Raw genomic sequence first — 72,089 nt, 5'->3', positions numbered from 1 at the left:
GTATAAAATTTTCAAATATTATGTCCAATGAGAATAGGTCCAAAACCTAAACTAATATGACTCAGGGCACTTAATTAAATTGTAAAATAAGACAACAGGAGAGACATAATCAGACAACTAATAGACAATTAAACAAGCATATTTTAACTCAATAAAACAATTAAACACAGTAGGATTCCCTCCTTTCTTTTTTTCCTTTGGCCTAAGAGACTTATTAGTTATTATATGAAGGAGCTAAGCTAGAACTAAATAACTGAACCTAAAAAGATGTCTAAAATAAGTAAATCAGAGTTATAACCTCAGATACTCTTCTTTCTATTGCTGCTTCAAGACATTGAATCACTCTTTGTCTTTCCGCATCTGATTTCACAGGGGATCCATCGATATGCCTTATACAGTATTCCTTGAAATGCAACAAGAGTTTATCATTTAGTCCACAAACACAGATATAGTAAATTCGGGTAGGGGTAAAGCGATAAAACAATAAGAAATTTCTGAAATACATAGGAAAGTGTAGTACCTGGTAAGCTTCTGGTCCTTCAGTATCGACGTTGCCATGGAAAACCACGTACTGCATATCCGTCAAAGTGCAAATCGTATCAAACAGCAGTTTCGGTCTATCCTTGCACCGAATTGTCACTACTGAATAGTCCTTATCTTGCCAATTAACAACATTTACGTTCGGCCTTTCTTTATCATCCGATCCGTCACCTGTTGCACGTTCATAGTCCCGATCAGCAAACATCAACTGATGAAGCCTTCTTTCGGTATGAGTGACCCCGTGAGAAACCAACGTCTTAGCATCTCTTGATTTATTGCTACCCCTAAGTACATTACATAACAGTTTCTTGACCATAGTCAACCTCTCGGGGTCAGAAACTGCACCCCCATTTTCGTCATCAGTAACTTGCATTATAGCTGCTGCTCGGGTGTTATGTGTCCACACTTCAGCATTCACCACATTACATCTAAGGTTGGTAAGGACAGCACTTACTTCAGATAGTAAACCTGGTCTATCACTTCCAATTAACTCAATTGATGTGTGGTCCATTCCTGTAGTAACCCCAACTGATCTTCTCATAGAAGAGGCAAAACAAGACTCTGGACCAAGTGACTGAAAATTTAAACACCCCCCAAAAAAAGCAGTCAGCATCAGTCTTAACAAATATAAAGGGCAGTCCGGTGCACTAAGATCCCGCTATGCACGGGGTCCAGGGAAGGGCCGGACCACAAGAGTCTATGGTACGCAGCCGTACCCTACATTTCTGCAAGAGGCTGTTTCGAACTCGTAACCTCCTGGTCACATGGCAGCAACTTTACCAGTTACGCCAAGGCTCCCTTTTCATCCGTATTAATAGATATAAGCAAAAAATCTCAAATTGCACACAGACTACAACTCACCTTCATTATATAATCCAAGATTGGTTCTTCTGTAATTTTATTCCCTTCTTGATTAGTGACATTGAACACTGCCAACAGGAGACAACTCATGTAAATTCCTTTTTCCAAATTGAAAGTAAAAATGCTATATTAAATGAGGTAAAAAAGGTAAAAAATTCTTACCATCCATGAACCAACCACCATCTGAGCAAATATAAGCCTTGGTAATAATAAGGTTAAGATCAGTAAGAATTTGTACCACCTCAAGAAGTATACCACGTTTGTTAGCACTATCCACCTGAATCAAGAAACCAAAGATTCACAAAATTAGAAAATATCCCATCAAATTAAAATTTCAGAGTAAATCAAGACAACACAAAAACAAATACATTACCTGTATAACAGTAGCATTTTTGCAAGATTCATTGTCAATTACCACTCTGACAGAAATAACCAATGAAGTTGGAGTAAATGCCGTGAATATTAAGATTGAAGTGACAGTTAAAGATTATAAAAAAAAAAATAGTCCGTTGCACTAAGCTCCCGCTATGCACGGGATCCAAAGGGAAGGCCGGACCACAAGTACGCAGTCTTCCCCTTCCGCTATTTTCACGGCTCGAACCCGTGAGCAGGTGACACCAGCTTTACCGGTTATGCCAAGGAGTTAAAGAAATAAATAATAATAATAATAATAATAATAATAATAATAATAATAATAACCAGTACCTTGGTGGATTCATTCTTCTAATGAATTTTTCATATTCATCATCCATTATATTCTGAGAATAGCTCACTGTAGCTTCTGAGTAATAGGAAAAAGAAAACACAGAAAATCTCAGCTAAATAAAGAGAATCAGTATTACCAATCACAAAGAAGATACTAGAACCTAAAAGTGAAGCAAGTAATTAACAATATTAAAAATAAAACTAAGTAATTAAGAATTAAGACTAGCCCCAAAAAAAGACATAGCAACAAACACTTCAAAAATTGTAAAACATTTCAAAACACATACAAAAAAACATAAAACATACACAAATATCAAAATCCACCAAATCCCACAACACAAAAACAAAAACAAAAACAACTGAAAATTTTTCCTTTTTTTTTTCTTTCAAAAGTCAGAACTCAAGAGAACATGAGTTGGAACAAAAGAACAAGATGACCCACAAAAAACACAAAGACACATATGTTTTCAAATTAAAAAAAAAAACAATATTTTTGGACCCCCATATGAAATCATAAGCTTTGGGAAGAACCAAAGAACATAGAAAGGAACAGAAAAAGAGAAAAGGGGGAAAAAGAGCAGAAATGGGACGTACCCATTTTTACAATTTCTGAGGATTGGTGGTGAATTGGGTCAGCGAGATTTTCTTGATTCTCTAAAAACAAGAGGGGTCTAAGGCTTATGACTTATGACTTATCAGAAACCTCTCTCCGACCAACGATATGGAAAGTGAATCTTGACCAGCCCCCCTATTATATAATACTCTAGTACTAGTAGAATCAAAAATAAAATTTTATTTAATACTAGTATCTAAATACATACATATACTATAATTGTTTTTATTTTTTCCTTATATGTAACACACCAAAATAAACAAGGTCACTATTGCGTTGGGATATGTAAGATTTTTATACTTTTAATCAGAGATAGTGAGTTTGAGTTCCTAAAAATAAAAATAAAATCGAGTTGAGAGGTTTCCCCTTTAAAGGTTTTACTCGCTGCGAATTCGAATTAGTCAGAATTCTAATATTGATATAAGACACTGGGTGAAAAACAAAAAGAAAAAATCTAAAACTTGTAACCTTCTAAAAGGCCATACATAGGGCGGAGCTATCATTATAAATGCGGGTAAGGTCAAATCCATTAACTTTAGTTTAAATTTTGTAATTGTCTTAGTAAATTTATTTAATATGTATAGATTATCAATTCAGAACAAAATAACTTAAAAGGTCTAAAATTTTGTGAACTCAATAAACTTTAAATTTTGGTTCCGCCTTTATTTTTTACCATACACATCTCAACATTTTATATAAAATACTTTGCTTTCTTTTTCCCCTTTCCTTCACATGCATAAGAAAAAGCTTCTTTTTTTTTTTTCAATTTGTGTGTGTATTTAAGAAACTCTCACTTTCTGGCTTTCTAGTTTCAGTTTCTCTTCAAAATTCAGGTTTCAGTACTTAAAAAGAAAAGTTCCCTAAATGAAGAGAACCAAAATTTGGGGGGGGGGGTGGGGAAGGGTAGGAGGTGACTCGGCGTACTTTAACGTTTGGTCAGTGAAGTTTGGTGAGTGAGGGGGGCAGGGTCGAGCTAAAATGCGCTGGCAGTAAAATGCACTAATTTATAGTACTACATTCTAGGGTCAATTTTCATAAAGTCAAAAAGATGCCTCCAAGGTTTGTGGAAATTTAGTATCAATGAAATAATAGAAAAAAAAGAATATTATGTTCGTTATTTATATCAAGTCAAATTAATAAATATATGATATGTGATTGTTATATAAAATTAATTATTAATCATAATTAATTAATATACACTTGAACTGGAATTTGTAAATATGAAAGTTAGGAGTACGCAATGTTTATTAACTTATCGGCACATGATGGTCGACGTAACAATAATGACATTCGTTGATAAGCTAACACGGATGAAACTGCGTTTTATCGCTTTCATATCTTGTTCTTCCCCTGCTTCAATTGGTCTAAAGTTTTTTTTACTAGAAAAATGACATTTAACTTCCAACTCCTATCTTTTATAACGGCTGTCCCATTAAATTTCTTTTGGAAATGAATTCTTGATTGGTTTACTGCTTCTATTTTCTTTCTTAGTTAAGCTAATCTTAAATTAGAAGAAAAATTGATTAAAGGAAAGTGATTAATTCTTATGATATCTAATGGGGTCACATGACCTTTGATTTTTAGTCCATCATTTTTTCTTAAATTGCACGTGACCCTTTGATATAATGATGATGGCTAGTGAAGATAATACTCATTAGTATGAGATATGGTTAATTTTGTTGGATCCTAAACAAAGAACTAACAGAAATTTTGGATTGCGTAAACGTACTCTAATTAATACAGTAACTTGTTATTTGTGAACAATATAATAATCTCAACTTTCAATATTCCCTCCGGTTCATAATAAGTGACCAGTTTCCTTTTAGCATGTCCATTAAGAATATGCTAAATCCTATACAAAAGTACCTAGTATGACTAAACTACCCTTAATAAATATTGGTCACGTAGTTATAGTGAGGAGTGAGAAAACTTTTTAGGGATATGCACATAAGGGTAAAATAGTGAAAAACAAATTGAATTTTTTCTTGATTACCTAACTAGACACTTATTTTGAACCAAAATAAAAAAGTAAACCGATCACTTATTGTGAACCGGAGGGAGTAGTACATATACACCAGGTACAAGTCGGAAATACTTGCTTGTATCCAATGTTTGTACCAACTATTAATTTAACCTTAAAATAATCAAGAAATACGTATTATTTGATCATGAATAAGTGTTAAAAACTAATAGTACAATTAATAGCACATATCGTGTATTAATTTGATATAAACGTTGGAGGAGAATAATTTTTTTTAAGGTCTAAGCCCTCAACACAGTCCGTCCATGACATGACATAGTCAAACCATTTGAAATATATTGGAATCGTATAAAAGAAAAAGGAAGAAAAAATGAGAGAAGTAGGAAACTCGAAGAAAATGAGGCGGATCCAAGTTAAACTCTATTGATTTAACCATTAAGATTCTTAGTACTCATTATATTTTTAAAGTTATAGGTTCATATCTATTATTTATTGTGATTTATTGGATTTTTACTCATAAATTTATACTCTGCTTTGAAAGTACTGACTGAGTTGAACTCGATAACTCTAAGCTCCATCCACCCTTGAGGCAGAGGGGCATAAGAAGAATATTTATTCTCCCACATGTTTGATTTTAACATACAAAAAATAAAAGAACAATGTATTCGTATATGCAGGAGTATCTTTTTTCCTTTATTTGTAAATTAGATCCATTAGGTTTAAGTAAAGGTATACTGAGCTAAACTAACATAGAACACGCGCACTGCATGGGAGATATCCCAGTTAGCTAGTTCATATGGATTTTATCTTTTTTTTTAGTTCTATTACTTGAAGAAATAGCAAAAAAACAATAGTTCGATGTACAATGCATTTCGCATACATAAAAGGTTCAGGAAAAATATAATTGAACTTGGGAATAAATATTTGTATAAAAGACATATAATAAAAAAAGTTACTATATTCATGTGTAAGTAAAGAAATATGTTTAATGGATTTGAGTGCGAGCACATGGTTTAAGCAGGGGCAATAGGTCAATATATGACTGCACATACATATAAGCATGTCTTACGGGGCATACTTGTTGCCCTTATTGTCTCCTCTACCTTTGCACATGCTTTCCTCTGCCAACCCATATTTCCCCTTAACCCATCCCTCTTTTTTTTTTTTTTTTTAATATTAATATTTTATTTTATTTTTTCATGAATTTTTATTTGTGCAAGAAATGTCTATATATTCATAGGTGGATTAGCTTCTCAGATACTCCATTTGTTAGGTAGCGAAGAACCACACATAAAAGTTATTTAAAAAGGGCAGATCGGTCGACAAGGTATCTCGCGTTCATATAAGCAGAGACGGATCCACCTCCCCATCCACGGGTTCATGTGAATCCAATAAATTTTATCCAAACAGTGTAAATGTGTTTGAAAAATTTACTAAATATCTATAAATGTTTGAACGTGAACCCACTTACTATTAAAAATTTACTCGAGATCGTTGCAGAACTCATAAATATTAAATCTTGAATTGGCCTCTGCATGTAGAGTTAATTCACGGAAGAGGTGCATCCCAAGGGATGTGATGTAGACCATCTACCATTATACAAGCATTAGTGGCTGCTTTCACGGCTCGATTCCCTGACTTATAGGTCACACGCAGACAATTTTATTGTTTCTCTAAGGCTACCCTTCAACCATATAGGTTTGAACTCGATATCTACGCTGGTGGAAGGTAGCAAGTATTCCAGGATGACACAATTATTATAAAAAATAAAAAAATAAAAGAGTTGGGGTATGGTGTTATTCTGCAACATGCTTGATACGATAACTTAAATTCTGAATTTGTCTGCTTAAATGTACCATATATCTACAATTACTATCCAGACTCAACTTTTGAAAAAGGAAGAAATAATTGGCTCTCACTTTCTTCACCAGATTATTTGTCCATCTTCACAATTTGAGGCTTTTTTATTTTATTTTATAGAAGTTACTATATCTTTTTCAGTCAATTAATCTAGTTATTTTACTATTAGCAAATGTATTTGACGTTTAATACGTATATATATTTTATAACATTTTTTGGGCTAAAAGATACACATCAAGTAAGATTTGATTAAATTTAAGCCATCTCGGGAGACTTGTAATGTAACATATAATTATGCATAGATCCAGATAAGCTAGTGTTATTTATTCTGCATAATAATAATAATATGTATAAGTAATTTAGATGTGTTTCCAAATTAAACAATGTCAATTAAGGATATATAGAACCTATAGGATAGAACTTACACACAAGCGCCTAGGGTGTCATTATATCCAAATATTAAAAATTTTGAATTCTGAATGCAGGTCAAGTGGGGGTGGCAAGAAAATCAGAAAAATTGTCTTACTCTATTTTGTAACATATTGTAGTTTTTTTTTAAAATTCAATTAGGATCTTATGGTCCATGAACTACTTTTGGACAATTTCTAGCTTGAGTAGTTACTTTCAATATTTACTTTCTTTCAAAAATATAAAAGCTTGGATTCTATGAATAATGATTGTATATATCAGTTTTAATGTTTTAAGGCTGACAATACCTCAATCCAAGTTAGATCTCTTCAAGTTGCCGTAGGGAAAATTCATCTACAACTTCTCTCTTCTTGTAAATGGAGGAGAGAGTTGGCCATTGGTATACGCAAGATTTTTTATAAGCATTATTAAATTTAAAAAGATAGATAAATGAGTAATTTTCATAATAATAAGTGGTATCATTTTCTATATTTTTGTCTCCAATATATTTTTATTTTTTTATACATACACCGCATAGGACAAGATATATTATATGCCCCCTGGAGTTGGGGTGAAGCTAGGGGCAAGGGGTTCACCTGTAGAGATAGAGTCAGAATTTTTACTTTATGGATTTTGGACCATAATCTTTTTTACTTATTAAATTCTGGATATGTCATTTTTATTTACTGGGTTCTATCGATCTCGTAACTTTACCTTCGCCCATGTTAATTCGATCCTCTTTGTCGGAAAAATAATTTTTTCGGTGAAGTCAAAATTATTTTTTACATATATAGTAAATGTTGAATTCTCTTGATTTATTCATTTGTTTACATTTTTTATATCTTGAATTTCTCCGTGAAAATTCTGATTCTGTCGCTAGGAGGGAGTAGGTTCTATCCCAATTTCTACAAAATATATAGTTAAAAGCTTACTGTTACATCATTCATTTTTTCAACCAAAAGAAAATAAAATTAAAAAAATTAGAACATTTTTCTGTTTGCAAGAGCATCCGAAATTTCCCACTAGAGCAAGGCATTAACTACAGAAAATCCTCCCTCCCAACAAAACCTGTCGCGTGTACAACATATGAAATTCAAAAGATTCCTCAGACAAAATAACATGTTATCCTTAAAAAGAGTTGACTAAAAAATATTGTGGGAAAAATGGAAGAGAAATTTCCATTGTACATAAACGACAGTTGCAATGCTCAAGGTGTAGGACACAAACATATAAAAAACACCCACAAAAACATGATAGTTTGCCTTCCATTCACCATTGGAATTTGAATTATTCCTCAATTGGAGAAGGAAATTAAAGTGGATATGGAGATTGGGTGTTTTCCACCTTGCTAGGAAGTGTCAATAATGGAGGTAATGTATTGATATATCTATATAATAATGGGCACTCTAAAATTATGTTGCTCGCACTCTCGAAAAGTATCGATAGATGCGTGTCGGATCCTTTAAAAATAATACATTTTTAGAGGATCCAACACGGGCATAGTAGATGTATTGAAAAGTCTGTTCAACATAGCTTTAAAATATGCCCTTTGTGAATTCCTCGGCAAATCCTTGGTAATGGGAAAACTTGCTCCAATTTGTACTCTTTTTATTCATAATCTCTCTCCCCCAACCGTTGTCGCTTGCAGGTCGAGCTTTTATTTGAGTCACCCTTTACCATATTGTACGCACAACTTTACATTCTCAGAGAGAGAGTAGAAATATTAGAGTTCGTCGAGTTTTTTTTAGTTTTTGAAGGTTTAAATAGTATCTGTAGACGCAAAATAATGTGTTTGGATTTATGTTGTTTTTTGTCTAATCAAGCACCATAGCTTAATTCAAACTTATGAACACTAGAGCTAAAGTCCTAGAAATTATTTGCTCCATTAATTAATATGCTTGCATTTTGGATTTTATTTTCAAAGAGATCACAACTTTCAAGTGATTTTCCTAATCAACCTTGGCTTGTAGGATTGAATGACATGCACTACCTAGAACCGTGCCAGTTTGGAACCCAATTTATTTGGTTCAGTTATTATATATTAATTTAAGATCATTATAGACACTCATACACTTAAAATTCTGAAATCGAGCAATGTACAAATTAAAAAGAAAGGAAAGAAGAAGGAGAATCATAAGAGCAAATGAGTGATATATTCAATCATAACTCATTAGAAAAAGATATATTGTAGATCATAGTCTACCCTAAATTTGTCTGTTTTAGACTAAAAAAGGTCTTGTAGCAAACCATTAACCTAGAGATATGGATATTAAAATCATAAAAAATAAGTTATAGTAAGTATTAGTCAAGCTCTATCTATTAAAAAAAAGTTTAAAATAAGAAGTGATTAACTATTTGTCTAGCTAGGTCAAAGCCTATGTATATATTTGAACTTTATTAACTGAAATTAACTGCTCATACATAAAAATAGTATCTCTACGCTTAAAATTACAATATAACAAAGAATTATTTAAAAATGCTAGATCTTGAAAATTACACCAACGCACGTGACTCGTGCCAGTTTTTTTAGCAGACCTTTTTCTTAAGTTTTCACGTTGTTCTGTTCCTTTCTTCTTTTTCTCACCTTCAGTTCCTGGCTGTTCGTACTGGTCAAGGGACATACTCCTTCCGTTTCAATGAACCTATTTTTTTTGGTTCGTATAAAAAAGAATGATTCATTTCCTTATTTGGAAATAATTTATCTTTATGCAATGGTTTATCACCATATAAAATATATGTGTCTTATTTTACACCACAAATTTAAAAGTCTTCTCTCTTTTCTTAAACTCCATGCTCAGTCAAATGGATTCACATAAATTGAAACGGAAGAAGTACTAAATTTGTTGAAAAAGTGCCAGCTCATCCTCCAAGTCAGAAAGCTAAAGAGGCACGTGGCCCTGCCTATAATTTCTGACATCATCGTTTCTCTTTTCAGAATATTTTTCTTGCTTTAAAGGAAAGCCACAATATTGAAAGTAAGGGTGTTTAACGGGTGGGCCGGGCTGAGCTGGATTGGGATTTTTTGTACCCGTATGGGTTATGGTACAGGCCGGTTACGAGTTGGGACTTACCAGATTTAACGAGTTCGGGTTCATCCGGGTAAAAATTGAACCGTACGGGTTACGGGTTGAGGGGACCGGGCCGGGTTTAGTGTATTTTTAATTTTTTTTATATTTTGTATAACTATTGTAAGTTATATTAATATAAAGAATATAAGTAAGATGGAAAAAAATTGCACTTATAAATTTCAAGTGCTACATTTATTTCAAAATTCAAACTTACAAATTGAAAGGTTTACATTTAACAAGTAAATTAACCAAAAAAGAGTAAATTCAAAGGTTTTGCATTGCCTTAGTAAGTTCTTCATAATCAATATGAACTGAGTGACCTTTTTCTAGAGTGTTAAATTCGGATGGGTTACCATGTGTTAATATATCTCCAAGTTCCTCGTCTTCTGGGCTATCAACATCTTCACGTCCTTGATCTCTTTGTTCCGATCTAATCCAATCTCTGAAACATACTAAAACTTCCAAAGCATTGCTTCCCAATGAGTGATGGGTGTCTCCAAGTTGTTGTCTTGCTTGGCTAAATGCACTCTCTGATGCAACAGTTGAAATTGGCACATTCAACACGTCCCGAGCCATAGCGAAAAGAACAGGAAATTGTTTTCCATTCTCATGCCACCATCCCAACGGTGAAAATTCCTTTGTGCGAGGCTCTTTTTGCTTCTGCAAGTAGAATTGAAGTTCATCAATGTTCATGCTACTGGTTTGAGTGTTAGAAAATGTAGAAAAAATATTAAAACTATCTAGGCCTTCTTCATCATCCACAGTAGCAGAAGTGGTACAATACATAGTGGGATTAACATTGCCTACACTACGAGCAGCATCATCAATTACATTTGCATAATAATTATATAATTGTTGTAATCATTTAGCTTGTTCATACAAGTATATAAATCTGGGGTTTCAGTTGGTCCAATCTCCATATAAGTATATAAAGCATTCATTAATTAGTAACAATTAGACATCTTAATAGAAGGATTTAAAACAGCACCAATTAAGTAAATCGGAGGAATTGGAAAGAAATATTTTTTGAATTTTGCTTGCATTTTTTCAACAACATCCCTATATTTTTCTTTCTTCTTAAGTTCAAAGAGTAGAAAAGAAATTTCAGCTATATATACTAAAGTCATAGTAACAGTAGGGTAATATGCTCCAGAAAACTCAACAGTAGCTGTATAAAATTTATGTAAAAATTTAACAACATCATTAATGACCTCCCAAGTAGTATTTGTTAACATACGGTTTGGATCAGTACAATGCGCATTAGCAACTTCAGTTATTGGGAATCTATATTTGTAGCAACATTTTAAAAATATATATGTATAATTCCATCTAGTAATAATTTCGTGTGGCATGAATCTGGGTTTAAGGTTATACTAGACACACTTATTCTTAAATTCCTTTATTCTAGATTGTCTATTATTTCCTTGAATAACACCAACTGCTCTTCTAACATGAGTAATCTCAGTTGAAAATAAATCAAGGCCACTTTTAACAATTAAATTATAAACATGACATGCACACCTAACATGAAAAATTTCATCAAGAGGTGGTTGCAAATGCAGTTTTAATATTGAAATTGCGGCATTATTGTTAGAAGCATTATCAAAAGACATACACAATACTTTTTGCTTGAGATTATAAAATTCAACAACTTCACAAATAGTACTACTTATAAACGCAGCAGTATGACTCTGATCTTCATCATATCTAAAAGCGATAATACGTTTTTGCATACAAGTAGTATCATCTATCCAATGACATGTAATTGTCAAATAATCATTTCCATTAACAGCATGGCCAATATCAGAAGTTAGACAAACTCTACAAGGAATGTGGCTAAACAAATAACGTATGTATGTTTGATATTGTCCATGAAGTCTAAAGATATCAGCTCTACAAGTACTTCTAGGGATACCTTTAAATAAATGATTGTAAATCCTTTGAATATATATAATAGGATATGATGAAGAAGCAAAAGAAAAAGGAAGACAACTTAAAGCAATCATTTTTGCTAACTCCTCACGATCCTTCATTTTATCATATTTCACAAGACCACCAGTAGTAGGGTTTAGAGTTGATTGATTTTCATCTCCATCAGATCCCCATTCTATAGGATGCTCAGTTCTCATATGTCTACTAAGTGTCCCAGTCCCCCTAATTGTCCCTCAGTCTTATGTTTAAAAGTATCATTACAAAGTTTACATTTAACTTTATCAGTACCTTCTATTTCCTCAAAGAATTTTCAAACCTTACTTCTTTTTCTACGATTACTAGTCGGGGCCACATGTGGTCTACTACTAGCAACACGACCACCACCCCTGCTAGCAGCTCCAACACTACTAGGTATAAGTGATATCTCATCAAATTGTTGTTAAGATTAGCACCATTATCCGTGATGATCACCTTTGGGATTCCAAATCTACAGATGATATGGGAGTGAACAAAATCTACCACTACCTTCTTGGTTACCGACTTGAAAGTTTTAGCTTCAACCCACTTAGTGAAATAATCGATGGTCACCAGAATGAACCTATACCCGTTGGATGATGCTGGCTCAATTGGTCCAATGATATCCATGCCCCCAGGCAACAAATGGCCATGGTGCTGACATTGTATGCAATTCTGTCGGCGGAGAATGAATGATATCTCCGTGTAACTGACACTGAGGGCATTTCCGCACGAAACTGATACAATCACGCTCCATAGTGAGCCAATAGTACCCTGCTCGAAGAATCTTCTTCGCCAATACATATCCGCTCATATGTGGCCCACAAACTCCAGCATGTACCTCTGTCATAACTGTCGTGGCTTGACTAGCATCTATACATCTTAGCAACCCCAAATCTGGTGTTCTTTTGTATAACACTCCTCCACTGAGGAAAAATCCATTTGCCAGTCGCCGAATGGCTCTCTTTTGATCTCCGGTGGCCTGCTCCGGGTATATCCCCATCCTGAGGTATTCCTTGACATCATAGAACCATGGTTCGCCATCCAGTTCTTCCTCTAACATGTTGCAATAAGCATGCTGATCACGAACCTGAATATGCAATGAGTCAACATGAATTTTGTCTGGGTGGTGCAACATCGATGCTAAGGTGGCCAAAGCATCGACAACCTCATTATGAACTCTTGGGATGTGTCTGAACTCCACTGATCGAAATCGCTTGCTCAGATCGTGCAAGCATTGTCGATATGGTATGAGCTTCAAATCCCTTGTTTCCCATTCACCTTGAATCTGATGCACCAGGAGGTCCGAGTCTCCTAAGACCATGACGTCCTAGACATCCATGTCTGCAGCTAGCCGTAGGCCCAAAATGCATGTCTCATACTCAACCATGTTGTTGGTATAATAGAAACGCAGTTGAGCCGTAACAGGATACTGATGTCCTGTTTCAGAAATAAGTACCGCTCCTATTCCAACTCCCTTCGCATTTGCGGCTCCATAGAAAAAAAGCTTCCATCCTGGTTCCTTAGTCATTTCCAACTCATCTATATGCATCACTTCTTCATCAGGAAAATACGTCCTCAAGGGCTCGTATTCTTCATCAACAGGATTCTCAGCCAAGTGATCAGCCAATGCTTGGGCCTTCATGGCTGTCTTCGTCACATAGACGATGTCTAATTCTGTGAGTAATATCTACCATTTCGCCAATATCCCTATGGTTATAGTCTTCTGGAAAATATACTTCAGTGGATCCAAGCGTGAAATGAGATAAGTAGTATATGATGATAGATAATGCTTCAATTTCTGGGCCACCCAAGTTAGGGCGCAACATGTCTTCTCGAGTTGAGTGTACTTAACCTCATAGCCTGTAAACGTCTTGCTGAGATAATAGATGGCTTTCTCCTTCCTTCCCGTAATGTCGTGTTGCCCCAGTACGCAGCCAAACGAATTCTCCAAGACCGTTAGATAAAGAATTAACGGTCTTCCTGGCTCAGGTGGAACCAACACAGGTGGATTTGATAAATACCCTTTGATTTGGTCAAATGCTTCCTGACATTCTGTCGTCCATTCTACCGCAGCATCTTTCTTTAGTAGCCGAAAAAGGGGTTCACAAGTTGCTGTGAGTTGAGCAATAAACCTACTGATATAATTCAACCTTCCCAACAAACTCATTACTTCTATCTTGTTCTTCGGCGGTGGCAAATCTTGGATGGATTTGATCTTTGACGGGTCCAACTCAATGCCTCGCCGACTAACGATGAATCCCAACAGCTTTCCAGATGGAACACCAAATGCACATTTGGCCGAGTTGAGCTTAATATCATACCTTCGAAGTCTTTGAAAAAACTTCCTCAGGTCTGCTACGTGGTCTTCCTGATGCTTGGATTTTATGATCACATCGTCCACGTATACCTCAATCTCTTTGTGTATCATGTCATGAAACACAGTAGTCATTGCTCTCATGTACGTTGCCCCAGCATTCTTCAAACCAAATGACATTACCCGGTAGCAATAAGTCCCCCACGGCGTAATGAAAGCCGTCTTTTCCGCATCTTCTTTATCCATCAGAATTTGATGATACCCAGCATAGCAATCCACAAAAGACCCGATCCCACGTCCGGCACAATTATCGATCAAGATATGGATGTTGGGTAATGGAAAGTTATCCTTTGGGCTTGCCCTGTTCAGATTACGGTAATCGACACACACCCTGATCTTCCCATCTTTCTTCGCACTGGCACCACATTAGCCAACCAATTAGGATATCGAGTGACCCGAATAACCTTTGCTTGCAGCTGCTTGGTTACTTCCTCTTTAATCTTCACACTCATGTCTGTTTTGAACTTCCTCAATTTCTGCTTGACGGGAGGGCATACCGGGTTAATGGGCAATTTGTGAACCACTAAATCCGTACTTAACCCCGGCATGTCATCATACGACCATGCAAAAACGTCTTTGAACTCAATAAGTGCTTTGATTAGTTCTTCCCTGATATTCGGTGCGATGTGGATGCTTATTTTAGTTTCCCTGATATCATCTGCATCCCCTAAATTGATGGTTTCTGTGTCATTTAAGTTGGGCTTGGATTTCTCTTCAAACTGGCTTAACTCTCTGTTTATCTCTTCAAAGGCTTCATCCTCATCGTCTTCCGATTCATCATCATAATCAACCTCTTGTACAATTAGTTCGGAATCAGATTTATTTTTTAGACTGGGTTGAAGATCCGTTGTGCATGCCATGTCATTAGAACCAATATAAAGAGAACTGTTCAGAAAGAGAAAAGAAGAAAACAAAATTAGAGCAAAATAAGAAGAAAAAAGCTTTCACTTTATTAAAATACGGGATAACAGAGTTTCACACTTTGCCGAATACAAAACAAAACTGGATTACAACCCTGGAATAATCCAAAAAGACAAGAAAAAAAAATCAAAGCCCACTACTAAGACTCCCTCCGGGTAGGAAGGGGAGTAGCCATCCAATTGTTGATATTTGTCCTAGGCCCCACAAACTGTACATCTAACCTCATGGACCCTTCTCCAGCTTCTATCATATTGACATCGACGAACAGCCTTTCAAAGCCCTCATTCAAATCTCCATCTGGCCCAATTAGTGGTCCGAGAACTTTCGGGACCGACAACTTTCTGATACCTGCTCTGACAAATGATCTGGATAGGCGCAAGATTGGCTTGGAAAGGACCCAGACTCTTTTCTTCAACTTGCGGGCCCGTCTCACATCCGCCATTGTAGGCTTGAACCCTAGCCCAAAGGTATCCAAATTTTTGGGCAAAGAAACCGGCTGAACAATACCCTGAAGATCAGCCCCCAAACCTTTGCCTGACACAAACCCGTTCTTCAACATCTCCGAGGCTACCATGACAGTTGCAGCTGCTATTTTGGGAAGTGGGATGCTTTCGCCTTCGGGAACTTTGTCCACTAAAACCGTATCGAAAACCTGGTAAACCCACGGTCCCTTTATCATCATCAGTCTCTATGAAGGGTACAATGGCATCACTTACGGCGCTTGCATTGTCTTCCCCATGTACTACGATCTCTTGCCTATCCCACTCGAATTTGACCATCTGATGTAATGTAGAAGGCACTGCTTTGGCGGCGTGGATCCAGGGTCGCCCCAACAGAAGATTATATGACACTGCCATGTCTAACACTTGAAACTCCATGGTGAACTCGACTGGACCAATTGTTAATTCAAGTATGATGTCACCCACTGTGTCTGTACCACCACTATCAAACCCTCGAACATAGATGTTGTTCTTGTGAATCCTGTCACCATCGACCTTCAGTTTGTTCAATGTAATCAAAGGACAGATATTGGCACTGGACCCATTATCAATCAGTACTCGAGTGACTACCGAGTCTTAGCACTTCACGGTCAAATAAAGGGCTCTATTATGTTCTGTACCCTCCATGGGCAACTCGTCGTCTAAAAAAGTGACCCTGTTGACCTCGAAAATCTTGTTTGCTATTTTCTCCAGATGATTCATAGAGATCTTATCCGGAACATGGGATTTATTCAGAATTTTCATCAATACCCGGCAGTGTTCGTCTGAATGGATCAACAATGATAACAATGAGATATGTGTCGGGGTCTTCCTCAACTGCCCCACAATGGAGTAATCTTGCGCCTTTATTTTCTTTAAAAATTCTTCCGCCTCTTCCTCGGTAACTGGATTCTTTGTCGCTACTGGATTGGCCCTTCTTAACTCTGCGGGAGCAAAACACCTTCCCGAACGAGTTAACCCCTGTGCCTCACATATTTCCTCCACAACTTCCTTCCCCTTATGCATTACCATTACTTGACTATAGCTCCATGGCACAACTTTCTCGCTGATTATTGGCAAATGCATTACTGGCCTGATAACAACTGGTCCTGTGCATGCCCCTTTCACGGCTACTGGCTTGCTTGATATCCCTTGCACCGTTACTTTGACCGGCTCTGGATTCTTGGCAACATCAGACGAACTCTTCCCCATCACCACCACTGGCTTGCCTTCTTCCCTTTCTGACTGTACTACCGCCTCTCCATTGATCGACTTTTCTTTTGGACTGGCACGGATCATCATTACCGTTTGTGAGGGCTTCTTGAGCTTCCCTCCTTCGTGCACTAGTTCAATCATGTGGGCTTTATGGTGTGCCGGCAACGGGTTCTGATTGATGTTAGGCGCCTCTAGCTTCTGGACCTCGATCCTATTTGTGTCAATAAGATCTTGTGCGATAGTCTTCAACTTCCAACACTTCTCAGTATCATGCCCGGGAGCCCCCGAACAATATTCACAGCTTACCGAGTGGTCCAGATTTTTGGGAAGGGGATTTGGCAATTTGGGCTCCACAAGACTCAATAGGCCTAACTGCCTCAATTTGTGGAACAGAGTAGTATAGGTTTCTCCCAGGGAAGTGAATGTTCTCTGCCTCTGCACCCTTTCATTCCTGAAAGTTCGATTCCTATGGAAACCTGATCCCGAAGGATTCCTGTAGGCCCTTGGTGGTAGATATGTATTTTATGGAGGTGGATATGTGTTTTGTGTAGGTGGATATGTGTTTTGTGGAGGTGGATATGTATTTTGGGGAGCCAGCGCATGCCATTGCGGGTGAGCCGGAGACTGGGTGTAAGTTTGGGCGTGATGGACAGAGAAATGTGGCTCTTGTGGTGGGTAGTAAGGTTGTGGAGGGCCGTATGGAATGTGTGGGTAATTTGAGTGATGGGGTTTAGGTTGGTAGTGAGGGGGGCCTCTGGATCTGGACCAAGTACCTGCCTCGACTGTTGCGACATCTTCCTTTTCTTCTTTCCGAGCGCACCTCCCGTGCCGCTCTGGATGGCCTGAGTGGTTGCTTTAATCATCGAATAGCTCAGGATTTTGTTGGACTTAAGTCCCTCTTCAATCATATCGCCCATTTGTACTACTTTGTTGAAAGATTTGCCAACTGATATCACCAGGTGACCGAAGTAAGTTGGCTCCAGAGTCTGCAGAAAGTAGTCTACCATTTCCCCCTCTCTCATCGGAGGATCAACTCTTGCCGCCTGCTCTCTCCAACGGAACCCAAATTCTCGGAAGCTTTCCCTGGGCTTCTTCTCAAGTTTCAGCAATGTGAGACGGTCAGGGACGATCTCAAGGTTGTACTGGAAGTGGCCTACAAAGGCTTGTGCCAGATCGTCCCAGGTGTACCATCTACTAGGATCCTGTTTTGTGTACCATTCCAGTACAGACCCACTTAGACTTTGACCAAAATGAGCTATCAACAGCTCGTCTTTTCCCCCGGCCCCTCTCATCTTACTGCAAAAACCTCACAGATGTGCCATTGGATCACCGTGCCCCTCGTATAGATCAAACTTTGGCATCTTGAACCCTACCGACAATTGAATATCGGGGAATGGGCACAAATCTTTGTAGGCCACACTGACTTGGTTGCCTAACCCATTGATATTCCTGAAGGACTGCTCCAGGCTTTTAAACTTTTGAAGCACTTCATCTTGCTCTGGGCTCTTAGCCGGCTTTTCAGTCTCTACTGGGATCTCGAAGTGAGTATTATAAGTATGAGGCTCGGGTGCTTTGAAGGTTGGTTCAGGGGGGTAATATTAGTTATCGTGAGCCTGAAACAACGGCTCGCTGGATGATCTTTGCAGCGTGGTTGGCAGGGGTGCCACGAAAACAGGAACATTTGGTGGAGGAGGGTTCTGATTGGGTTGTGAAGCTTGGGGATCATAGACATTTCTTCCCTGATAGTATTAGTGACTGGGGAAGCTTGTCGAAGGGCCGGGGGGAGGGTATTCCGGCGTGTGTCCTGGTGGGAGAGTGGGAATAACGGGAGGGTCAGGAACTTTTTGTACCCTAGCTAAGGCCAGCTGCATTTCTTTCATCTCCTGTCTCATCTTATCCATTTCCTCCTTCAGCATTTGATTCTCCGTCCTTTAATCCTCAAAACTTTGGTCTGAACTAGTCATGCTTTTTAGTATGGGCCCTTTGGATCTTGTTTGGTAATGGTAATCTGCCAGAACGTTCTAACAAACTAACTAGTTCAAAATCTCTGTAAGGACAACAAACTTGTTAGCGTTAGAGTTTAACACATATTGCAATTTCACGTTGGGGGATGCAATATTCCTAGGCAGTTTAACCATTTCTAACATGTCTTTGCTTCGACCACATGCGTCATTCCGGCTTACTTTGTTTGTGCCTCATTTAATGTTTCTGAAACTTTCTTTATCTCTCTTTTTATTTCTTTCTTTTCCTTTTTTTTCTTTTCTTTTTAGTGGTGGTTGAATCCTATGTGGATTGCCTACGTATCATGTCCCCGTATGAATCAGACCGCGCGTAGTTCTGCCACAAGTGCGGAAAATAAAGGCACCATTTTTTGGATTTTTCAACCTTTACTAGCAAAACGTTTTATTATAAGGCAAAACATTTTTGAAAGAAAATTGACAGATTTGATACAGACTACAGACCTTATGCCAAAAAGGGAAATACAAACTCCGACGGACAACAGACTCTGAAGACAAGGAAAATACAGACTCAAACTATGAATGTTTTAGAGTTTTGAATTTTGGCGCCCGCGGGGCGTCGTTTGGCCTCGCCGCGGGTTTTGGTGCAAGGCCCCTTTGCAGATCTTTCAAATCTTCCATGATCTGGTGGATATACATCATTATTGAAGCAAAGAAGGTGGTACGGGACATATCCTCACAAGCTAGGCACTTTATGGTGATGTAGTGCCCGATATCGTCAATTCTTCCCTTGATTCTGTCCCTTTCCATAAGCAATCGCTCTATTTGTTGATTCCGCGTCCCCAACATTTGAGCGTTGTAAAGGAATTGACCCTGAAACTCATTCATCTGTTTCTCCATTCAAGCCATTAGATCATAGTAGCGCTTTCTATCTGCTCTGGCATCTCGGGCTTGTCTGAAGATCCGCTCTTTGAGAGTGGATATTGTTTCTCTCAATATAGCGATGTTCCTTTCGTAGTCCCTCTTCATTTGTTGCATAGACCGTGCTCGCTCTTCTGCCTTTTTTATCCATTTCACCTGGATTCTCACTAGACCAGCTTTAGATTTTTCCAGGTCTTCTTGATACTCGAGGACTTTCTTCTTTAGACCATTTATGAGCCTTTCATCAGCCCGGCCTCTCTTCGGGTTTCTGGTAGCTATCTTCATTTCCTGGATTTGAGCTTTGAGGACCTCATTTTCCTGAGCTAGTTTTCTCTTTTCTCCTTTCATCTGCAGCGATATGCAAATCTTTCTCAAATTTCAAATCTATAACTTGCTTCTCCAACTTGCCTACCACTGTTCTTGCGATGCCTTGACGAATTCCTGGAGATGGGGTCTTTTAGCCGGCCTCTCATGCTCAAGTTCTCTCATGTACCAAGCAAAGTATCCTGGCGCCACTTTGCCTTTGGCCTGATCCTGCACGCAAGTATCTGCTTTTAAATATTGGCATTCACTCCAGATCTGACGGACTCTTGCTTCAGGGAACTGTCCGTCAGAGCTAATCTCAATTACTTGAGCACTAAGATCTTCCTCCTGTGGCACTGTTTGGTATCTCCCGAGTTGTCTCAAACCCGATATGGCGCGTAAGGCTGAATGCTCTTGAGCCCCATCAATAGAAAGTGGGTCCTAGCTGTCGGCATATGGATGACCACGTCAACGGGCAACCATCCTAGTGTCCACTGTATTTGGCTGGCGGTGAGGGTCTGAAAGAATGATGTACATGCCGTAACTCCCTCGGGTAGACTGACCCCCTTGATTCTTGTGTAGAACACTTCTATGCAAGTTTTCTTCGAGGAGCCATAACTCAAGAGCTGGGAACGGTGGCAGAGATGCTCAGTCATCCATAATTGTAGCAACAAGTTACACCCCTCGAAAAAGTTCCCTCTGGCTTTGCAGGCTGTGAGAGCTCGGAAGATATCAGATACTATCATAGGCGCAAGAGTGCTTTCGTCTTGAATGAGCAAGGTACTGACGACCCCGGCTATTTTCAGATCAATGTTTCCATCTTTCCTTGCAAATACCAAAAGGGCCAAAAAGGTTATCATAAAAGCCACTCGTCTATGCTCGTCCCATTTCTGACAGTTACTTTTGCTGCATAACTTGTTACCCGGGTTATGAAGCGCGGATTACAAAACCCTACGGCCAAATCTGGGTTATGGACCGTCCTGGGTATCTTTAACGAATCTAAAAACCGATGCACAGTGACAGCTCTTGGAGCAACCAGGTATTTTTGCCTCAACGGAACTTCAGCATTTCCGATGTACCCGGCTATTTCCTCCAAAGTCGGAGTGAGTTCAAAATCGGAGAAGTGGAAGACATTGGGTGCCGGGTCCCAGCAGGTGACCAAAGATCTTATGATATCCCCCCGAGGCTGGATTTCCAATAAACCCGTAAGACCTTTTAGATATTTCTTGACCTCATCTTGTCTTTCACCACCTAAATCATCCCACCATAGCCGCAACTTGAAAGGGATTTTAGTCATTATTGAAAAAGGTTAATTTTGCATCGTGCTCATCCTACACATTTATTGAGGTGATTAAGCAAAAAATAAAATTTATTTGACTCAACCAATTGGCTATTTTTAATTTTTCACAGATTAAAAGAAAGATCCGATTCCGAACACAGCCTTTCAGCACTTCGGGAATGAAGATTTTGAGGTTGGGTGAGTCAACCGGTCAAAAATCCAAAGATGACTACAAGTGGCCGTTTATGCAAAGTTAGCCTTCCGGCGTCCCTTTTGGGAACATTCAGCTATTTTGACAAAACGGCGTCACCCGACTTATTTATGACGAAAATTAAAATTTTGACATTTTGTAAAGGGGAGGTTGGACTTGATGAGGGTTGCCTACATATCCCGCACCCTGTGAGAATCAAACCGGCGTAGTTCGGGTAGACAAAACAAACTTCTTTTGAAAACAAGACTCTTTTCAATGGCAAATAAAACCCATTTTTCATAAACGAAACCCCCTTTCTTGTTTTCATTTTCTCAAAAATTCGACAGAGTTTCGACGCTATTTGGATATTGATTTTTTTTCCAAAACAGGCGATTAACTATTTCTATCTCTCTTTCCTCAAAGTATTCAAAAGTCGGTCAGCATGCAAGTCCGAAACAAACAAATGCACAGGTAGCAAGTAAGATGCATCAGGATGGTCTTTTGTAGTCTTGGTACACATGTCCTAGACAGACCCAACCCCTGTGTTGAGCCTCCTAAGTCAAATGCACATGATGCAAAATAATGTTCCTACTAGGGATCCGACATGAAGCTGAGTTATTCTAGGTTCGTAACCTAGGTATTTGTTCTAGACTGTGTACCCGAGCGGACAACTCGAGTCGATGAGGGGGCTACGTACCGGGGACCCGCGAGATCGTCCGGCTTTGTAACTTGTCCGGCCTCTTTCTTATTTCAGGGTATGACACTAACAGAATAGGGAGTCTCAACCAGTGAGCACATCCCCTAAGATGAGAAGAGCAGTGTTTCGTAACAGTTTATATACAGTTCAAGATAATATCAAAGCGGTAAAAGCATCACTTAGCATATTAGGCCCAAACATGTAACAAAATCAGATAAAGCCAAATATAACAATTTATCTAAGCTCGAATTCTGAACCGTGAACCAGAGATTATGGACTATTTCCCAAGCAGAGTCGCCAGAGCTATCACACCTCCTTTTTCACCCGCGCCCCGCAGGGGCGTAGGAGGAGTTTTTCCAATCAAAGGACAATCGAAACGAGATTTATTATTTAATTCAAAGTCGCCACTTGGGAGATTTATGGTGTCCCAAGTCACCGGTTGAATCCCGAATCGAGGAAAAAATTGACTCTGTATTACAGTTCGCGAACCAGAAATTCGAGTAAGGAATTCTGTTAACTCGGGAGAAGGTGTTAGGCATTCCCGAGTTCTGTGGTTCTAGCACGGGCGCTCAACTGTCATATTCGGCGTGTTTATCTGATTTTAATACGTGTTGAACCTATGTGTAATTTTTTTTTACTGTTTACCGCTTTTATTATTGTTATTTTTAACGAGAATTGCAACGTCGTGAAAATACATCTCGAACTACGTCACATCAATGCACTCATGGTTATTGACACATTTCAACTCTGTTGATATTTGGATTTAGGTCACATAAATGTGCACCCGAGTTTAAGAGAGTAAATTATTAAAGGCGCGCCTAAAGCGACTAGCGTATTATTATTTTGGGTAAGGCCGTGAAACTTTGCTAAACGGCCCATCCCGAAGTCTAAGTAATTTTACCAACACTTATAGAGGGCCCCACAGCTCGTGCATTTCGTTTGTCGAGGCTCGTCTCATCCATTATTTTTTAAAAAGGAATTTGCAACGTTGTGGAAATGCATCTCGAACCATGTCATAATCAATGTACCCGTGATTAGCGACACATTTCTACTTCGTTAAGATTTGGATTTGGGTAACATAAATGTGCACCTGGGTTTAAGAAGGTAATGTTATTTAAAGTACGCACCTAAAGAGACTAACGCGGGGTTATTTTGGGAAATGGCCGTGAAGTTCGCTAAATGGCCCATCCCGAAGTCTAAGTATTTAAAATAACCAATTATTGAGGGCCCCGCCGTTTGTACGTTTTATTTGGTGAGGCTCGTCTCATATTTTATTTAAAGGATATCCTAAAGCGACTAAGATTTTTCTATTTTTTTTTTCTCTAAAGATAAAGAAAAGGTCCTAATTAGTTAATATTATAGAAGCGGGCTTCGAGTTCAAGTTCGAGTCCAAACAAAAGGACGGACCTCTTAATTTGAACCCGCTACCTAACTCAAAGCCCCAAACTTATATTGTGTTAACTATATACTGAAACCTTTAAATCAGGCCCAAATTAAATGGGCCAACTGATTCTACTTGTGAACGAACAACAACAGGTGGGCCTTGAGGCAAGCCCAAAATCGAATGGGGCATGCCAAGCTGCGTAGGAGAGATTGAGGGATCGAGCCCCTGAAGTCAGGCATTTACTTATTCATTTGCATGTAATTAGGTAAGCATCCTGATTTTATAGTGAAAGCAGTAAGTCGTTCTACTTGGAACAACTTGAACAAAATAACCACAACACTCTTTATGGGCCAATTTTAACATGCCATGATGTAGCAAATAAACAGTCCTATTTTAGTACAAAACACATGACGACCATTACTAAAGGTTTATTGCAATGTGAATCGCTTTCAAATGACTTCACGAAACAAATTACCAAAACTGAAATTAATCTAACTATCCTATTAACCTAACATAAAACTAAATACAACCACTGCTCGAGATCACAGGCTTATATACATTCAAGACATATCGAGTGATAATCTAGCTAATAAAGAAACAGTTTCAGTTTATTTATACAGTCATGTCAAATAGAACTAACAGCTGCATTTCCATTTCATATCAACTTCAACTTCAAATTCGAGCTTACATCAACACAGATTTTTTAGAATTGTGTACCTGGAAATAGAATACAATGGAGAAGAAGAAGGAGTGATCAACATAACAGAGAGCACAGCACAACAGCAACAGTAACAGATATCCAGCAGCAACTCAGGAAAACCCGTTAAAAATTCCCCAGCTATACCAAAAGCAACACCAACACCCAGTAACTGACCCCAAAACAACTTGATAGCAACCAAATATCAATAAAAACACAAGCAGAAACACCCTTGGAATTCAGTAATCAAGAAAAACTTGAAAATACAACTCCACAGTTAAAGCTGAAACTCTTTTTAGTTTCAATGGGATAGCACTAGTTGAACTAGACTAGCTCTTAAAACTCTCTTCTAGTTTTCAGAAGGTTCAAACCCTTAAGATTTCCCGAATCCTTTTTCTTATAAAGTCTGCCCAAAAGAACAGCCAGACCAGACTAAAAAAAAAGGTCCAGAATCCCCTCCTAATTCTGTCCAGACCCCTTTTTTATACCCAAACCTTAGCCCCTTTCCAGCTCTAAGGAGCACTTAGCTAATTAAGAAAGTATTTTCTGCCCACTAGTACATGTTTTGTTCTCCTTTTAATTCACTTGTTCCCCACTAGAGTATGTTTTTCCCATTATCTATTGTCCTTCACTTTATTTAAATTCAAATATGTATGGGCACCTATTTCTTAATCCATTTCCCTTAAACCTTCTCCTACCATTATGTTTTGTTCCCCATTAGCACTTAAACCATTCATTAGTTTAATGGTACTTTAGTACCCTACTGTCAGCCCATCCATCTTAAGCCATTTTCAAACCTTTTAAACCCCAAAATACCATCCTAAAGTCCCTGAAATTACTGTCCTACCCAATCCCTTTCACTCTACATTGAACCTTTCAACTCTAACCTATTCAAACCTACCAACTAACTAAGCTGAATCCAACAAACTACAATAGCTATAACCAATTCAACTAAGTTATAAATCCTAACAATTGACTAATTAAACACATGAAACTAACTCCCAATTAACAACAATAGGACAATTCAACAAAGCCAGATTCATATCAGAATAAACTTAACAGAACAAACAAGTAGATCCAAGTCATTAAACTTAAACAACAATTTAAGCTTGAAACTCAATTCAGACCAAATATTATAAAAATAAAGATTCAGTGATTAAACTAACACACTTCTAGATTAAACCTAAACAAGAACAAATGAACATTGTCAACATCCTGAATGAACCAAAAATTAAACTATTATCATGCTAATCTAACACTCAAGCATACCAGACTAAACAACAACACTTATTCAATCAATTGCACAAATTATAACATATAACAATCGACAACAAACAGAAGCAATGATAAAATTGGACCAAATAAAAGGTCTGATTGGAGAAAGAAAAGAGTAATTGATAAAAGACGAATTTGAACTCATCTTAAACAAACAAACAATGAAACATGAAAACAAACAGGGAAACAGAAGAAATACCTCCGAACTCAGAAACTGGACGACCCTAACTTGGACTCTGACTCGGAACTTTAATTGAGGTCGAACGGACCTTAATCGAGTGTTCTTAACTGAGAACACTTCGACTAAGGTTCACTGGACACCCAACTTCCTTTTATTTGGACAGATTTCAACCTTTGGTTTTCTAGGGTTCGTGGGGGTTCGATTTGGGGTTCGAACGGTTCTGGTCTGATTCGAACCGAACCAACGGTGGTTTGGGGACGAGGGAGGTCAGGGATATGTCCGGTATGAGTTTGGGGCCGGTGGGGGTAGGTTTAGGTTCTTCTCGAATCTTCGATTGAAGATTCGAGAAGCTGGAGGTTGATTCGAGGCAAACAGTCAACAGATCCGTAACGAGGGTGGTCAGGGGTGCCGTGGTGTGAGTTCGGTACTGGTTGGGGTAGTTTCAAGTTTTGCTCGAATCTTCGATTGAAGATTCGAGAAGCTAGAGGTTGATTCGAGGCAAGCAGTTAACGGATTCGTAATGAGGGTGGTTAGGTGCTCCAGGGGTGTTAGGTTCACGGCCAACGACATCGTTGCCGTCGGCTTTCAGGCGAAGGGGTTTCAGGGTGGCTAGGGTTTTAGGGGAGGTCTATTTGTTTTAGTCTCTGAGAGAGACGAGATAGGAACAGGGGGTATGGCTTAGGGGGTGCGAGGTGAGAGGTTGGACTTATATACGGAGGGGGTGGTTTAATCATGGCCGTGTCGATCCGGGTTGAAATGGACCGGGTTATGGGGGAAGCCTGGGACCGTTAGATCAAAACAAATCAATGGCTTGGATTTATTGGCCAGATACGACGTCGTTTGGATATATCTGGAGACGGACTGGATTTAGGGCGGGTATGGGCTGGTCTTTTGGATTTGGGCTTGGCCAAATTGGCCCAACCGAATTTTCCTCTTCTTATTCTTTTTTTTTTTCAATTTTCCTTTTCAACAATAAACTAAAAATCCTAATTAAATTATAAAATCGACAATTAACTAAAAATATTAACTCTTAATAATAACTATCACACGAAATTAAACATCAAATAAAGAGAAAATCACACAATTCGGACATTAAATGCAAAAAATGCAATGTACATATTTTTGTGATTTTTCCATTTTGTAAAACAAACTTGATTGTTTAATTAATTCCTAAATTGTAAAATTAAATCCTAAATGCACATGCAACACATATTTTTGTATTTTTCTTAATTAAATTATAAATAAACATGCACAGACAAAATACAAATAAATCACAAACAACACAACACCATTTTATTTTTTGAATTTTTTGGGAGTAGTTCTCATAGGGCAAAAATCACGTGCTCGCAGGTTGTACCGGCCCGAGTAATCGGTATTTCAAATGTGAACGGTGCAACCCGCGTGACCCCCTTAACCCAACTCAACCCAGCCCTGTTATACCGGTTCGGGCCGGTTTTAACCGGGCCGGGCCGGTCCGAAACCGGGTTGACCCGGCTCGTTTAACACCTTTAATTGAAATTTGACAAATCTTTCTCAAATACTATTCTAAACTCAATTTTTTTACAAAATAATTTTCTTTAAAGAAAAAAAAATTATTTCCGAAGACTAATTTTTTAAGAAATTGATAGAAACCAAACCAAATTAAATGCCAAGAGACCAACCTATTTAATTATGGAATATGTTGAACTAATAGGAGCTTAACAGTAGTTAGTTAGCTTAGAATGATAGTTGGGTAGTTAGTGACAGCTGGACATAGCTAAGTTAAAAGGTCCGTTAGTGTATAGTATATACTGAAGGAAGCTAGTCCTTATATTTATTTTTTCATTTTTGATATCAGAGAAATGTTCTCTCCATAGTCTCGTTGATCTCTCTTCTTCCTCTTCTCTCGTTTTCTCTTGCTCTCCATAAATCAACATGGTATCAGACCTTGCGGATTGATTCGAGCTCCGTTTACTCCTCTCTGGAGCTATCTTCAATTGTTCTTCATTTCACCCCAAATGCTTTCGATTCAGCATTGTTGGTGCGCTTTGTCTTTGAACAGTTAGGGTTTCACAATTCAGAAAATTCTCTAAGTTTTCAACTTCATCATCAATGGCGATTGAGAGTTCAGATGGTATTATTGATATTCCTGCACCACCTCCAGCTAGAGGCAACATTGGCACAATTTCAGTTGTAGATCAGCATCATCCGGGTATCTAGCTAATCTCAATTAAATTTACTGGACCTAAGAATTATGCCTTATGGAACAATCCTATGCGAGTTAGTTTGCTTGGAAAGAGCAAATTAGGATTTGTCAATGGTAGGTATTCTAAGGACAAATTTGATCCATCTTTGCATGAGCTGTGGGAGAAGTGGAATGCTATACTGCTTTCATGGATAATGAATTATGTTAGCAATAAATTACTGAGTGGTATGGTGTATGCTACGAGTGCTCAAAAGGTTTGGACAGACCTTAGGGAAACCTTTAATAAAGTGAATAGATCTAGAATTTTGTACCTTCATAGATCGATAGCCACCTTAACTCAGGATATCTCATCAGTTTCAGTCTATTTCTCAAAGTTGAAAGAATTGTAGGGAAAATTTGATGCCTTGACCTGGTTGTGGTTGTGAAGAGTCCAAAAAGTATGTTGAGCACTTTGAGTCTCAAAGACTTTTGCAGTTTCTAATGGGGTTGAATAAATCATATACTCAGTCTAGCAATCAGATTATGATGATGACACCAACTCCTTCGATTAACAAGGCATATGCTATGATAATATCTGAGGAAAACAGGAGATCTTGACTCCTCCTACACATGTGTCTGAGATAAATGAGGGAATAGCCTTGTTTAGCAACAATGGAGGGTACATGGCTACTAATTCACCCAGTCCTAGCAATATTGCCATGTACAATAACATCGGAGGATCTTCCAGCTTAAGAAGTTCAGGACCTGTTTATAGGAACAAAAAGAACAACTTGTACTGTAACTATTGTCATTTCAAAGGGCACACCAAAGATACATGTTATAAGCTGATAGGATATCCAGCAGACTTTAAAGCTAAGAAGAAGATTCCCTCTATCAATTATGCTAGAGATAACCAATCTAACAATGATACCAACTCTGCTCCTATTAGTGTTGTTTTTGGTGCAAGTGTTAACTTGGCAAGAAATGTAGAACCTTGTCAAGGTCAGAATCAGAATATTCAAGCTGGACTAACAGGGATTCCACAATTCTCTCAGGAGCAGTACACTCAAATTCTGCAAATGCTTGGTAAAGGGAATGAGAATGACAACTCATATGTGCCTGCAGGTATAGCAAATGCAGCTACTGCCACTAGTCAGGGTCTAATTAAGTGGATAGCAGATTCTAGAGCATCAAACCACATGGTTAACAACAAATAAATTTTGACTAAAAATAGCTTATGTGATAAATCTAAAAAGTGCAAAGTTCATCTATCTACTGGGGATTCAGTTACTGTCAATCACATAGGTTCTACCTATATTTTTCCTGGTCAAAAGATAACTAATGTGATGTATATACCTATATTCCAACACAATCTCTTGTCTGCGTCAAAGCTAACAAAATAAATAAATTGTACAACCTTATTCTTTCCTGACTTCTTCATTTTCAGGATCTCTTCAGTGGCAAAGTAAAGGAAATTGGTAGAGAGGACAGTGGTCTATATGTGTTCAACCATAATAGCAAGCTTCATGTGGATTCTGCTGTGACAACTGTTCCACAGTGTAATGCTTCAAAAGATTTCTCAAAGTCAGTTGCTGTAAATACAATAATTGGCATTAGAATAAGCGTAGACTTTTGGCATAAATGACTAGGCCATGTGCCACTTAGTACTGTGAAAAGGATGAAAGAGTTTCAGTATGTAGAACTTGATGAATCTGAAGGTCATTGTACTGTTTGTCCATTAGCTAAACAATCAAGACTGCCATTTTCTTTGAGTAATACTATCTCTAGTACTTACTTTCATACTATTCACGGAGATGTTTAGGGCCTTTACAAAATTCCTACACACGATAGTAAAAGGTACTCTTTAACTTTAGTAGATGATCACTGTCACACCTCCTTTTTCCTCCCCGTGAGGGGATATAAGGGAGTTTTTCCAATTTAATTGACAATCAAAACGAGATTATTTACATTAAATCAGAGTCGTCACTTGGGATAATTTATGGTGTCCCAAGTCACCGGTTTAAAATCTCAAATCGAAGAAGGTTGACTCTTATTTACGGTCCGGGTAAAGAATTCTGTTAACCCGGGAGAAGGTGTTAGGCACTCCCGAGTTCCATAGTTTTAGCACGGTCGCTTAACAATTTATACTTGGCTTAAATTATTTAATATCCTACATGCATTTTACCTTTACCGCTTTTTTTAAAAAAAAAATCACTTGATTATTCGTAATTAAAGAATTGAGTTACGCGTACGTATACTCTTTTGTTTTGGAGCGTCAAAATCATGTCACGCGTACGTATTCATAATTAATAACGTTTATTTATATAAGAAAATTTTAGTTGAAGTTGCGCGAACGCATCCCTCGAGAGTCCTTTTTTTTAGAGTTAAATTTGCAGTTATGTTACGCGAGCATATACATAATCACAATACTAATCTAAATCGGGTCTAAAGCAAACTACGATCGTTCAAAATAACAAAAGAAATTTGCGGAGGCCATAAAAATTCAATTGATGGCACACCCTGATTTTAAAAGAGTTAGTATTAATTATCTGAGGGCCATGAGTTATTTAATAAAAATGGTAAATCTCAATTTCTAAAGAGTTAAAATTAATTAAGTGGGGGCCATGGGTTTTGGAATTTTATTCAACATGGCACACCTCATTCTATATGAACTAATTTTAGTTAACGGCCCATTAGCACCCATTTTTATTATTAAGAAAGTTTGATCGAGGTTGCGCGAACGCATACTCCAAATTGGTTTTTAGAATCGTAATTATGTCACGCGAACATGTACACAATCATAATTGATTTGATTTGCTTAGGAGGCATAGCGCAACAACAGTAGCCCCTTGAACACCCGTTTGCAACAATACAACGTCTAACAATTTTATGCGTTGAGGACATATGCAACTCTTTCACCTATTAAAATGCCTACTAGAGTGCCCGCACACAGGTAATGACAGATCCTTTTACATATTAAAATGGATACTTACATAAGGAATGCTTTATTGGATATGTACTGTAAATGAAAACACTTATCACAAAATTTGATTGCAAGCTTTAAAATATTCCAACAAAAGCTTGAGGACAGTACTGTGATACTCCCTTTTATGACCAAAATTTAGTTAAATGAACAAAGAATCATGTCTCCAAAACCATTTCCATGATCATTAAGACTAAAGACACAAATTAATTGGATACTATAATTTCATAAGGATGTTAACATGATCATTAGAACCTATGTGCGCCTAGCTTTGTTAAAATTCGAAACCCACCTCCACAATAGACTTTATAAACCCATACAAAACACAAGCTACTAATCAGGAAGTTTAGGATAGACAATAAATCCAAACGTCCGTTTCTATAACATTATACGTAGTCATTAACATCGTGACAAAATCAAAACCAAACGGAAACAGGACACACGCAACGATAGAGAACTCAACCAAACTAGTTGCTATTTGAAAACTGCAAGTCGTGATTAATGACACTCAAATTCAACATAGAAGCCCTAAAATCGCAAGTTCAAACTTATATTAAACTTGCCCCAAAAAAATAAGCAAATCCACCAGAAGCTAAAGAAGAGGCAAGTAACCATTGTCACATGAATTTACAAACAACAAATTAAACAACACAACTGATTACATTAGAATGAAGAGAAAATAACATAATGAACCTGTTGAGGAGTTACTTTAACAATCATTATCGACAGCTGTTCTAATACAAAATCTCATACAAACACAGTATCTATTTTAACCAAACTTGAAGCTAAAGTCATATATTGAGGAAATATACTGTTGTAGTCCCTGACAGTTCCAAGTTACCACATATTTAGCTACCGTAGCCTAAACACAAAATTATCTATTAATTCATGCTTGATCAAAAAAAAAAAATTCAACAGTCCATAATTTAATTACAACATATTAACTTAGCCAATCTAACTAAAACAACTAAACTATACTGAATCAAATGGCCAAGAATATAAACACCATGTAAATAGACAACACAAGTTTGATGTCATATTTCAAACTCTCATTTTCATCTTTATTATGAAGCCTACATCCATCAGAATTCAAGAAACTATACCTGGAAATAAAGGAAATATGGGGATGAATTTCAGCAGTAGCTAAACAGCAAGAACATCCCAAATGTTTAACCAGGAAACAATGAGTAACTCCGGATGAATCAATGTAACAGTAAAAAAAATTTTTTTGTATTTTTTCAGAATGTTCCTATCTATGAACTCTTTTTACTCTCTTCTCTATCTTTTACTCTATAACTCTCTATGAACTCAGTGTATTTTTCTGTGTCTCCGAATGTTCTTCTCCTCTCTGTCAGAATGTTCTTTTTCCCTTTGATTTCCTGCCCCCTTAAATGGGCATCTAATTAGTGCATTTTCCACTACAACTTATCCTTTCATTTTTTTAATCTCACTTAACTTAGTACTTTTAATTTAATTCAGTAGTGCCCTTTCTAAACCTTATCACTTATTAGCATCCACTTAATTCAATTATTGAGGTTCCCTTAGGTTAGACTACCCAAATTACCCCCATGACCCTGTTATTATTTCAGAAAATCACAATGGTCAAGTTGACCCAAGTAGGTGAACAAATTCTTTGGGCCTTCGTTGAAACTGGGTTAGAAATGAATCCCCAAATTAAGTTAACCAATCGATCCATGATAAAACAGAACAAAAAATTAATTTGAATGGTTTCAAACCAAAACCTAATTAAATTACTGACTTTAAAGCTAAACTAATGAACTAGAATTAACTAAAATATCAAGTCGAGACAAGACTAATTAACAATAAGATAAAAAAAATCAGAAATTCAAAAATCATGAATGACAATTATGCAAGGTGAACAAATAATATAACAAAATCAGAGATTAACGTTCTAAAAACTAGAAGACAAAACTGAAAGGCCAAAGAAACAATTACAAATGCAGAACTAATCGTAAAAAAAAAAACCTAGGTTCAGAAACTAACACCAATCAACAATGCTAAAAAAAATATAAGAAAAGGGGTAAACGGATGGTAAAAACAAACACAGATAGCAAAAGAGAACGAATACTTACCAATATTAGCTTGAAACCAAACGTCGGATGTCCTGATTTCACGAAACTAATGATGACCACTTGTTTTTTGTCAAGAACAAACGAAAACCATCAATTTCGCGTGAATTAGCTTTCTAAATCATAAAAATGGAAACCTGGATCATGCATGCCATGGATTTAACGGAAATTAACTTTGGAGTTTAGGGATTTGAACTTTAGATCTAAAATTCGAGAGGTTTGGGCAAGACTCGAGGGAACGTAGTTATGAATTTGGAAAGAGGGGGTCGTGATGGTTCTGGGGTGTAATTTTGGAAGGGATTGGACCACCGGAACCGTCGTGAGGCGATTTCCGGTGGGCGGAGGGCGGTGGCGTGAGGCGGCGTTATATTGGGTCTCTGAAGAGATGGGATGGGGGGAATGAAATGGGAAGGGCCGGGTTTGGGGGGGTTTGATATATTAAAACGTTTGATTTAATTAGGGCCGTTGGATGATTGGAATCCAACGGCTCTGATTAAATCATAAATGGAAACGGTGTCATTTTGGTTTCAACTGGGGCGGTCCGGGTGTGGGAACGGGTCGGGTTGTGAGGAAGGCTTTGGACCGTTCGATCAGGCTGATTCAACGGTCCAGATTGAAACGCCTGAAACGGCATCGTTTGGTTGAGGCTGGAGACGGACCGAGTATGTACCTGGTTTTAGGTTAGACTGGGGTAAAAAATTGGTTTGGGCTTGGGGACTAAATTGGATTGGCCCAATTTCGATTTCCTTCTCTTTTATTTAATTCTTTTCCTTTTCTTTTCTTTCTTTTTCTTTCAAAATTTGAAATTAAAATTCTAATTAAATTATAAAAGACCTAAATTAGCTTAAAAATATTAATTAACTTTAAATAATACCTATCACAAATAATTAAACACCAAATTAAAAGAAAAATCACAAAATTTGATATTAAACACTAAAATGCAAAAATACGTTATTTTTTGTGAATTTTTCGTTTTTGTAAAACAACATTTTACTAAACTAACCAAAAAATATAAAATCAAATCCTATGCGCAGTTGCTATATATTTTGTATTTTTTAATGCATTAATAAAATTAAATATGCACACAAAAATATGCAAACAATCAGGAAAATCGCATAGTAATTCCTAGAATAACACATAATTAAAGAAAAGACCTAATTTTGTGAATTCTTTTAGAGTAATTCGTGTGAGGCAAAAATCACGTGCTCACAGCTGCCCCTCTTTGCCCGGAAACACAAAGAGTTTGCGTGCAAAGATAAAGTGAGCGGATACGAGCGATCTTTGCCCGATTGAATACTCCGTGGGAAGTCTTTTTTGAAATATTTGACCGAACCTCTACTTCAAAGGTTTCCTACATATCCTTGGCTATAAAGGAATCAGGTCAATGTAGTTCGGAAAGTTTTGGTAGCTGGGACTACCATGAAGCTGTGATTTCACTGTTACTGATGCTGCTGCTGATACTGCTTACTGACCCCCTTATTACACCATGACAAAATGAAGAATCTAGACTAAGCTATAATATATGCTTTACAAAGATTTATTTTCAAACTTGGTCTTGTGACTGTTGTTGCCTTGTTGACTTGTATTTTCTTAAGAAGTTCCTTTGTTGCTAACTTGAATTGTATTTTTGAGATGCTTTCCCTCTCTTCCAGGCGGGTACCTGATTGCTGAACCTTTTAAATGTCTTCCTTTGACTATTGTTTCCTTTCCTCTGTTCTCCAGGCGGGCGCCTGATTACTTGAAATTTGAATTGTATTCCCTTGCTCTCCAGGTGGGCGCCTGATTGCCGAAACTTGAATTGTACTCCCCTGCTCTCCATGTGGGAGCCTAATTGCTGAAACTTGAACTGTTGTTCCTTGTTCTCCAGGTGGACGCCTGCTTGTTGATACTTCAACTGTCGTTCCTTGTTCTCCAGGTGGACGCCTGATTGCTGATACTTCAACTGTTTTTCCTTGTTCTCCAGGTGGACGCCTGATTGCTGATACTTCAACTGTCCTTCCTTATTCTCCAGGTGGATGCCTGATTGCTAGACTTGGTCACGCTCTTATCTTTAACATCCGTGTTGTTCTCCCTGTTCTTCAGATGGGCACCTTACTTCAACAAAAATAGACAAAACAAAAGAAAATTTTCTGCCCCAGTTTGGTAGTTGGGCGCATCTGTGAGTGGCAAACTGAATCATATTACCAAATATTACTAAGAATTTGAAAGTTAGGTCCCATTATCCAGGGGGGGGGGTCCTGACAACTCTTAACTAAACGACAATTTTAAATCTAAGCCATATCTTTTAAAGGTATGACTTCTGGTAAATCTTGTTATCTAAGAAGGTCTTAAACTACTCCCTATCATCCGGAAGGGTCCTGACAACTCTTGATTAACGACAATTTTAAAGCTAAATTATATCTACTGAAGGTATGTCTTATGCTAAATCTTGTTATCCAAGCCAGTTTTAAACTACGTCCCATTATCCAGGAGGGTCCTGATAATCAAAAATCAAGTCTTAACTTAAGAGTGACAATTTTACGGCTAAATTGTACTCTCTTATAACAACACTTACTTATCTAATGGAATGCTTAAAGTTACGTCCCATTATTCAGGTGGGTCTTGAAAACTCTTATGCGAACTTTGAAGCCAACTTATATCTCTTTTGGTGCACATTTATCCTATATCCACTACTTATGTTTTTTTTGGATTTTAACCTAGGTCCCATTTTCCAGGAAGGTCCTGAAGTTTCGAATTGAGTCTTGTCTTAAAAAAATGAAAAATTCAAACCAACTTATGTTTTCACAAAGTAGAGCTTATGCTAGATCTTGTACTCATGAGTGTTTTGAATTAAAGCTAAGTCCCATTTTCTAGGAGGGTCCTGAGAATTTATACGATCAAACCTGCATGGTACTTGCTTTCCTTACAGGGTGCTTCCTGAAATAAATTCCATCTTTGCCCCTGTTTCAAATCAAAGAAAATCTTGTCAGTTTAAAACGTGGTGGTTAGTTGTGGCATTCTTGCTGGGGATGGTTTTCTCATTGCCATGCTTTGCTTCAATAGACTGCCTTGAACTGATCGAAAGGACTGTTTTGACCTCATGACTGATCCTTACTGTAGGATCCCCAACTGTTGTTTTTCACTTCTGACCCTTTTATTCGTAACCATACATCTCTCATGACATTACTGAACTATTCCACCGATTTAAACTTTACTTACACCCTAGGTCCCACTTTTCATCATACTATCTCCAGCATGTCCTAGCCGTATTTTGCTTTGTGCAATTTTGAATATGGTAGTACACTTTGACATTCCTTCTTATTTGTTGGAACAAGGCTAACCTTGGAAGAGCTTTAGAGGAGTAAAAATTAACAGCAATGAAATGCGACGATTTTGAGAATTAAGAATAAAGAAGAAAATCCAAATTTGGATGACTGTTGGAGATAGGAAAAAAGGAACTTATCTGAGTGGAGTCACTGGCACCAATGATCATGGTATGCATTTTGGATTAATCAGCCCAATATATTCAACCAATCTCCTTTCCAATTGTTTTACTTTGTTCTCTATGATTTCCGCAACCCAATTTTACTTTCCGTCAACTTACGGACCTTGTTCGACTTGCAGTGCCCTGAAGGGTTTTCACCGACAAACCTCTCTCATTTGTTTGTTCCTCAATTCCTTTTCGCCTTATGGTGCCCACGAAGGTTTTCACCAATAATACTTTTTTATTTTCTCTCGGCTTTCGTCACCTCATGGTGCCCGTGAGGGTTTTCACCAATAAGACTCTCTCATTTTTACTTTCTCTTAGATTTCGTCGCCTCATGGTGCCCATGAGGGTTTTCACCAATAAGACTCTCTTATTTTTACTTTCTCTCAGCTTTCGTTGCCTCATGCTGCCCATGAAGGTTTTCACCAATAAGATTTTCTCATTTTTATTACTTTTCTTGCTTGGACCTGAGTGTTATCCTGATATGAATCACCTCTATTTGCTCAACTTGGAATCTCTCGAAGACTGATCGGAAGGTCTTTCTTTGGACCGTAATGTGGGCTTTTGGATGGGGTTAGAAAGAAAGTGTATCACAGGCTCAAAACAATTTGACATGGGTTTAAAATTACAACTCTTGGAATCACATTTCTTATTACAAGTACAACTTTTGCCCTAGTTTCTTGCTTGGGGATCTTTTGATATTTTATTTTACTATGACCGAGCCGTGAGGCTGCCTACGTATCCTTAACAGGAATCAGGTCAAACGTAGTTCGCACCTGAATTTCCTTGTTGTTATACTTTCTCTTTTCACTTCTTTTCTTTTCTCTTTTCTCTTTTTCTTTCTTTTCTCTCTTTTTCGTTATTGATTCCAAAAGAGGGGTATGAAAGAAATAAATAAAGATCAAAAGGGGGAACAAAGGGTAAAGTGTTTAGATAGCAGAGCAAATTGCCTTCGTCATTTCAATCTTCAAAACAATGCCCGGTACAAACATTCAACAATTACAACAAAAAAATCATACATAATATCTCTTGACTGCATCAGAATTGATAGCCATGTCTATGCATTTTCCTTCGATATTTGTTAAACATAGAGCACCGTTGGATAATACTCTAGTTACAATAAATGGCCCTTGCCAATTCGGGGTGAACTTGCCTTTTGCTTCAACCTGATGTGGAAGGACACGTTTCAACACTTGCTGACCCACTTCAAACTTTTGAGGACGCACCCTTTTGTTGTATGCTCTTGCCATTCTCTTTTGATATAACTGGCCATGACATACTGCTGCCAATCTTTTTTCATCAATCAAGTTCAACTGCTCCAAATGGATTTTGATCCACTAATCATCATCAATCTTAGCCTCAGCGACAATCCGAAGGGAAGGGATTTCAACTTCTGCAGGTATTACTGCTTCAGTGCCATATACTAACAAATAAGGAGTTGCACCTACCGAAGTACGAACAGTAGTGCGATATCCCAGCAACACAAATGGTAATTTTTAGTGCCATTGCCTCGAACCTTCTACCATTTTCCGAAGTATCTTCTTTATGTTTTTGTTGGCTGCCTCGACTGCTCCATTCGTCTTGGGACGATATGGGGTAGAATTGCGATGTGTAATCTTAAACTGTTGACATACCTCTTCCATCAAGTTACTGTTAAGATTAGCACCATTATCTGTGATGATAACCTTTGGGATTCTGAATCGAAAGATGATATTTGAGTGAACAAAATTGGCCACTGATTTCTTGGTCACCGATTTGAAAGTTTTGGCCTCAACCCACTTGGTGAAATAATCAATGGCTACCAGAATGAACCTGTGCTCGTTGGATGCTGCTGGCTCAATTGGTCCAATGACATCCATGCCCCAAGCAATGAAGGGCCATGGTGCCGACATTGTGTGTAATTCCGATGGTGGAGAATGAATCAAATCTCCGTGTATCTAGCACTGATGACATTTGCGCACAAAATTGATACAATCTCGCTCCATGATAAGCCAATAATAGCATGTTCGGAGAATTTTCTTTGCCAACATATATTCGCTCATATGTGGTCCGCAGACTCCCGAATGTACCTCGGACATGACAGTCGTAGCTTGTCTAGCATCTATGCATCTTAATAATCTAAGGTCTGGTGTTCTCTTATACAAAACTCCTCCACTTAAGAAGAATCCATTTGCCAACCATCGAATTGTTTTCTTTTGATCCCCCGTGGCTTGCACTGGATATATTCCCATTCTGATGTACTCCTTAATATTGTGGAACCATGGTTCGCCATCATGTTCTTCTTCAATCATGTTACAGTAAGCATGCTGATCTCGGACTTGAAATGCAGAGGATCGGCATAAGCTTTGTCCGGATGGTGCAACATTGATGCCAGGGTAGCCAAAGCATTGGCGACCTCATTATGGACCCTTGGAATATGCCTAAACTCCACTGATCGAAACCGTTGACAAAGATCATGCAAGCATTGTCGGTACGGTATGAGCTTCAAATCTCGCGTTTCCCATTCTCCTTGAATTTGATGTACCAGAAGATCCGCGTCTCCCAAGACCAAGACTTCCTGGATATCCATGTCTGCAGCTAGCCTTAGACCCAAAATACAGGCTTCTTACTCAGCCATATTTTTGGTGCAATAAAGCCGAAGTTGAACCGTAACAGGATAGTGATGCCCTATTTTAGAAATAAGCATAGCTCCTATTCCGACTCCTTTCATGTTAGCAGCCCCATCAAAGAAAAGTTTCCAGCCTGGTTTTTCAATTTGCTCCAGTTCATCGATATGCATCACTTCTTCATCGGGAAAATAAGTTCTCAATGGCTCGTAATCTTCATCGACCGGGTTTTCGGCTAAATGATCGGCCAATGCTTGGGCTTTCATCGCAGTCCGAGTCACATAGATGATGTCAAACTCTGTGAGCAATATTTTCCACTTCGCAAGTCTCCCTGTCGGCATAGGCTTTTGAAAGATATACTTCAACGGATCCAAGCGCGAAATGAGGTAAGTAGTGTAGGATGACAAATAATGTTTCAATTTATGAGCCACCCAAGTTTGGGCGCAACATGTCCTTTCCAGATGAGTGTACTTAACCTCAAAAGTCGTGAACTTCTTGATAAGATAGTAGATAGCCTGTTCCTTTCTACCGGTAATGTCATGCTGCCCCAGTACACAGCCAAATGAATTTTCCAAAATTGTCAAGTAAAGAATCAAAGGTCTCCCTAGTTCTGGCGGAACCAGCACAGGTGGGTTTGACAAGTATCCTTTTATCTTATCAAATGCTTTTTGACACTCATCATTCCACTTGACCACAACATCCTTCTTCAGCAATTTGAAAATAGGCTCACAAGTTGTCGTGAGTTGAGCAATAAACCTACTGATGTAGTTCAACCTCCCTAACAGACTCATCACTTCAGTCTTGTTCCTCGGAGGTGGCAATTCTTGGATGGATTTGATCTTTGATGGGTCCAATTCGATGCCTCGCCGGCTGGCTATGAATCTCAACAGCTTTCCAGATGAAACACCAAATGCACACTTGGCAGGGTTAAGCTTGAGGTTTTACCTGCGAAGCCTCTGGAAGAATTTCCTCAAATCCCCAATGTGGTTGGTTTGACGCTTTGATTTTATGATCACATCATCTACGTATACCTCAATCTCCTTGTGTATCATATCATGAAACACGGTAGTCATGGCCCTCATGTAAGTTGCCCCAGCGTTACTTCAAACCAAATGGCATTACCCTATAGCAATAAGTCCCCCATGGTATGATGAAAGCCGTCTTTTCTGCATCTTCTTTGTCCATTAGAATCTGATGATACCCGGCATAACAATCCACAAAAGATCCTATCTCACGCTTGGCACAATTATCGATCAAAATGTGAATATTAGGTAGTGGGAAGTTATCCTTCGGACTTGCTTTGTTGAGATTGCGGTAATCGACACATACTCTGATCTTGCCGTCCTTTTTCGGTACATGCACGACATTAGCCAACCAAACAGGATATCGAGTGACCCGAATAACCTTTGCATCCAACTGCTTGGTAATTTCTTCTTTAATCTTCACACTCATATCAGTTTTGAATTTCCTCAACTTTTGCTTGACGGGAGGGAATGCTGGATCAGTAGGCAATTTGTGGACCACTAAATCAGTACTCAAACCCGGCATGTCGTCATATGACCATGCAAAAACACCTTTGAATTCGATGAGTGCTTCGATTAACTCTTACCGGATCTTTGGCTCGAGGTGGACACTTATTTTAGTCTCTCGAATATTATCTGTGTCTCCTAAATTGACTGCTTCTATATCATTCAGGTTGGGTTTGGGTTTTTCTTCGAAGTGAATTAACTCCTTGCTAATCTCTTCGAAGGCCTCATCGTATTCTGATTTGTAATCACAATCTACTTCTTGACCTATTATTTCAGAATCAGATTGATTTTTAAGACTGGGCTGGGGATTCCTTATGCATGCCATATCATTAAAGCCAGCGTAAAAAGAATTGTACAGAAAAAGAAAAACTATCAGGAATGATAAAGAAAGGGAAATTGCATTTCATTGAATGATGAAAGATAACAAGGTTTGCACACTTCAAACAGACTGAAAGATAAAAATCTGGATTACAACCCTAGAATAATCCAGATAAACTGAAGGAAAATCAAAATAAACTACCAAAACTCCTTTCAAATGGGGAGAGGAGTGGCTTTCCAATTATTAAGCTTTATTTCTGGCCCAACGAATTGAATTTCTGCGTTGCTAGGACCTTCACCACTTTCCACCATGTTCACACCATCAAACAACTTTTCAAATCTTTCAATTAACTCCTCGTCAGAATTAATCATAGAACCGGGAATTGTTGTTACTGGGCGACTTCTGGTACCGGACTTGACAAAGATTTGAAAAGATGTGGGATTGGCTTTGGAAGGACCCATGTCTTCTGTTTTAGCTTTTTGGACTTTCTTATGTCTGCGACAGTGGGCTTGAATCCCAGACCAAACGTTCCCAAGTTTTCAGGAAGGGACATCGGCTGTATGATGCCTTGCAAAGATGAGCCCAAACCTTTACCGAGTACAAAACCATTCTTCAACATCTCATAGGCTACCATGACTGATGCGGCGGTTATCTTTGGATTTGGAATGTATTTCCCCTCCGGAACCTTCTCTACCAACATCATGTCAGAAACCTGGTAGACCCATGGTCCCTGGTCATCTTCCACTTCAATGACTGGTATAATGGCATTGCTGCGAGCATATAAACTGTCTATCCCATTCAAATTTGACTACCTGGTGTAGTGTTGATGGGATTGCTTTAGCGGCGTGGATCCATGGTCGACCCAACAGTAAATTATAGAAAACAACTATATCCAGCACCTGAAACTCCATTATGAACTCAAATGGCCCTATCGTCAGTTCCAGCACTATGTCCCCAACTGAATCTTTATCTCCGCCGTCAAATCCCCTCACGCAAATACTGTTCTTATGGATCCTCTCATCTTCTATTTTCAACTTGCTTAGAGTGGAGAGGGGACAGATGTTTGCACTTGACCCGTTGTGAACCAATACCCGGGTCACCACAGAGTTCTCACATTTTAACGTGAGGTAAAGAGCTCTGTTGTGCTCAGTACCTTCTATAGGCAATTCATCATCAGAAAATGTGACTCTGTTTACTTCGAAGATTTTGTTGGCTATTTTTTCTAAGTGATTCACGAAGATCTTATCGGGAACGTGTGCCTCATTAAAGATCTCCATTAAATCTTGACGGTGCTCATCCGAATGGATCAATAATGACAATAGGGAAATTTGAGGAGGCGTCTTTCTTAATTGTTCCACGATAGAGTAGTCCTGTAGCTTCATCTTCCTCAAGAATTCTTCTACTTCTTCTTCAGTTACGGCTTTCTTTATCAGTGCTGGATTATTTTTAGCTCTTCTTAACTCCTCGGGAGTAAAACACCTTCTCGAGCGAGTCAAACCCTGCACTTTACAGATTTCTTCTTTGACTTCCTTCCCTTTGTACATCACTGTTACCCGTTCGTAATTCCGTGGAATAGCCTTGCTGTTGATTATTGGTAACTGGGTTACCGGCTTGATGATAACATGGTCTGTATGAGCACCTTCCACGATTATGACGGGTTTGTTGGCCGCTCTTTGTACAATCACCTTCGCCCCTTCCTGTTTTGTCGCAACTTTGCTTAAAGACCCCTTTTCAACTGCCAAAGATGGCTCAACACTCTTTTTGCTTGGCTTGATCACCAACTTTTCACTTGCTGATTGTTCATCTATCTTGACTCCACTAGACTGAATCATCATGACGGTCTGTGATGGCTTCTTGGGCTCTCCATCCGCATGCACTATTTTGATCATATTTGCCTCCTGGTGGGCTGGCATTGGATTCTTGTTAATATTGGGCGCCTTGGGAGCTTGAACTTCAATTCTATTGGTATCAATAAGCTCATGTATCGCACTTTTCAAGTGCCAACATTTTTCTGTATCATGACCCGGAGTACCAGAATAATACTCACGGCTGACAGCATAGTCAAGATTCTTTGGAGGAGGATTTGGCAGTTTGAACTGTATCGGCCTTAGCATATCTAGCTGTTTTAGCCTGTGGAACAGACTGATGTATGATTCTCCCAACAGAGTAAAGGTTTTCTTTTTCTGCAACCTTTCACCCTTGAATGCTTGACTAGGCCGGAAACTTGGTCCGGGAGTGCTTTGGTAGGCGTGTGGATGTGGATAAGTATTTTGTAGGACGAGAGTACGCCATTGAGTGTGGGCAGGAGGTTGGTTGTATGCTTGTGCATGGTGGACGGAAAAATGAGGTTCTGGTGGGGAATAGTAGTGTTGGGGTGGGTTGTGGTGATAAGTTTGTTGGTGGGATCGAGGTTGATTGTAGTGGTAAGGCGAACCTCTGGATCCGGACCAAGTTCCTGAATCAACCATTGCTTTTTCTTCTCTCTGCTTCTTCCCAATCCCTCCTATGCCGCCCTGAATAGCCTGAATAATCGCTTTGATAGCCGAATAACTCATGATTTTATTCGACTTGAGGCCTTATTCTACCATTCCCCCCATCTTTACTACTTCGTTGAATGACTTTACCATAGCTGAGACCAAATGACCATAGTAAGTAGGTTCCAAAGCCTGTAGGAAGTAATCTACCATCTCACTTTCCTTCATTGGGGGATCTACTCTTGCTGCTTGCTCCCTCTATCGGAAACCATATTCTCTGAAGCTTTCACTGTGCTTCTTCTCAAGTTTAGTCAAGGACAGTCGATCTGGAATAATCTCAAGATTGTATTGGAAGTGACAAGCAAATGCTTGCGCCAGATCATCCCATGTGTACCATCTCCCATGGTCTTGGCAGGTATACCATTCCAATGCTGATCCAGTCAAACTCTGACTGAAGTAAGCCATTAACAATTCATCTTTTCCTCCAGCTCCCCTCATCTTGCTGCAAAACCCCCTCAAGTGGGCTACTGGATCACCGTGCCCGTTGTATAGATCGAATTTGGGCATCTTGAAACCTGCCAGTAATTGCACATTGGGGAACAGACATAGGTCCTTGTAGGCCACACTGACTTGCCCTCCCAACCCCCACATGTCTCTGAATGATTGTTCTAAGCTTTTAACTTTCCTGAACATCTCCTCCTGTTCAGTATTTTTGACTAGTTTATCAGTTTCTATCGGGAGGTCAAAGCGAGGAGTATAGGAATGGGTTTATGGAGCTTTGAAAGTGGGCTCCGAGCGGTAGTATTGGTTGTCCTAGGACTGGAACATAGGCTCGCTAGGAGATTTGTGGAGTGTAGCTGGTGGAGGTGCTACGAAGATAGGAGTTACTGGTGGAGGAGGGTATGGAATTGATTTAGGGGGTGGAGATTGTGGTGTATGAGAAGTGGTGCCCCGGTAGTGTTGGTAAATGGTAAATCTCGGGGATAGATCGATGGTAGGATGATCTTGAGCTTGAGCTGGTGGTGGAGTGAAGGTAGGGTTAGCCGGGTAAGCAGATGGCGGTTGTCTTTTAGCCCAAGCCTGATACATTTCGGCCATTTGTTGTTTTAATTTGTACATCTCTTCTTTTATGGCGTTAACGTCCAACTCTTCTCCTTCAATGACACTGGTGTCTACATCTGGGATAAACATGATTATTTCTCCTTTGGATCTGGTTTGGTAGGGGTGGGTTGCCAGTATGCTTAGGTGTACTAACTGCTTGAATTCTGATAATGACAACCAAACTTGTTAGTGATCAGAGTTTTAACAAATAAACAACCACACATAGGGATGCAATGCACCTAGGCAATTAGTCATTTCTACCATGTATTTGCTCGGTTGCTTGTGTTATCCCAGCTTTTCTTGACCTTTCCCTTTTATTGTCACTCACGCTTATCTTTTATTTCCCTCCCCTTTTTTTATTTTATTCCTTTCTTTTGGTTGTGGTCGAATCTTATGAAGATTGCCTACGTATCATGACCCTGCATGAATCAGACCGAGCGTAGTTCTGGTGGAAACAATTATTATTATTTTTATTTATTTTAACAAACGAAACAGTACAAAGACAGAAGTGACATTACATTTGGACGACACTTTAAGAAAATGGTTTAAAAGACTCAGCATGGATTTAAACTAAAGCATGACTATTATATGAAAAGTTCCAACAACTATGACTACGCTTCACTCCACAATCTTTTGATTTTAATCACCGGAACATCTGCTCAAAGTGGGGCTTGACCCGACTGACCTCCTAGTGTACGGTACATCCTCTCTATCTCTACTGCAAGATGACGGGCAAAAGTAGGCGCATGCTCCAAGAACCTTTCATAATCCATCCCTTGGAAGTTCACATAACTTTGAGAAGTATAAACGGCCAAATCATGGATTTGTGCTCTTAAGTCTTGGAGATTTTGGTCTTGGTTTTGCAATTGCTGTTGGCGAGTGGTGGCTATATCTCTTATGTGGTCTTCGCGATCTAAAGCTGACTCCAATTGAGCTCGAAGTCTGGCCTGCTCGAGTCTTGCCTGTGCTATCTCCCTATCAATATCTGCATGTTGATGTTCTCTGTTGTACCTTCTCATTTCTTCCAACTGTGCATGGAGTTGAGCTTCTGAATGTATCCAGTGGTCCTTCTCTCTCTTGAATTGATCCATTTCTTCTTTGAATCTCATTACTTGGCGTTCCTTACTATATTTGGCCTCCTCATTTAACTGTATGATTTTTTCCTTAGCTTTGTCTAAAGCCTTTTCAGTCTTTGTCAAGATGGAGTCATAATCTTGCATTTTTTCCATCAGATTGACAATGATTTTCTGATCTTTCCAACTTCTCACTGGCGCTTCAGAGGCTTTCTTCATCTGTTGAAACTGAGCGCGGAGAGTTTTATTCTCGCTAATCAGACTCTTCTTTTCACCTTCTGCTTCTTGTGCTTATAAGTCTTTCTCCAAATTGAGGTTCCTCAGGCTTTCTTCTAAGGCATGAATAGTTCCTTTGTACCCTTTTTCCTTTTCACCCCAAGCCAACCATTCTTGGATTTTGTCATCAAAGGCTTGAACATGCGGTCTTTTTATGGGCCTTCTAGGATCAGGTTCTGGTGCATCATCCACACGGGATCTTTTCTCAAACCACCTAGCATAGCCCGGATTTATCTCACCTTTCGCAGGATCTGGAACTTGGGTATCATCTTTCAAGTATCGACAACCATTCCAAATCCGCTGGATTAAAGCCACAGGGAGAGTGGCTTCGGGGTGTAGCTCAATCACTTGCACACTCAAATCTTTATCATCAGGCACCACTTGGTATCTCCCTAACTGTCTTAGAACTCTCTATGGCGCATATGGCTGGACACTTTTTAAACCCAACAACAGCTAATAACTCTTTAAGGTTGACATGTGTATCACCTCTCTTACCGGGAGCCATCCCAAAGTCCACTCAATTTGACTTGACATTAAAGAATCTAAATGGGATATCCAGGCTTCCACCCCTTCTGGAGATTTATAATCCTTTATTCTTTCTTCATAACTCTCAATAAAATTGTCCTTGCTGGAACCATACTGCATGAACTTGGGGTGATGCAAGAGATGTTCAGTCAACCACATTTGCAACAAAATATTGCACCCTTCGAAGAATTTTGCCCCGGATTTACACAAAGTCAAAGCCCGATAAATGTCTGAGAGAATGATCGGGGCAAGAGTGTGATGTTATTTGGTAGTGAGGACTTGTAAGACTCTGGCTATGCGAATATCAATCGTCCGCTCTTTGTTTGGGAAGATCATGATTCCCAGAAAAGCCACCATAAAAGTGAAGTGACGGTGAATCTGCCAGGTGTCCTTGTTTTGTTTATTAGTAAGGCCCTTTTCATGAATTTCAAATCCATCCGGCTTTCCGAACCTTGAATATAGGAAGTTGAAAGAACAACACCCTTTGACAACATTGCTTTTTCTGATTTGATTACAGATATTCAGAAGACCAAAGAATCGGTGTACTGAGGGAGCCTTTGGGAATATAAGATTCTGGTTTCTCAAATCTCCATCAAAACTGGAATATCCAGCTATTTCTTCTAATGTGGGAGTAAGCTCGAAATTAGAGAAGCGAAAGACATTGTGAACAGGGTCTCAAAAAGTCACTAGTGTTGTAATCAAATCATCACGTGGTTTAACTTTCATAATATCTGTGAGAGCTCCCAAATACTTAATGACCCATTTCTTACCATCTCCTCCTAATTCATACCACCACATCTGAAGCCGAAATAGAAACTCATCTGCATCTGTGAACGGTGGGTTTTGGATGGTGCTCATTTTGTACCTGCGAGTGATTTTAATTTTAAAAACAAAAATCAAGAATCATTTTGAAAAAAAAAATTCATAAAAAAAACACTTTGATGAAGAAGATTTAAAGGCTGTGTTTGCTAACCGGCAATTTTTTTAAAAATTTATTTATATTTTTTTTAAAAAAAAAACAACCAAAGGCGGCTGTTCTTGCAAAAAATGCCTTCTGGCGCCTTTTTGGGGACATTCGGCATATTTTGGACAAGAATGACATCGCCTTACTTATGACAATACAATGGCATTTATGTACCCACATTTTTATTTACTTATTATCTATTTCTCTTTCTTTTTTAAAAAAAATAGCTGGGCCCGATGTGGGTTGCCTACTTATCTCACATCCGGCGAGAATCAAACTTACGTAGTTTGTAATAATAAAACTATTTTTTTAAAAAAACACAAAATTTCTTTCTTTTGTTTTTCAAAGTTTTGAAAGAATTTCAAAATAGTTTGGAAATTGTTTTTTTTTTCTCGAAAAACAACCAATTTTCTTTCTCGGTCCTCACCTTGATTTTCCTTTTCTAACTTTTTCTCATAAGCTGGTCAACATGCAAATCCGAAACAAATGAATGCACAAGTAAGATGCATCGGGATGGTCTTTTCATTTCAGGGTACACCTGTCCTAGACAGACCCAACCCCTGTGTTGAGTCTCCGAAGTCAAATGCACATGATGCAAACAAACATTCCTACTAGGGATCCGGCATGAAGCTGAGTTATTCTAAGTGTAAAACCTGGGGTATACTGTTCTAGACTTGGCTTACCCAAGCAGACAGCTCGAGCCGAAGTGGGGGCAACGTACCGGGAGCACGAGAGTCTACCCGGCCTAGTTACTTGGACCAACTTCGTTCTATTTGGTATGACTTCTAACAGATAGGTGGGTCACGCGCACGTGTGCACCATAAATTCAGAAAACTCAGAAAGAAGAGGGGTTTCGTAACAGTTTATATATACAGTTCAAATAATATCAAAGTGGTAAAAAGCAACATTTAGCACATTAAGCCCAAACATGTGAATAAACCAGATAATAAATAAAGCCAAATATAACAATTATTCTAAGCTCAAATTCTTGAACCCTGAACCAGAAATTCTGGGTTCTTCTCCCCAGCAGAGTCGCCAGAGCTGTCACACCTCCTTTTTCCTCCCCGTGGGGGGATATAAGAGAGTTTTTCCAATTTAAGTGGCAATCGAAATGAGATTATTCACATTAAATCAGAGTCGCCACTTGGGATAATTTATGGTGCCCCAAGTCACCGGTTTAAAATCTCGAATCGAAGAAGGTTGACTCTTATTTACGATCCGCGGACCAGAAACCGGGTAAGGAATTCTGTTAACCCGGGAAAAGGTGTTTGGCACTCCCGAGTTCCATGGTTTTAGCACGGTCGCTTAACAATTTATACTTGGCTTAAATTATTTAATATCCTACATGCATTTTATCTTTACCGCTTTTTTTAAAAAAAAATCACTTGATTATTCGTAATTAAAGAATTGAGTTACGCGTACGTATACTCTTTTGTTTAGGAGCGTCAAAATCATGTCACGCGTACGTATCCATAATTAATAATGTTTATTTATTTAAGAAAATTTTAGTTGAAGTTGCGCGAACGCATCCCTCGAGAGTCCTTTTTTTTTAGAGTTTTAAGATCGTTCAAAATAACAAAAGAAATTTGCGGAGGCCATGAAAATTCAATTGATGGCACACCCCGGTTTTAAAAGAGTTAGTAATAATTATCTGAGGTCCACGGGTTATTTAATAAAAATGGCAAATCACAATTTCTAAAGAGTTAAAATTAATTAAGTGGGGGCCATGGGTTTTGGGATTTTATTCAACATGGCACACCTCATGTTATATGAATTAATTTTAGTTAACGGCCCATTAGCACCCATTTTTATTATTAAGAAAGTTTGATCGAGGTTGCCCGAACGCATACTCCAAATTGGTTTTTAGAATCGTAATTATGTTACGCGAACGTGTACACAATCATAATTGATTTGATTTGCTTAGGAGGCATAGTGCAATAACAGTAGCCCATAATTGCATCTCTCTTGAACAACCGTTTGCAACAATACAACGTCTAACAATTTTATGCGTTGAGGACATATGCAACTCTTTAACCTATTAAAATGCCTACTAGAGTGCCCGCATACAGGTAATGACAGATCCCTTTGCATATTAAAATGGATACTTACATAAGGAATGCTTTGTTGGATATGTACTGTAAATGAAAACACTTATCACAAAATTTGATTGCAAGCTTTAAAATATTCCAACAAATGCTTGAGGACAGTACTGTGATACTCCCCTTTATGACCAAAATTTAGTTAAATGAACAAAGAATCATGTCTCCAAAACCATTTCCATGATCATTAATACTAAAGCCACAACTTAATTGGATAATATAATTTCATAAGGATGTTAACATGATCATTAGAACCTATGTGCGCCTAGCTTTGTTAAAATTCGAAACCCACCTCCACAATAGACTTTATAAACCCATACAAAATACAAGCTACTAATCAGGAAGTTTAGGATAGACAATAAACCCAAACGTCCGTTTCTATAACATTATACGTAGTCATTAACATCGTGACAAAATCAAAACCAAACGGAAACAGGACACACGCAACGATAGAGAACTCAACCAAACTAGTTGCTATTTGAAAACTGCAAGCCGTGATTAATGACACTCAAATTCAGCATAGAAGCCCTAAAATCGTAAGTTCAAACTTATATTAACCTTGCCCCAAAAAAATAAGCAAATCCACCAAAAGCTAAAGAAGAGGCAAATAACCATAGTCACATGAATTTACCAACAACAAATTAAACAACACAACTGATTACATTAGAATGAAGAGAAAATAACATAATGAACCTGTTGAGGATTTACTTTAACAATCATTATCGACAGCTATTCTAATACAGAATCCCATACAAACACAATATCTATTTTAACCAAACTTGAAGCTAAAGTCATATATTAAGGAAATATACTGCTATAGTCCCTAACAGTTCCAAATTACCACATATTTAGCTACCGTAGCCTAAACACAAAATTATCTATTAATTCATGCTTGATCAAAAAAAAAATTCAACATTCCATAATTTAATTACAACATAATAACTTAGTCAATCTAACTAAAACGACTAAACTATATTGAATCAAATGACCAAGAATATAAACACCATGTAAATAGACAACACAGGTTTGATGTCATATTTCAAACTCTCATTTTCATCTTTCTTATGAAGCCTACATCCATCAGAATTCAAGAAACTGTACCTGGAAATAAAGGAAACAGGGGGATGAAGTTCAGCAGTAGCTAAATAGCAAGAACAACCCAAATTTTTAACCAGGAAACAGTGAGTAACTCCGGATGAATCAATGTAACAGTAAATATTTTTTGTTTTGTATTTTTTCAGAATGTTCCTATCTATGAACTCTTTTTACTCTCTCTTCTCTATCTTTTACTCTATAACTCTCTATGAACTCAGCGTATTTTTCTATGTCTCCGAATGTTCTTCTCCTCTCTGTCAGAATGTTCTTTTTCCCTCTGATTTTCTGCCCCCTTAAATGGGCATCTAATTAGTGCATTTTCCACTACAACTTATCCTTTCCATTTTTTTTAATCCCACTTAACTTAGTGCTTTTAATTTAATTCAGTAGTGCTCTTTCTAAACCTTATCACTTATTAGCAGCCAGCTAATTCAATTATTGAGGTTCCCTTAGGTTAGACTACCCAAATTACCCCCATGACCCTGTTATTATTTCAGAAAATCACAATGGTGAAGTTGACCCAAGTAGGTGAACAAATTCTTTGGGCCTTCGTTGAAACTGGGTTAGAAATGAATCGCCAAATTAAATTAACCAATCGATCCATGATAAAACAGAACAGAAAACCAATTTGAATGGTTTCAAACCAAAACCCAATTAAATTATTGACTTTAAAACTAAACTAATGAACTAGAATTAACTAAAATATCAAGTCGAGACAAGACTAATTAACAATAAGATAAAAAAAATTAGAAATTCAAAAATCATGAATGACAATTAAGCAAGGTGAACAAATAATATAACAAAATCAGAGATTAACGTTCTAAAAACTAGAAGACGAGAGTAAAAGGCCAAAGAAACAATTACAAATGCAGAACTAATCGTAAAAAAAACCTAGGTTCAGAAACTAACACCAATCAACAATACTAAAAACAATATAAGAAAAGGGGTAAACGGATAGTAAAAACAAACACAAATAGCAAAAGAGAATGAATACTTACCAATATTAGCTTGAAACCAAATGTCGGATGTCCTGATTTCACGAAACTAATGATGACCGCTTGTTCTTTGTCAAGAACAAACAAAAACCATCAATTTCGCATGAATCAGCTTTCTAAATTATAAAAATGGAAACCTGGATCATGCATGCCATGGATTTAACGGAAATTAACTTTGGGGTTTAGGGATTTGAACTTTAGATCTGAAATTCGAGAGGTTTGGGCAAAATTCGAGGGAAAGTAGTTATGAATTTGGAAAGAGGGGGTCGTGGTGGTTCTGGGTGTAATTTTGGAAGGGATTGGACCATTGGAACCGCCGTGAGGCGATTTCCGGTGGGCGGAGGGCGGTGGCGTGAGGCGGCGTTATATTGGGTCTCTGAAGAGATGGGGGGAATGAAATGGGAAGGGCCGGGTTTGGGGGGGTTTGATATATTAAAACGTTTGATTTAATTAGGGCCGTTGGATGATTGGAATCCAATGGCTCTGATTAAATCATAAATGGAAACGGGGTCATTTTGGTTTCAACTGGGGCGGTCCGGGTGTGGGAACGGGTCGGGTTGTGAGGAAGGCTTTGGACTGTTCGATTAGGCTGATTCAACGGTTCAGATTGAAACGCCTGAAATGGCGTCGTTTGGTTGAGGCTGGAGACGGACCGGGTATGTGCCTGGTTTTGGGTTGGACTGGGGTAAAAAATTGGTTTAGGCTTGGGGACTAAATTGGATTGGCCCAATTCCGATTTCCTTCTCTTTTATTTAATTCTTTTCCTTTTCTTTTCTTCCTTTTTCTTTCAAAATTTGAAATTAAAATCCTAATTAAATTATAAAAGACCTAAATTAGCTTAAAAATATTAATTAACTTTAAATAATACCTATCACAAATAATTAAACACCAAATTAAAAGAAAAATCACAAAATTTGACATTAAACACTAAAATGCAAAAATACGTTATTTTTTGTGAATTTTTCGTTTTTTGTAAAACAACATTTTACTAAACTAACCAAAAAATGTAAAATCAAATTCTAAGCGTAGATGCTATATTTTTTGTATTTTTAATGCATTAATAAAATTAAATATGCAAACAATCAGGAAAATAGCACAGTAATTCCTAGAATAACACATAATTAAAGAAAAGACCTAATTTTGGGAATTCTTTTAGAGTAATTCATGTGAGGCAAAAATCACGTGCTCACAATCACTCCAGGTACACTTGGATTTTCTTGCTGCCTTCCAAAGGTAAAGTAATCGTAGTGTTAAGAAACTTCCTACTCATGGTTCATAATGTCTATTCATGCTCTATAAAAGTGCTCAGAACTGACAATGGTTGTGAGTTCTTTAATTCACAGATGACAGCACTTCTTCAATCCTTTGGAATCATTCATCAAAGTTCTTATGTTTACACTCCTCGGCAAAATGGAGTAGCAGAGAGGAGACACAGATACATTCTAGACACTGCAAGATCCTTGAGATTCCAGGCATCAGTTCCTCTAAAGTTTTGGGGAGAATGTACTATAATTGTTGTTTATGTGATCAACAGAGTACTTACACCTACTCTTCAAGGCGGGTGTCCCTATGAGGTGTTACATAATCACTTACCTTCATTTAGTCATCTGAGGGTATTTGGTTGCTTGGGATATGTCACAGATCTCAAAAGAGGGGACAAAGTCTCACCTAGAGCAGTTCCTGCCATATTCCTTGGTTACTCCATGACACAAAAGGGATATAAAATGTATGTTATCCACTCAAGAAGTTTTCAAGTTAGCAGAGAAGTAGTGTTCAAAGAAGATGTATTTCCATTTGAACATCTTCCTACTACTATTTCCTCCTTATTTTCGGTCCTAGACTTAACAACTATCTCCTCCACTGCTTCTTCTATTTCTCCTACTTCAGAGACTGCTGAATCTGCTGAGTTAGCCTCAGACATTGTCATGCCAGAAGCAATTGTGCAACCTCTTATCATACGGGACACACCAGCATTTGTTGCACCCACTGAGACAGTTGATGCTTCCAACTCTACAGCACATGACACTCCTATGTCTTTAAATGCACTAGAGGCAGGCAGGAAATCCACCATAACGAGTAGACCACCTATGTGGCTAAAAGACTATGTCACTCAGAAGCAAGAGAATGCTAACTGTTGTTATCCTATGTCTAATTACGTTTCCTATGCCAATATATTTCAGTCTTTTGGAATTGCTTACTGCTTATTCAGCTATTGCAGAGCCAAAGTCTTATTATGAAGATGTGAAACATAAACAGTGGATAGAGGCTATGCAGTCAGAGATTGCAGCCTTAGAGGACAACGCGCTTGGAGTAATGTTGACCTTCCTCCTGGCAAGATGCCTATAGGCTGCAGATGAGTGTACAAGGTGAAGTACATTGCATCAGGAAATGTGGAGAGGTATAAAGCTAGGCTAGTGGCTAAGGGCTATAGCTAACAGGAGGGGTTGGATTACATAGAAACGTTCTCTCATATGGCCAAAATGGTCATAGTAAAATCTGTCATTGCTATTGCAGCAGCCAAACATTGGCCTATCTACTAAATGGATGTCCACAATGTTTTTTTCAATGTGATATTCTAGAAGAAGTTTATATGGACATTCCCCTAGGGTTTGCAATCTAGGGAGGGATTCCTAAAATCTGCAAACTTCATAAATCATCGTATGGCTTGAAGCAATCCCCAAGGCAATGGAATAAAAAACTGACTGATCCTTTACTGAATTTTGGCTTTACTCAAAGTCACTATAATTACTCTCTTTTCACCAAAAAAGAGCAGGTTGCACTAGTAGTTGTCTTGGTTTATGTAGATGATCTATTAGTGACAGGGAGTTGTTCTAATTTGATAGTCAAAACCAGGAATAATCTCAAGCTCAAGTTCAAAATGAAGGATTTGGATGAACTAAAATTCTTTCTTAGGATAGAATTTGCTAGATCCAGGAAAGGCATAGTAATGAGTCAAAGAAAATATGCATTGAAACTTTTCTCTGAAATGGGATTAGGAGGATCCAAACCAGCTCGTACTCCATTGGAGTTTAATGTGAAACTCACATCTTAAAAATATGATTCTTTCATCAAAGGAGACTCAGTATCTGAAGTAACAAAAGATGACAACCTATTAGCAGATCCAGGTCAATATCAGAGGCTCATAGGAAGATCGTTATATCTCACTATGACCAGAATTGATATTGCCTATGTTGTGCAAGTACTCAGCCAGTTTATGCAAAAGCCAAAACAGTCACACCTAGAGGCTGCTCTCAGAGTGGTAAGATACATCAAGGCAGCTCCTGGTCTAGGCCTATTAATGCCTTCAGACAACTCTTGCACATTTGTAGCCGATTGTGATTTAGATTGGGAGGGTGCCTACAAACTAGGAGGTTTGTTACAGCGTATCTAGTGAAGTTTGGGAGGCTACTATATCCTTGAAGTGGAAGAAACATGACACAGTAGCCAGAAGTTCAGCAAAGGCAGATTTCAGAAGCATGGCTTTCATAGTTGTTGAACTGACCTGGTTAACAGGCTTGTACAAGGAGCTGGGAGTTGATGTCAACCTGCATATATCTCTATATTGTGACATAAACCTGCCATTCAGATTGCAACCAATTCCATTTTTCACGAGAGAATTAAACATATTGACATTGACTGTCACTTTGTTAGGGAGAAGATTGTTCAAGGGATGATCAAAAAATTTCATATCTCGACCAAGGAGCAACTAGCAGACTTACTGACAAAGAGCCTTGGCAAACTGCAACATGACTATCTTTTGTCCAAGATGGGGTTGAAAGACATATTTCAACCATTAGCTTGAGGGAGGGTGTTGAAATAATAGGAGCTTAATAGTAGTTAGTTAGCTTAGTTAATGGTAGTTCACTACTAAATTAGGTTTTAGTGACGGATAAATTCTGTAGCTAAATAGAAAAATCCATCGCTAATATCATTTAGCGACGGGTTAGCAACAAATTATCAAGAAATTATGCTAGCTACGAGCAATTTAGCGACAGATTAGCGATGAAGTTCGTAGCTAATTTCAATTTTTTTGTAGTGATTAGGTAGTTAGTGACAGCTGGACACAACTAAGTTAAAAGGTCGGTTAGTGTACAGTATATAACTGAAGGTAGTTAATGTCCATATGCAGTATTTTATTTTTGATATCAGAGAAATGTTCTCTCCATAGTCTCGTTGATCTCTCTTATTCCTCTTCTCTCGTTTGCTGAAGATTGCTCTCTAGAAATCATCAGAAAACCTCTAATCAATATTTTTCATTATACATATTTTACATCATTACATGAAGCTGTAGATAAAATTACAGTCGAATTTATAAAATATTAAGGATTATCATGATTTAAAAACTTTAACTAATCATAGCTAATTCCTTCAAAAATTTAGCAATCTCAATCTCTTTTGGCCCTATGAACTAATGTATGGTGTATCATTGCTTAAACAGAAGACAGTGCACGAACATAATATTTGGGTTTCTCTCACATTACCAAATGACTTCTATTTCGAGTTACTACCACATTTATTTTTTATTTTAACCTTTTTCCTCTACCCTTTCCAAATATAAAACTTCAGAAAAGTTTCGATAGACCAATACGTGAAAAAGTAATCGGTAAAAGTTCTTCTTCAAATGACGTGTGGTAGTTTACAATTAAACTGATAAATTAATGATTAATATTAATCTATATGAAACATCACTAACAATTTGTACCTTCGTTATTATATTTCAGTCGGATAATTAATTGATGTAGTAATGAAGCAAAAATAAAGTAACAGCTTTCGAAAAGCACGAGGGTTTAACTTAAGATCAAATAATAGCTCACATGAAACATGCATGAATGCTTAACCTAAATTACTAATTGACAATTTAAAAGGCTAATGCAAGGTCTCATAAACCAAATAATATGGCTCACAACAAACACGAGCGTACTTTTAAAAATCTCAAATATATATGCTCCATCTAAGGGGGTTACGTTGTTGATTTTGCATATGGATTTCGTCTAATTAAATTAAAGTTCTAGATAGCTACATATGTGTCACACCTCCTTTTTGCGCGCCTACCCCGAAGGATAAATGCGTGAGGGAGTTTTTCCAATTCAAGTGACAATATTCGAAATGTGATTATTTATTTAATTCAAAGTCGCCACTTGGGAAAGGTTTGACTTTTGGTGTCCCAAGTCACCGGTTTATCTTGAATCCCAATTCGAGGAAAATATTCAACTTTCCAAATGAAGTCTGCAAACCAGAAATTCTAAGTAAGGAATTCTATTGACCCGAGGGAAGGTGTTAGGCACCCCCGAATCTCGTGGTTCTAGCACGGTCGCTTAAACTGTTGTAATGGCTAAATATCTGATTTTATAAGATTATGAACTTATGTGCAAATTTTAACTTTTAACCGCTTTTGTTATTATTATTATTTTATCGAGAATTGCAACATCATGAAAATATATCTCGAACCACGTCACATCAATGCACCCGTGGTTATCGACATATTTCGACTCTATTGAGATTTGGATTTGGGTCGCATAAATGCGCACCCGAGTTTAGGGATGTAATATTATTAAAATCATGCCTAAAGAATCTAACGTTTTATTACTTTGGAGAAGGCCGTGAAATTTGCTAAACGGCCCATCCCGAAGTCTAAGTATTCAATTAAACATTTATCGAGGGCCCCGCAATTTGTGTATTTTATTGGGCGAGGCTCATCTCATTTATTTTAAAAGGACAATCTTAAAGTGCCTACATTTTTTCTATTAAATTTGTCTCTACAAAATGAAAGAGAAAAGGTCTTAATTTATTTACATGCTTGAGTTGTTACAGTTGGGTTTCAAATATGATTCATAAAATCTGAAAATGATGCAAGCAGGGCAGTCCGTTGTCAATGCGGGCCCAGACCCAATGTGTATGGTACAAACTGGTCCCGGGCCATCTCATTCACATGTTACTACCTAGTTACATTATACTAGGCATGCTCGCAGTTTGTCAAATTAAAAAAAAAACTTGGCAATCTAATTTTAATCCTAAACCATTTACATGCTAAAATTAACCAATAGTATTTAGCTAAACAATATTCTTACAAGTTCCAAAATGATCTATTCGTTTAATGAACTAACTGTTGAATGTTTAAGAATAGTCTAAATCAGCTAACACGCTTTTGAGACATGATAATCATCCAACAATAACGAATTAACTAGACAGAGTTACTACACCATTTATTTATTTTAGGGCAATACATAGACAGTCGTCCGCTAAGCTACCGTCAGATGTTCCATTATATATATTAAACAGCTACCTGATTCTGATTAGAGTAAGCTAAATAATTTATATATACAAATAAAATTCAGAATATAATTAAAATAAATTCAGAACTTCAACTCTTCATTTCATATTCATGCTTCATGTTTCAGTTTACAGTAACCAACGTGTCAGTTGTGTACCTGATATTGGAAGCAAAAGAAAAGGGAGATCAGCAGAAATTCAGTAGCATATAACAACAGCAACACCCAGCAACCAGTAACAACCAGCAACGAGAAACCAGTGACAGATTTTAAAATTAAAATTAAAATCCAGCAAACCAGTGAAGTAGTGGCAAACAACCAACCAAACTCCAGGAACAAATCAAACGAAAATCCAGAGACACCAACAACAATCAACGGGCAGAAGTAAAGAGAATCTTTTCAGATTGAAAGACTAGTTAATGTTTAACCCTTAATTTCTGAATCCGTACATTAGAATATTTAGATTGTATATCAGGTGTATACTACTCTCTCTTTAAATTTCCAGAATGTTTTTATTTTTATTTTTTGAAGTCTTAATATTTTTCGGAATTTTTCTCTCTCTTTAATATCCAGCTCCCTTTTTTGTGTCAAAAATGACTCGTATTTATAGCAAGACCCTTGTCTTGAACCACTAACCCGAAAATATTTTTCCACCCCACACTTGCATGTTTTTTTCCCCACTATATTAAACAAATACATTATCCCCTCCATTATATCTTGTCCCCCATGCCTACCTTAAACAATTATATTATTCCCCCACTACATTATGTCTTGTCCCCCACCATGTACTATTTTAATATTATTTAATCTTAATGGACAGAGCACTCAAAATAAAAAATTGTTCAGATTTTCAATTCCAAAAATACCCCTCTGAAATTACTGAAATTACCATTTCACCCCTGAAAATACTACAATTGACCATTCTACCCCCATCAGCTATAACCAATTCACCTAATCAATTCTAACCAAAATATAGCAGCTATAACCAATTCCTAATCAAATTTTATGAACAAACTCAAACTAAATGATGAACAACAAAGAAACAACTGGAATTATTTAGACTGAACAATATTTCTAAACAACAAATCTACTTTCAGATTTCAACAACAATAACAAACAAGTATATTCAAATCATTGAGCTCAAATTCAAATTAAACTTTAACAAAACAAATAAACAGATTCAAATCACTAAACTCAATAATCAATTGATCTTCAAATTAAATCCAATAACATTACAACAAAGATGAATGATTCAAACTAAATTAAAAAATTAAAAACCAAAACATAAGCTCACATTAAATCACTGGATTAAAAACGAACTTCAAACAAAAATGAGTACGAATTAAATCTATATTAAACAACAAAGAACGGTTTCAAGTGATTAAACTAACACTCTATATTAAAACTAAATCCCTTTAAATTAATAAAAACAAACTGAAGAAATAATTAATTGAATCTTCAACTTAAATGTAATCAACATTATAATTAAACTAACAATTTCTACCTAAAAGTTAAACAAGAAAAATGAAACAAAATGAAGAAAATAAAAAATGATAAACACGAATTGGTTAAACCAACTAACCGGATCGGAACGACGATAAACTCGAATGAAAACAAATCTGCCCAGAAACAATTATCGCACCAAAATATCATGACGCCGAAGACGACCACGAACGGACAATCGAAGAAGATGGTCGTTTGGTGTCGTTTGAAGACGAAGCAGTGGTGGCAAAGAGGCGGTGAAGCAGTAGCAGCTGCTACTGCTGAGCATGTTCGACAGAGGGCAGCTTTGGTGGTCGTCCATGGCTGGACGTAGCAGAAGGCAGCAGTAGCGACAGACATGGGAGGTCGACAGACATAGCAGGAGAAACCACACGCAGCCATGGTCGTTCGACGGACATAGCAGGAGCAACAGTGCTGGACATGATAGTGGTTGAAGACGATGGAGAGGCAGCCATGGTCGATCGACGTGGATCTGGTAGAGCTGCTGGACGTGACAGTGGTGAAGCAGCCATGGACGTTGGTTGTTTTGGACGTGAGGTCGTCGATGGCTGTCGTGGTTGGTCGACGAGCGACGGGGAGCAGCAGACGCAGCAGCCATGGGAGCTTGACAAGCTCGTCAATGGAAGATGTTGTTCGTCAATGAAGACGAAGCTTGGGCAGCAACTTGTCGAAGAAGAAGAAGACGTGCAGCCATGGGAGCTTGACGAGCTCGTCAATGGCGGATGTTGTTCGTTGATGAAGATGAAGCTTGGGACGAAGAAGCTGAAGACGGGGCAGCCATGGGAGCTCGACGAGCTCATCAATGGCGGACGGGGAGGTTCGTTGGCATTGGAAGGGGTGTGAGATGAGGAAGATGAAGATGTGAAGAGAAAGGGGGTCTTTTGCACTGTAGCAGTTGAAAGAAACCAAACTTAGGCTTTAGTGTTGTGTATATTTGTGTTATAATTAGAGCGGGTCAGGTCATGGAGTGGTTATGGTTACAACATTGGGCTTGGGTCAAGGGTTTTGGGTTGGGTAGAGGTGTTTTGGGCCTAGGTTCAAAATTGGAGAAGAGGCCCAATTCCGATTTTCTTTATATTTTTTGCTCTATTTTCTTTTACTTTCTAATTAATAAAACTAAAATTCTAAATTAATTTATAAACTAAATTAACTTATAAAAAATACTAATTAATTTCTAGCAACAATTATCATACATAATTAAATACCAATTAAAACAAAATTGCACAATTTGACATTGAATGCTAAAAATGTAAACGATGCATATTTTTTGCAATTTTCATTTCTTGTAAAAACAAACTAAATTACTTCTAATTGTAAACTTAAATCCTAAATGCAAATGTGATGTATTTTTGTATTCTTTTTATTAATTTAACAAATAAACATGCATGGACAAATACACATAATTATTGAAAATGCCACAAAAATTTCTCAAAATTGCACACAAAGGAAAAAAAAATTATTTTGAATTTTTTGGGAGTAATTCTCTTATAGGGCAAAAATCACGTGCTTACAGCTGCCCCTCTTTGTCCGAAAACACGAAGAGTTTTCGTGCAAAGATAAAGTGAGCGATTTTTGCCCATCCGAGTACTCCGTGTGAAGCATTTTTTTGAAAGAGATTTAACCGAACCTTTGCTTCAAAGGTTTCCTACATATCCCTAGCTAAAGGGAAATCAGGTCAATGTAGTTCGGGAAGTTTTGGTAGCTGGGACTACCATGGGACTGTAATGTTGTTGTTACTGTTGTTTCATGCTGTTACTACTGCTTTACCGACCTCCTTATTTCATCCAAGGAAAATTAAAACTAAGCTAGTTATGCCTATCAACTACTAGTTACAAGATTCCTATCTATAATTCTTTTGCAACTTGATCTTGAGTCTTAGCTGATTCTGCTTGTAGACTTTGATCTGAATCTTGATGTTTGCAAGTTGTAGGTGTTTGTTTATTTTTGCAGCATTGAGTGAAGTGGGATTGGTGGAGCTCGTGACTTCAATCAGATTTTGAGCGATCTGTACTTTGTTTGCTCCAGTATTTAGGCTCATCTTCTTTTGTTCTTTCATTCCTTTCTTTATTCTGGATTGAGACTCACTCCATAGGTTATCTCGATCCCTGTGCTTCGGGGTCAAACCTGCTCAGACAACAAAACAAACAAACGAACGAAATTTTTCTACCGCAGTTTTACTAGGAAAATTTCGCGAGTTAATTGCCATAAAAATCTACGGAATTGATGAGGGGATTGGAAACCTCAAGTCTAAAAGGCGCAACTCAGGGATTGGAGCCCTAATGTCGGCTAAAAGAAAAACCGCTCAACTCAGGGGTTGGAGCCCTAATGTCGGCTAAAAGAAAAACCGCTCAACTCAGGGGTTGGAGCCCTAATGTCTGCTAAAGGAGAATCGCTCAACTCAGGGATTGGAGCCCTAATGTCGGCTAAAGAAAAATTGCTCAACTCATGGATTGGAGCCTTAATGTCGGCTAAAGGAAAATGGCTCAACTCAGGGATTGGAGCCCTAATGTTGGCTAAAAGAAAATCGCTCAACTCAGGGATTGGAGCCCTAATGTCGGTTAAAAGAAAATCGCTCAACTCAGGGATTGGAGCCCTAATGTCGGCTAAAGGAAAATCGCTCAACTCAGGGATTGGAGCCCTAATGTCGGCTAAAGGAAAATTGCTCAACTCAGGGATTGGAGCCCTAATGTCGGCTAAAGGTGACTAGGGAATGGAGGCCCTATGTCTAAAATCTCAACCTAGGGATTGGAGCCCCAATATTGATAAAGGCGACTAGGGAATGGAGGCCCTATGTCTAAAATCTCAACTTAGGGATTGGAGCCCTAATATTGGTAAAGGCGACTAGGGAATGGAGGCCCTATGTCTAAAATCTCAACTTAGGGATTGAAGCCCTAATGTTGGCAAAGGTGACTAGGGAATGGAGGCCCTATGTCTAAAATCTCAACTTAGGGATTGGAGCCCTAATGTTGGTAAAGGCGACTAGGGAATGGAGGCCCTATGTCTAAAATTTCAACTTAGGGATTAGAGCCCTAATATTGGTAAAGGCGACTAGGGAATGGAGGCCCTATGTCTAAAATCTCAACTTAGGGATTGGAACCCTAATATTGGTAAAGGCGACTAGGGAATGGAGGCCCTATGTCTAAAATCTCAACCTAGGGATTGGAGCCCTAATATTGGTAAAAAATAGGTTGATATTGGGGATTCTAAACTAACCCCTTTTTGGAATTTTCTGCTTATTTCTCTTTTCGTTTTTATTATTTTTTTTATTTTTTTTTTGTTTAGAAAAAATGCAGGAAAGAAATTGGAGGAAACTTCCCTTTTGGGTTGATTCCTTGCTGCAAAGCTGTTCCTTGCACTTGTGCATTTTTTCCCTTTTGGTTGCATCTGCTTCTTGCACGGTTGCTTTGGATTGCACCTGTTTCAATTTTCCAAACAAAGAACAATTGTCAGTTTGAAAACGGTGGTTGGTTCGGTGGCCTTGATCATTCCAATTGCTTGGTCCCGGCCTCATTTTCTGTTGAGAAACTTTGCCATTGATTGGCTTCAAAGGCGACCCCCTTTCAAACTGATAAGACTCGAATTTCAAGATTTCATGATTATTCGCCCGTGTAAGGCTTTGGTTCTTCCATCTCATTCTGCTTGGGGATTTTTACTGGGGAAGATCTCATTGGATTTTTTTAATGCCTTTACTTTGGAGGTAATCAACATAATGATCAGTCGGGATTGGACTGACGCACCACTGAGGCTGGGTATTTTCTTTACTTTTTGCTAGACGGAGCTTTGTGAAACCAGTCCTGCCACCTTTTCTTTCTAACTTATTTGGAATTTAGGGTTAAATCGAAAGGGATTCAAGGAAAGGTAAACAAAGAGCGGAGAAATGAATTTAAAAGAGAAACGTCTCTTTCGGGGAAAAGAAGGACTTATCTGAGGTGCATGCTGGCTTTAAACTGACATAACATGCCTTTTGGACTGGATGCCCGAACCTCACGAACTTGCATTTCCTCATGAACCAGAAACGGATCTATGTTTCCCAACCAGGGAACCTTGCCAGAACTTTCTGTGGTGAAATCATCTTTTCGGCCGATAGCGCCCTTTGCGGGTTTTCGCTAGTCAACCTCTCTCATTTCTCTTCTCACTGTCGCCTGATAGCACTCTTTGCGAGTTTTTACTAAACAAGCTCTCTCATTTTCGATTTCTCTGCTCGCCATTGCCTTACGGTGCCCGTGTGGGTTTTCACCAATAAGACTCTCTTGTTTTATTTCTCTCATTTTCTTACCTCGGATTCAAATAGCTGTATACTCTGATCCTTGACCACTCTCACTGTTTGATCATAAAGACTTGAAAGGATTTGGGTAAAAATGATTTGGATCGATTTACAACTTTGGAACCATTCAAAACGGGATTACCGCGGGATCATTATAACATCTGCCCCAGTTTCATTTTGAGGAAATTTGGATTTTTATTTTGGTGTGACTGAACCCTAGAGAGAGGCTGCCTACGTATCCTTTCGGAATCAAGTCAAACGTAGTTCAGGCAAATCATTTGTTTTTTTTTCCGGAGCATCAGGGAATTTTTATCCTCAAACCTAACTGCAGTGGCTAATCGCGTGGGACTTCACCTTTCCAAATTTATTTTGCCTTTGTAGGCCTTTCTTTTCTGTCTTCTTTCTTCCAACTTCAATTTTAGAGCATTTGGGGGTACCTTGGTGTTTTCAATTTCGCTGAGGCGATTAGCCATGTGAAACTTAACCCTTTCAACTTGAATTGCCTTTATAGGCGCTTTAATTTGATTTTCTCCTTCCAAGAGTTTTGATTCTTGAGCATCGGCCGCCATGGCCAGTCGAGGTCGACTTGATGCACCTGCTGAGGCTGGGTGCCTTTTGCACATTAGCGTGTATCAAACGAAAGCCTTGTAAATCAGTCTTGCCATCCTTTCTTTGTCTTGGTTTTGGAACAGTGTTAGACCAAAAGGGATTCAAAGAGAAACAAATAATTGAATGGAGAATGAAATTATAACTAGAAGTGTCCCTTTCGGGGAAAGGAGAGAAGGACTTATCTGGAGTACATGCGGACTTCAATGAACATGACATGCCTTTTGGACTGGATGCCTGATCTGTGTAAACCGTTCGACTCTCAAAAATTCATCACAACTTTGCCTTGAATACCGAGGAACCTTGCCAGGACTCTATTGATGCCGATGGCTGTGAGGATCTTATTTTCGATCATGGGCGCCCTTTGTAGGTTTTCACGAGCTGGCATTTTTCATTTCATTTCTTACCATCTCCTTATAGTGCCCGCGTGGGTTTTCACTAACAAGACTCTCTCATTTTCATTTTTCTTTACTTACCGTCGCCTTACGATGCCCGTGTGGGTTTTCACCAATAAGACTCTCTCATTTTATTTCTCTTATTTTGCTTGCGAGGATCTAAGCAATTACATTCTCTGATCCTTGAACATTCTTACCGATTGATCGGAAGGACTTGAACAGGTTTGGGGTAAAACGAGCTTGAATGGAATTACAACTTCAGAACCTTTCTGGCGAACTATCGCCGAACCACTATAACTTTTGCCCCAGTTTCACTTTTGGGGGGGGGGGATCTTGGATTTTATTTTGGTGTGACTGAACCCCAAGGAGAGGTTGCCTACGTATCCTTTCGGAATCAAGTCAAACGTAGTTCATGAAAACATTTTGTTTTTGATTTTCTTTTGTTTTTCTGATTTGCTTTGTTTTTCACTTTCTTCTTCCCTTCCGTTTCTTTTTTTTTCATTTTCATTGTCTTTTATTCCTTTTTTGTATATATATTTTCTTATTTTTCCAATTCATTCTTCTTCTTCTTTTTTTTCATTTTTCTTTTTAGTTTCAATTTCTTTTCTTTTTTTCATTTTATTTTTCAATAATACTTTCAGGTTCCAAAGAGGGTAATCAAAGAAGAGTAACCAGCTCAAATGGGTTTGCAAAGGGTTGATAGTGTTTGGGTAGCGAAAATGAAAACCTTCGTCATCTCAACCGGAAAATATTAGAACTATATGTAGGATCCAACATAGTACCTTTTGACTGCATTTGCATTAACAGTTATTTCAAGGGCATTTCCTTCGATGTGTCCCAAGTACAACGCACTCTTTTGGCAGTACTCTTGTTGCAATGTATGTAACTTTCCAATCTGGACCCAATTTTCTTTCAACTTTTCCAACTCTTTGTTTTATTTTCTTAAACGTATCTTCATTGCGATCTAATCCTTAATTCATTATTTCGAGATCTGACGGCTGCATGTCGTGTTATTAAAATCTGCATTTAAGAGAATTGAAAAGAGAAGAAGAAAGAAAAATGACAAGATTAAGAGAAGAGACATTCCTAGACAATGAAATATTAATTTCATTTTTTTTATTTTGATTGAATTTTTTTTTTAAAATTTTTTGAATATAGAAGGGGTTATACAAGAAAGTAAGACAATAAAGTAAAACATCTGGATCACACCCTGAGATAATATGGATGCAGAAAGGATAGGAAGACTGGCTACTGAGACTCCCGTCTGATGGGAAACTTTCATGTTTGGCAACCATTTTATGGCTTTTCTTCTATCTCGACAATGGTTGTAATGGCCTTCAGTGCCGGATCAAATTCCTCATCTTCACAAATCATTCCGACTATCAGCAGATTGTTCATCACATCAGGAGCTTCTTCATCCCGAAAAATGATTCTTTCAGCTTCAATCGAATCTTCAACTGCCCATTTAAGGGTCCAACAGTCATTTTTACTGTGCCTCACTGCTCCAGAGTGGTATTCACATATAGTGTCAGCTCAGTGCGGTGGGGACTCGGGGTTCAGCCGAATTTGGTCCACTGGCTGCAATAGATCTAGCCTAATCAGCTTTTGGAACAAGCTTGAATACGATTCACCAATAGGGGTGAACTGATTCTTTCTGAAAGGCTCTCTTGGGCGAGGATTGTACCGGGGAACATCTGATTGAGGATTGTATGGAGCTTGGTAAGGATGGACATTTCTGGGAAGTGGAGCTCAGTTTTGTGGATAATATTGTGGCCGCGTGTAAGGTTGCGCATTCATCAACGCATACCAACAAAACCAATCACCTGAACAGAACCTGGCTAATTTACTCACACACACAACCTTGTTAGTTTTGAGGCATTTAACATATAGGAAATCCACATTGGGATGCAATGCACCTAAACAGTTAAACCCTTCTACTATGTGTTTGAACGGGTTGCATGTTTCATCCCGGCCTTAAACTAGCCCTCTTCACTACGTACCTCTTTTCTTTTATTCCTGCCTCTCTTTAACCACTCTTGATCTTGTTTTTGCCGCTCTTTTTTTTTGTTTTTGGCACTTTGTTTTTTAATTTTTCTCTTTTTTTTTTACTCAATTATTTTATGGCTATGATCGAATCCGATGGGGATTACCTACGTATCATGACCCCGCATGAATCAGATCTTGCGTAGTTCGGGAGATCGTGAATAGTGTAAGTAAACTAACTCTCTCTTTTTTTTCTTTTTGGAATAATTTTTTTTTAAAAAAAAAATTGCTTTAAAGGAATAAAGGTTTTTTTTTGGATTTTTGTTTCTTTTGGATTTTTCTAAAAAAAATGCTTTAAAAGAAGAAAAGGATATTTTTTGGATTTTTGAATTTGACTCTATTTTTATTTTTTGAAAGAAAGACTTCTAAAAATTCCTTTTCTTTTGATTGGAACTTTGGGAATTTTAGAAGTAAAAAAAAAATATTTTTGTTTGAATTTTCATTTGTTCTCTCTTTTTTTAAATAAGAAAGAAAATATTTTCTTTGGATTTTGGCTGTCGCCTCTTAATTTTTGAAAGAGACACTTTTAACAAAATATTTTGAATTTTTGAGTTTTTTATTTATTTATTTACAAAAGCACTTCTAAAGAAAAGCGAAAATATTTTTGGACTCATATTTTCAAAGTTTTTATGGATATTTACAAAATAAAGACAGCTAAAGAGCAATTTTTCTGGATTTTTGTTTCTGATATTTTTTGGATTTTTTGAAAAAATACTTCAGAATGAAGGAAACCCGTATTTTAGATTTTGACTTTTATTGATTTTTCTTTTTTTTGTCTGAAAGATATTAGAAAGAAGGAAATTATTTTTTTTTTGAGTTTAAAAACTACTTTTTTTTTTGTTTTTAAAATTTTTAAGGAAATATTTTCAAAGAAGGGACTGGAAGAAAATATTTTTGGATTATTTTTTGAAAATTGGGGTCGGAACCGATGAGGTTTGCCTACGTATCTCACATCCGGTGAGAATCAGACCCGCGTAGTTCGGGCAGATAAAACAAACTTCTTTTGAAAAACAAGACTCTTTTTCCATTGGCAAACAAAACTATTTTTCATAAACAAAACTCTTTTTTTTTCTTTCAAAAATTCGGCAGAGTTTCGACACTATTTGGACGTTGATTTGTTTTTTCAAACCAGGCGATTAACTACCTCTATCTCCCTTTCCTCAAGACATTCAAAAGCCGGTCGGCATGCAAGTCCGAAACAAACAAATGCACAAGTAGTAAGTTGGATGCATCAGGATGGTCTTTTGTCATTTTGGTACACCTGTCCTAGACAGACCCAACCCCTGTGTTGAGCCTCCAAAGTCAAATGCACATGATGCAAACAAACGTTCCTACTAGGGATCCGGCATGAAGATGAGTTATTCTAGGTTCGTAACCTGGGTATTTGTTCTAGACTGTGTACCCGAGCGGACAACTCGAGTCGAGGAGGGGGCTACGTAATGGGGACCCGCGAGATCGTCCGGCTTTGTAACTTGTCCGGCCTCTTTCTTATTTCAGGGTATGACACTAACAGAATAAGGAGTCTCGACCAGCAAGCACATCCCCGAAGATGAGAAGAGGAGGGCAGTTTATATACAGTTCAAAAAATATCAAAGTGGTAAAAGGCAACATTTAGCACGTTATGCCCAAACATGTAATAAAGATTAGATAATAAAGCCAAATATAACAATTATTCTAAGCTCGAATTCTTGAACCCTGAACTAGAGATTCTGGGTTCTTTCCCCAGCGGAGTCGCCAGAGCTGTCACACCTCCTTTTTGCGCGCCTACCCCGAAGGATAAATGCGTGAGGGAGTTTTTTCAATTCAAGTGACAATATTCGAAATGAGATTATTTATTTAATTCTGAGTCGCCACTTGGGAAAGGTTTGGCTTTTGGTGTCCCAAGTCACCGGTTTATCTTGAATCCCAATTCGAGGAAAATATTCAACTTTCCAATTGAAGTCTGCGAACCAGAAATTCTAAGTAAGGAATTCTATTGACCCGAGGGAAGGTGTTAGGCACCCCTGAATCCCGTGGTTCTAGCACGGTCGCTTAAACTGTTGTAATGGCTAAATATCTAATTTTATACGATTATGAACTTATGTGCAAATTTTAACTTTTAACCGCTTTTGTTATTATTATAATTTTTTTCTAGAATTGCAACATCGTGAAAATATATCTCGAACCACGTCACATCAATGCACCCGTGGTTATCAACATATTTCGACTCTGTTGAGATTTGGATTTGGGTCGCATAAATGCGCGCCCGAGTTTAGGGATGTAATATTATTAAAATCATGCCTAAAGAATCTAACGTTTTATTACTTTGGAGAAGGCCGTGAAATTTGCTAAACGGCCCATCCCGAAGTCTAAGTATTCAATTAAACATTTATCGAGGGTCCCGCAATTTGTGCGTTTTATTGGGCGAGGCTCATCTCATTTATTTTTAACGGACAATCCTAAAGTGCCTACATTTTTTCTATTAATTTTGTCTCTACAAAATGAAAGAGAAAAGGTCTTAATTTATTTACATGCTTGAGTTGTTACAGTTGGGTTTCAAATATGATTCATAAAATCTGAAAATGATGCAAGCAGGGCAGCCCGTTGCCAATGCGGGCCCAGACCCAATGTGTATGGTACAAACTGGGCCCGGGCCATCTCATTCATATGTTACTACCTAGTTATATTATACTAGGCATGTTCGCAGTTTGTCAAATTAAAAAAAAACTTGGCAATCTAATTTTAATCCTAAACCATTTACATTCTAAAATTAACCAATAGTATTTAGCTAAACAATATTCTTACAAGTTCCGAAATGATCTATTCGTTTAATGAACTAACTGTTGAATGTTTAAGAATAGTCTAAATCAGCTAATACACTTTTGAGATATGATAATCATCCAACAATAACGAATTAACTAGACAGAGTTACTACACCATTTATTTATTTTAGGGCACTACATAGGCAGTCGTCCTCTAAGCTACCGTCAGATGTTCCATTATATATATTAAACAGCTACATGATTCTAATTAGAGTAGGCTAAATAATGTATATATACAAATAAAATTCAGAATATAATTAAGATAAATTCAGAACTTCAACTCTTCATTTCATATTCATGCTTCACGTTTCAGTTTACATTAACCATCGTGTTAGTTGTGTACCTGATATTGGAAGTAGAAGAAAAGTAAGATCAGCAGAAATGCAGTAGCATATAACAACATCAACACCCAACAACCAGTAACAACCAGCAACGAGAAACCAGTGACAGATTTTAAAATTAAAATTAAAATCCAGCAAACCAGTGAAGTAGTGGCAAACAACCAACCAAACTCCAGGAACAAATCAAACGAAAATCCAGAGACACCAACAACAATCAACGGGCAGAAGTAAAGAGAATCTTTTCAGATTGAAAGACTAGTTAATGTTTAACCCTTAATTTCTGAATCCGTACATCAGAATATTTAGATTGTATATCAGGTGTATACTACTCTCTCTTTAAATTTCCAGAATGTTTTTATTTTTATTTTTTGAAGTCTTAATATTTTTTGGAATTTTTCTCTCTCTTTAATATCCAACTCCCTTTTTTGTGTCAAAAATGACTCTTATTTATAGCAAGACCCTTGTCTTGAACCACTAACCCGAAAATATTCTTCCACCCCCACACTTGCATGCTTTTGTTCCCACTATATTAAACAACTACATTATTCCTCACTAAATTATGTCTTGTCTCCCACTATATTAAATAATTATATTATTCTCACCCCATTATGTCTTGTCCCCCACCATGTACTATTTTTAATATTATTTAAATATTATTTAATCTTAATGGACAGAGCACTCAAAATAAAAAAATTGTTCAGATTTTCAATTCCAAAAATACCCCTCTGAAATTACTAAAATAACCATTTCACCCCTGAAAATACTGCAATTAACCATTCTACCCCCATCAACTATAACCAATTCACCTAATCAATTCTAACCAAAATATAGCAGCTATAACCAATTCATAATCAAATTTTATGAACAAACTCAAATTAAATGATGAACAACAAAGAAACAACTGGAATTATTTTGACTGAACAATATTTCTAAACAACAAATCTACTTTCAGATTTCAACAACAATAACAAACAAGTTTATTCAAATCATTGAGCTCAAATTCAAATTAAACTTTAACAAAACAAATAAACAGATTCAAATCACTAAACTCAATAATCAATTGATCTTCAAATTAAATCCAATAACATTACAACAAAGATGAATGATTCAAACTAAATTAAAAAATTAAAAACCAAAACATAAGCTCACATTAAATCACTGGATTAAAAACGAACTTCAAACAAAAATGAGTACGAATTAGATTTATATTAAACAACAAAGAACGGTTTCAAGCGATTAAACTAACACTCTATATTAAAACTAAATCCCTTTAAATTAATAAAAACAAACTGAAGAAATAATTAATTGAATCTTCAACTTAAATCTAATCAACATTATAATTAAACTGAAGAAAAATGAAACAAACTGAAGAAAATAAAAAACGATAAACACGAATTGGTTAAACCAACTAACCGGATCGGAACGACGATGAACTCGAATGAAAACAAATCTGCCCGAAAATAATTATCTCACCAAAATATCTTGACGCCGAAGACGACCACGAACGGACGATCGAAGAAGATGGTCGTTTGGTGTCGTTTGAAGACGAAGCAGTGGTGGCGAAGAGGCGGTGAAGCAGTAGCAGCTGCTACTGCTGAGCATGTTTGACGGAGGGCAGCTTTGGTGGTCGTCCATGGCTGGACGTAGCAGAAGGCAGCAGTAGCGATGGACATGGGAGGTCGACGGACATAGCAGGAGCAACCACACGCAGCCATGGTCGTTCGACGAACGTAGCAGGAGCAACAGTACTGGACGTGACAGTGGTTGAAGACGATGGAGAGGCAGCCATGGTCGTTCGACGTGGATCTGGTCGAGCTGCTGGACGTGACAGTGGTGAAGCAGCCATGGACATTGGTTGTTTTGGACGTGAGGTCGTCGATGGCTGTCGTGGTTGGTCGACGAGCGACGGGGAGCAGCAGACGCAACAGCCATGGGAGCTTGACGAGCTCGTCAATGGCGGATGTTGTTCGTTGATGAAGACGAAGCTTGGGCAGCAGCTGGTCGAAGAAGAAGAAGACGCACAACCATGGGAGCTCGACTAGCTCGTCAATGGCGGATGTTGTTCGTCGATGAAGATGAAGCTTGAGACGTAGAAGCTGAAGACGGGGCAGCCATGGGAGCTCGAAGAGCTCGTCAATGGCGGACGGGGAGGTTCGTTGGCGTTGGAAGGGGTGTGAGATGAGGAAGATGAAGATGTGAAGAGAAAGGGGGTCTTTTGCACTGTAGCAGCTGAAAGAAACCAAACTTA

At 38.0% G+C, this 72,089-nt stretch overlaps 2 protein-coding genes across 2 annotated transcripts in view; one reads left to right on the top strand and one right to left on the bottom strand.

The window, feature by feature from the left end:
* LOC107802641 (ACT domain-containing protein ACR4-like) overlaps positions 1-2,839 on the bottom strand; it is a 3,395-nt gene extending 556 nt beyond the window's left edge. Inside the window, exons 1-7 of the mRNA XM_016626166.2 lie at positions 2,701-2,839; positions 2,107-2,182; positions 1,775-1,820; positions 1,564-1,678; positions 1,402-1,469; positions 521-1,114; positions 299-403 (exon numbers count right to left, since the gene is read on the bottom strand). Of these exons, the coding sequence (XP_016481652.1) occupies positions 299-403; positions 521-1,114; positions 1,402-1,469; positions 1,564-1,678; positions 1,775-1,820; positions 2,107-2,182; positions 2,701-2,704 (1,008 nt within the window). The 5' untranslated portion in view covers positions 2,705-2,839. The remainder of the gene's footprint in view (positions 1-298; positions 404-520; positions 1,115-1,401; positions 1,470-1,563; positions 1,679-1,774; positions 1,821-2,106; positions 2,183-2,700) is intronic.
* Positions 2,840-27,951: 25,112 nt separating this feature from the next.
* LOC142174258 (uncharacterized) lies at positions 27,952-54,671 on the top strand. The gene is made up of 7 exons (XM_075240050.1): positions 27,952-28,051; positions 28,148-28,299; positions 28,633-29,226; positions 29,472-29,618; positions 52,963-53,752; positions 53,829-53,950; positions 54,393-54,671. Exons 1-7 carry the CDS (start codon positions 27,952-27,954, stop codon positions 54,669-54,671), a joined length of 2,184 nt encoding a protein of 727 aa, XP_075096151.1.
* The last annotated feature ends 17,418 nt before the right edge of the window (positions 54,672-72,089 follow it).

The sequence above is a fragment of the Nicotiana tabacum genome, chromosome 20 (genome assembly GCF_000715075.1).
Source record: "Nicotiana tabacum cultivar K326 chromosome 20, ASM71507v2, whole genome shotgun sequence".
NCBI lineage: Eukaryota > Viridiplantae > Streptophyta > Magnoliopsida > Solanales > Solanaceae > Nicotiana > Nicotiana tabacum.
This window is presented reverse-complemented; position numbering and strand designations above follow the sequence as displayed.

Excerpts from the sequence above, each read along its gene's own strand:
- LOC142174258 (XM_075240050.1), top strand. The coding sequence starts at position 27,952 with ATGGCGATTGAGAGTTCAGATGGTATTATTGATATTCCTGCACCACCT. Across the intron at positions 28,300-28,632 it reads ATGCTACGAGTGCTCAAAAG|GAGATCTTGACTCCTCCTAC; the intron begins GTTTGGACAGAC and ends TGAGGAAAACAG. Across the intron at positions 53,753-53,828 it reads GAAGCAAGAGAATGCTAACT|CTATTGCAGAGCCAAAGTCT; the intron begins GTTGTTATCCTA and ends CTGCTTATTCAG.